Genomic DNA, 72,089 nt, shown 5'->3' with positions numbered 1-72,089 from the left:
ATTCCATCCTCATGACAGAGAAAAACCGGCAGGATTTCTGGATTTTGTTCGCCTCGCAGAAATGGCCAAATGTGTTGTGAAAAAAAAAAGCAGGTCGTCAGTTGTCACAAACCATCGCTAAATATTTCATTCCCTGCTATGCAAGTTCTCAAACGGAGATGGCAATAATTTATACCAGCTTTCGCATGGCTTGGAAGTCGGAAATTCAATTCGGCTCCCGGGTGCGTATGCTCCCTCTACCAAAAAAACATATTTCGAAATGTCAAAAAATTTAGATCAAAAACTCTACGTGTACATCTCCATAATGTATGTGCATTTGCTAAGTTTCACGAAAAACCAATATTTTTTGTGGTCTATGTAAAAAGGAGAAATTTTATGTTGTGAAAAGCATTGTTTTTAGCACTGAATTTTGTCTTTTTTACACACGTCACATGATAAGTCGATTTTTTATGAAACGACTTTGTGAGCGCGTAGCACGTGAAGATGTACGTACACATTTTTTGTTTCAATTTTTTTAAAATTTAAAATGTACGTAAGATGCATTTCAAAATATAGGGAGCATATGCACCCATGTTCCAAAACACCACTCCGCTTGGAAGTCCCGTATTTAATTTTTATTCGTAGTTGTGCTACCATCACTTGACAGAAAGGAAATTTCCCGGTTCGATGCTCTACTACTCTATGTACCATCGTTCCTTCATCAGAACATCCATCTTCACGTTGCCTTTTTCTGTTAATCTACGCTTCTTCTTCTTTTTTTTTTGCGGGGATTGATCTACAGTTCTCACAATGGGACAGTACAAACGTATAATTTTCAGAGGATGAACAAAGCAATTGTATTGATGAAAAAACATCTGCAGATTAGGAAAATATGACGTTATATATATGATCTCAAATAAATTCAAAAGTAAAATCCAGCAGTGTATTTCCATTCATATCTTACACTCGCTTCACCCCAAAAAAAAAAAACGGCTCAACATTTCTTAGATACAGGTGTATCTATTGCCAAAATATGTTAAGCATATTTTTTTCAGGAACGGAAGGAGTACTAAATACCATAGTTGCCTTTTTTTCAGGAACAAGTGTATCTATAGCCAAAAAAACGGCTCAACATGTTTGTAAATATGTAAGCAGTAATGTAATTAATATTTGTGTAAGCCATATCTTAACCACATAATTCAAAAATGCATGTATCGTGTATACCGATATTTTTAACTAGGGGTAATACATCTAATATTCAGATAAATAACCGTTTGATTTGTATGATACCATGTGTGGAGCACTAAAACATCCAGCCGCAAGGCGCGGGGAATCATCTAGTTCTAACAGTTTTTGTACACCGCTTGCTTCATAAGTCGTTTTTGCTTCATAGATTCTTTTTATACAGCGCAACTCAATTGTAAGTGTAGATGTATGATGTGGAGATGCTTATACACCGCAACTTAATTGTACGTGAATGCTGATTTTTTTCTCTCTAATGTCTCAGTTTTATCTAGATTCAAGTGTATCTAGATGTATTTTAGTTGTAGATACATCCATATATAGATTCGAGTGTACCTAGATGTATCATCATCACCATTACACAAGATCCAACATTATTCCTCTTAAAATAGGTGCAGCACATGTGCACTCTGAAAAGGTAAAATAACGTGTATTGCAGAGGACCTCAAATTTGTGTGGGGTCACCATATTTGGTTGATCTGCATTTCTTTTTCTCATAGACTTTATGAAGTACAGCCAATTGGTTCGCTCCTCTCTATATGTATTCTTAAGCGCTAGATCACTGAATCATGTACCAAGAGAATGAGCTCACGGTCTTGCTGAATTATGTACCAAGGGATGAAGGGAATGAGCTCACGGTGTTGCTGAAGTGTGGGCTTAGGATGCTCAAAAGCGCAGTCTTTGTTTTTGCATAGAATTCTTCTGATGAGATTTAGTTAATCACATTATTCATGATGTGGTTCTGAGCTAATGCAACTGAAAATCACAAGGTTATGCAGACTTATTCAACTATTGGAGAGTCTGTTTCAGTTTTATGTCACTAGGAAGGATTTTCTATATGCCTATGAACGATTCCTAATTGGCTTGGACGTCTCTGATATTGGCAACAAACCCGGCATCAATTGTCTGCAGCAACAGTGAGGTTTTTGCCTGCTTTCCCCTTGCAGTATGGACAGGCATTTTCACCTGAAGTACTATTATATGTGGTTTGTTACGTTGTTACTGAGGACGGCTTTTTCTTCGGACTACTACCAAGATGTTATTTTGAAAGAAGAAGCACTGGTATTCCCCTGCATCTCTAAATTTAATACACTTGCCCTGGTATCTCAACAGATCGCAATATAGTGTCGAAATTGAAAGGGCAGAATTGTCATTAGACTTTAACTACTTCGTGAGAATTTCCAATCTTAGTAATTAGACTATTTTGTTCAGAAAGAACATAAATATGTCAGAAAACATCTTTGCGGCAGATTTCATGCACAAATCACAATTCTTTATCTGTTTAATTATTTTCCTCTATGTTATACGGTGCACATTTTGGATCTGTTTGTTGCCGTATTACCAGCTCCATCAATGATCGTGTTCACCTGCAATTGTACATGGATACCTCCTGTAATGTGGTAAATATTTTATTTTTAGTTCATACATATTAGTGACTTACTCAAAGTTATAATATTATGATTTATTTTACTATCAGAAAGTACCATTTCATCTTCCATGCAGAGCTACTTGATTACTTAGGTCGTTTTCACGGTCAAAGAATACGTTTTCCCCTAAAGTAATAATTATCGCAAGCAAACTTCAGTCATGTATACAAATATGGTTTAGAGATGTATGTCCATATCCAAATATGCTCACTTGCTTAGTAGTAGTGTCCAGCGAATACCCAAAATGAGCCATCAATTTATTTAGTCAGCCTCTACCAATTAACAAACTGAATGTGTCAATAAAAAAGATAGGTGCATCGATGAGGATGAGATTATTCAAGGAAGAAAGTCCATCTTGCCTCGGATCTGAAGTTGATAATGGCCTGCTGTTGGTGCTCTGATTCGCCGCAATTTCGTAGTGTCGAGGGTACCATGCGGCTATATCTATTGTGGCGAGGCGTAGTATGTTTCTGAAAGATGCTAAATTGCTTCCTTTGTTCTAAGATATAACTGACTTAGGATTTTTTTTGTCTTTGAGATAGTTTGAATCTTTTTTGATTAATTATCCGTTCAAACAATCAAGTCAGCATCATGCACCATTATTACAGTACTCTTAACAAAGGTATTTGTCTTCAATGTTTGTTCTCGTATGTATTTAGATAAAACTTACTGATATGTGCCATATAATTATGTTGAATTGAAGTTAGGCATTCGCAACAATGCTTGGAGCAAGAACCAGAATCAATACACCAATAATCAATTAATACGGTGGATTATAAATCTAAAGATTGTCTTCTTATTAAATTATACTAGTAAATTTGCCTGTGCGTTGCACCGGGAGAAAATAATATTCTACAAAATAGCCTATAAAGCATGGCGCAAGGACACCCCCGGCAAGTACATCTCCTATGTTTCAACACGGCGGCCTATCCGTGTAGCAACTTATCATCCCCACCCTCGTCGACGATTGTCGTAGTGTCCACCTTATTGCACGGAAGATGCTATTTTTTTTATTTGATCTACTCTTTTTAATTTTTTTACTTAATCCACAATTGATACCGTATATGCTAATTAGGAAAATCCCTCACCTAAGTAAATAATAACAGTGAGTATTAAATTCTCAAAATGTCTCCCCTAATAGAGAAAGACTTATCTAGATTTGGAGCCTGTTTTCATAAATGAAAACTTTAAGATTGACACTACGCCTGATATAGAGCTATTGCATTTTGTTACTAATGTCGTACATACCTCGATTGTGAGGTGAGCGTGTGCTCTAAGTGCACGGTGAAACCATGTCAGGAAGAGGTCCACACGGTGATTAGCAAAGACGGACCCTCCTGAACAGCATCGTTCACTGCTAGAGATCAGTGAAACATGGTTCAACATTCTGAAGACAGGCTCACTGAAGATGGTGCGGGAGTATTGGTTGTCGTCCTGGTAACTGAACCACAGGTCGAGCCTGCAGACTTAATTTATTTTCAGATTCGAATTACATGATCAAGCACCAAACCAAATTGATTGGGTCAAATCCTAAACTGATCTAGTGTCTCTGCAGTCAATCAATAAACCAAGTGAACACTACCGAATGATATTTTCACTATATAGGATGAGACCAATTTGCAAAATACTCCTAACAAATTGGATCTGCACATGGCCTTCTCACTTGTCGGGACCTTTTAGAATTTGCAATTGTTCCTAACAAATTCTGAACCAAGCTTTCAAAAAAAAAAAAAAAAATCTGAACCAAATAAAGCATTCTGGTTCTAAAAAAAACATCTAATCGTGTAGAACCAGAATAGATGCTCGCTGCCGTTGTGCACCGAGTCACGACGGGGTGGATTTAGAGAAACTAGGAAAATTGCCCGTGCGTTGCAACGGAAATACATTACTAAAAATGCGTTGCTACGAAGCAATGCGACACATTTTGTATTATCACATAATCCACAAGAACACATCACATGCAACATACGGTTGTGTTGCCACAAAGATACTTGCTTCTACTACATGGCGATCACCAGTGATCTTCGAGTATCTTTGAGGAACAATTATGGTTCATACACATCTTTGTTCCTAAAGAGCGATTATGTGATTGTGAATATAGGCATGCTTTGGTTCCTATTTTTCTAGTTTTTTAGTTACACGAAAAAAATCTATTTTCCTTGTGGTATATTTTTTTTATTAATGTGTAAGAGCAAGAAATAAAAAAATTGGCATTATTTTCAAAAAGGATTATGATCGGAGTAGGTATAGCTGAGGTTCAAATATTGAAGCATGTTGTTCTACTCAAAGAATACCATATGAGTAAATATTTGTGGATCACCATCAAGAAATAGTAATTCTCGGTGGATTTTTTTTCTCACACAGTTCCTTTTGTTGTATGCGCAGTGGATCGGTGCTACCTTACAAATGGTAATGCATGAAGTAATCAACATGTATTTGTCATGCAGAAAAAGGAGAATAACAAGAAAAGGAAGGAAGAGCAAGTTAAGAAAAGCAAATAAAAGAAGGTTGACCTTTGGGCACCTGCAAATCAGTTGAAACAGGATCCGGGCTACCGTCATGACAAAATTCAATCAGCAGGACAAATCCAATCCTCAAATCTGGGCATGCGGCAGCCACAAATCCCCCTATATTCACTCTCATGAACCGAGCACATCAGCACACTTGCTGTCGAACGGTGTAACCAGCAGGTTGAATCACTACGGCTTCTTCACCCCTTGTCCGATCGTTGCCAGAAGCGGAAGATGCGGTAGCTCACACCCTCTTTGGAGGATACGGAGACGATGCAAAGGACGGCCACCGGAGTCCGGGAAAAAGGTGTCGATTGGCTCGGCTCATGGTACATCCGTAAATTTCTTCGGCGGAGGCAATCAGCACGTCGGCGCGGATGTGTTCGGTGAGGTGGTGGAGGTCGTTGCCGGCTCTAGGTACGGCACCGACGGCGGCCGAGACAGCGGCGGCTAGGGCTTTCTCTGGTAGGGAAAAGCAATCGAGACGGAGTTGTTGGTGCGTTTCTCCGTTCTTTAATCTCGCCTCGCGTTGGTTACCAGTTTGATATATTCCTTATACTTCCCATGTATAAATCAGGCTTCAGCACGTTTGTGCATCCCGGACTCCCGGCCCAATCTACGCATCGCGGCGTAAACGACGAAAGGCATGCGCGAGCGAGCTCATTCCTGCACGGACGAGACGAATAGGTTTTGGGCGACGCTAGCCGTCGGTCGGCCGAAAAGTCGTGCAAAATCGGTCGTGGGCCCCAGTACGTACAGGAAAGAAGCGTTGCACGTGCGCGGGCCGACACACGCTGGCATGCATATTCCTCTCCCCTGTATGGATGGACCCCACAATATGTACGAGTCAATTACAGCCTAGTAGCCTACAAAGAAGCAGTGATGCGTTCCATTTGGTTACTGTTCGCTCCGTGTGCTCACGTGGATTGTGAAGCCTACAAAAATACAGTTGCATCTTTTCACTATTATCTATACACACTGCTAGTCTAGAAAATGTTCACCAAATGTTACGTTTTTTTAGGGCAACGCTGGCCATTGGCCGGCTGATATGAGCATGAAAATCGACCGCGGTCGGCAAAGTCAGATCGAGAGCTGACGACTAGAACAAAGTCATGATGTAGTTTTTCATTTGACCCCTAGTTTTTGAGAAATTAACATGTGGTCCAAGCTTCTTCAATTAAACCTAAACGGGTATACCTCTTTATCTCACTTCTTGGAGATATTTACAACAAATATGCCACCGCGGTGATTCACCCATATGGCAGATGGTATTAAAACATTAAAATCACCCCGTATACAAAAGATATATACTATTACAACAAAATGTCGCAATATTTATAAAAAAGGAATACTACAATAAAGTAGTTAAACCAACTTTTTGTTGTAGCTTGATTTGCAATATAAAAAAACCAATAATTTCTACAAAACAATAGACTATTACAACAAAAATCCATGTGTTTGCGTACAATGCAAAGTGGTCAAGTAACAATTAATTTGCCATCGACCGAATTACAACAAAAATCACCAACTATTTTAGCGAGAGCCACAAACGATTACAATAAAAAATCCATATGTTTGCAAACAATACAAAGTGGCCACAAAAACCTTGCAACATATCGCATATACGTTCACAACAAAATTCATATGAGTTTGTAACAAATTGAACACAAGTTTACAACATTGAAACCCTACATTTATATCATATGCCGTGAAAACCATACAACATCACACATGTGTGTTCACAACATATCGCGTGTGAGTTCACAACAAAACGGTTGTGAGTTTGTTACAAATTAAACACATGTATACAACATTGAAATCGGACATTTATATCACAAGCCACAAAAACCATACAACATATTACATGTGTGTTCACAACATTCTGTGTGTGCGTTCACAACAAAACGCTTATGAGTTTGTTACAAATTGAACACATGTATACAACATTGAAACCCTACATTTATATCATACGCCACGAAAACCATACACCATCTCACATGTGTGTTCACAATATATCACGTGTGAGTTCACAACATATATCGTGTGTTCATTTCACAACATATTGAACAAACGTATGCCATATCAGAGATCATAGGCACTCCCTCGATCGGCACCAACATCACCATCCCCAAGTTGCCCATCGACATCTCATATGTCACTCTCGTCGTTGATGACATCGTCATCATCGTTTCTCTCTAGTTGTCGGAACCGTCGGTGGAGGCGTCCTTACAGTCACTGACATGGTTAGCAGTGTTGTTCCTACCATCAGTGGCATCGGTGGTAAGGTCAATGGCGTTGTACCTACCACCATCGGTGTCGTTGGCACTATCGGTGAAGTCGTCCCGACCATTGATGGTGCGGTTGGCTTGACGAACATGAACGCAGCCCACGCTAGTGTAACTTGTACGTGTGTGGTTCAATGCGCACACGCAAACAAAAAATAGGGCGCCTTCGACGCTTCGTGGTACAAGATTAGTATGTATAGCGGTTTTTATCCCGGCAAGAAGCAACCTTCATGCATGCAAGAAATAGCTAGCGGCACCTACGAATGCATGCAGCAAGGCTAGCTAGCTGCCCATGCATGCATCAACAGTACACGATAAAAGCTAGCTACCCTGCGCGCATGCAATGCTTGGTTGGAACGGCTGCGCGGCCGAGTGAAAAAAAAAGGAAAGCAAAAAAGGCAAGGAAAGAAGCTCCGGCACGCAGACGTTCGGCCGCATGAGCGACGACCGATTTTCTCGCTCGGATCGGTCGGCGGATTATAAGTGTTTTCCATAGGTTTTTAACATGTGCGGTGGCAAACCTTGTAATTTCATCAGAAAAATATGGACAGTTTAAAAACGGACGAAAATTAAGGGGAGAAACCTTACTTCCTTTATTAGTAGGTATATATAGATTACCTTGGACGGACAAAATACGCACGGTCGCCGGAGAAAGCATTTGTTAGTCGCTGCTTGCTCTTGCCATCTCGGAGCGCGCCACCGCGGTAGATCGTCCCTGCCGCTCGAGATAGAACGCACGCGAGCGGCCACCGAGGCCACCCCTTCGCGTGCCCGTAAACTCCCATCCGGCTGCATCCACGCACACTCCGTCCCCTCGCGGTCTCTGTCGATTTATTTTTTAGCGGAGGAAATCGATGAACGGACGCGGGATAGCTTAGGCTGGGAATGGAGAGGCCGGCGCCTGGGTGGACATGGCCACATCGCCGCGGTTCCCCGGCTGGCTCCCGCCGAAACTGCCGTCGTTCCTGAAGCTGAATCCCTGGGCTTGGACGGAGGGGTCAGGAGCGGGTCCTCGGGCACCTCTTTGCTCCTCAACATGGCAGCGTTAGCCGCTCGTTTCCTGCAGCAGAAGCTGGGGAACCGGAAGAAGAGGAGTAGGCGGGGGCGGCGCGGCGGCCGGGGACGGACAATGAGATTCCGCCCACGCAGGTTGTGGGATATCGGGATCGGTCGCCAGAGAGCTCAATCTGTCCGTCAGGTGCTTGATTTAGTCGCCAACGATGGACAAATTTTCTGATCGAGATCCTGCAGGACAATTTCCGATCGGATCACCAGGAAGGAAAAAGTAAAACAGAGGGTTAAACATTTTTGCGACTGCCGCGGGGATTGAGGGACGGTGGCGGACGGATGCGCCTGCGCCGCCAGGGGAGACGCCGCTGCGGGCGTTGACCAATCCCGCGTCTTTGATGGAGTTTTCTTTTTTCGTGCGGGTCTGGAGACGGACGGGACGAAGCTGTAACTTAGCGGTGGCAGTGCGGTAATTTGGCTCAACTTCGAGGGTAAGAAAAAACAAACGAACAAGAAACCTTATTTTCTTTATTATTAGGTATAGATTATATTAACAAAGAAGGAAATACAAAGTAGGAAAATAACCCTGCCATTACGAAAGAAAGGAAATAACTTTGCAATCTTCTAGAAACACTGGTTGGTTTTCTGTTAGTGGATGGTAACTAGATAATCAGATGAATTTAAAGTTCATGGTAAATATATTCATAAAGAAATTATAGCATGATGCCCATGTATTTTCCAGGATCACTGTACTAGGTCAAAATTGTAATTACTATTTGTTTGACATACTGTTAACGAGCATAAATGCTTTTTTTCTCTTTACTAAGTGAATTTATTTTTATTTGTGTCGGATCTAACATTATGTGGTTGTTCCTAGGTAGACCCTTATTATTAACTTGACTGCACCAATGTTTGAATTGTAGAACTAATACCAACAAGGGGCTGTCGAAATGTTGACTTGCGTGCTCAACTAATATAACATTCGCCCAACTCAAGGACTTAAGTGTAATTTTGATATGGTCATTCATATGGTGGTTTTGTAGAAAACCTGACAATCACTTTTCACATGCTAAGACGATTAATATATTTTTGCATATCCATTATGGTGGTTATAAAACATATTATTTTAGGATGCAATTTAAATTTCAAAAAATTTATTTACCGATCACTTTCAACACGCCAAAAGATGATGCCCTCGCATTTGCGAGGGCCACTTTGCTAGTAAATAGAAAGAAACTATGCAGTGAATGGGAGCCTTAATGGCTTGGAATCAAGGCGCGATAGACGCAGTCTCTTCACGTACACAGCAGAGGTTGAAGATTAGGACGTGTGTGGCTAAGCCGTTAGTGGAGGGAGTGGGTAAGAGAGTATATGTTCATTATTTGCTTGAAATGGGCCGGTGGCTGATTCTGCCGTTGGGTTGTTTCGTCTCCCCGCAACCCTTTTTTTTCTTCCATTTCTGTTTCTTCAATTGTCTGCCTTGCTTTTTATGATTTTAATTGGATTCCAATTTCTTCATATTTGAATCTAAACAAATTTTGTAATTTTGAATAAAGTATCGGTGCATCAATATTTTTTTTATAAAAAAGAACACTTAAGCACTGGTTTGTATTTGAAAACGAAATCTTGAATTTCAGAATATTGCATATATGTAGATATGTCCATTTATGCATATTTCCAAAATAGTTTGTTTTATATAACTATTAGCCAAAATTCTTCTTATTGAAAATCAAAACATTAAAACTTATCATTTAGGGAATTATTTCTAAGCAACCTCAAAAGTTTTAATTCTTTCTAAAATTTCAACCAACAAAAGCAAACAAACACTCATTTTAATTTCTTATCACATTCCAAAGTTTTGGGATGTGACACCAACAGTTTCCCACTTGCACTAGAGTCAATAATCTAGATTAAATTGTAAGATACCTAACATCCATGGCATTCTGTTGTTGGTCATGCTTTGCCCTAGGGAGAGCTTTAGTCAACGGATCTACCACATTCAGATCTGTGTGTACTTTGCAAATCTTTACTTCACCATCTTCGATGTACTCGCGAATCGAATGAAAACGCAACTTGATATGCTTTAGTTTCTTGTGTGACCTTGGTTCTTGTGCATTGGCGATGGCACCCATGTTGTCACAATAGATGCCTAATGGGTCCAATGCACTAGGAACCACACCAAGCTCAACAATGAACCTCTTCATCCATACCGCTTCTGATGAAGCCTCCGAAGCCGCTATGTATTCCGATTCAGTTGAAGACTTCGCCACTGTGCACTGCTTGGAACTCATCCAGCTTACTGCAGCACCATTCAATATAAACATGTACCCAGACTGAGACTTAGAGTCATCAGGATCAGTGTTCCAACTTGCATCGGTGTAACTAGTTACAACGAGCTCTTGGTCACCACCATAACAAAGAAACATATCCTTAGTCCTTTTCAAGTACTTCAGGATATTCTTGACCGTTGTCCAGTGTTCCATTCCTGGATCACTTTGATATCTGCTGGTCAAACTAACAACATGTGCGATATCCGGTCTAGTACACAGCATGGCATACATGATAGAGCCTACTACTGAGGCATAGGGGATCTTGTTCATCCTCTCTCTTTCTTCCGCCGTAGCCGGACCTTGAGTCTTACTCAAGACCTTACCTGACAACATAGGCAAGAACCCTTTCTTGCTTTTATCCATTCTAAACTTCTTTAGAATCTTGTCCAGGTATGTACTTTGTGAAAGCCCTATTAGGCGTCTTGATCTATCTCTATAAATCTTGATGCCTAAAATGTACGCTGCTTCACCAACGTCTTTCATTGAAAAACACTTATTCAAATAACCTTTAACACTGCTTAGTACTTCTATATCATTCTCAATCAGTAATATGTCATCTACAAATAATATCAGGAATGCTACAGAGCTCCCACTCACTTTCTTGTAAATACAGGCCTCACCATGAGTCTGTATAAACCCGTTTTTGATCACCTTATCAAAGCGTCGGTTCCAACTCCGGGATGCTTGCTTCAGTCCATAAATGGAACGCTGAAGTTTGCATACCTTGTCAGCATTTTTAGGATCGACAAAATCTTTGGGTGGTACCATATACAACTCTTCCTCAATGTCACCATTAAGGAACGCCCTTCTGACATCCATCTGCCAAATCTCATAATCGAAAAATGCAGCTATTGCTAACAAAATCGTCACAGACTTTAGCTTCGCTACAGGTGAGAAAGTCTCATCGTAGTCAACTCCTTGAATTTGTCGGAAACCCTTTGCGACAAGTCGAGCTTTATAGACAGTAATATTACCATCAGCATATGTTTTTCTTTTGAAGATCCATTTATTCTCGATAGCCTTGCGACTATCAGGTAAGTCTACCAAAGTCCACATTTGGTTATCATACATGGATCCCATTTTGGATTTCATGGCTTCTTGCCATTTGTTGGAATCTGGGCTCATCATTGCTTCTTCATACGTCGCAGGGTCTTCATCATTGTTATCCACAATCATGACATTTAGATAGGGATCATACCAATCAGGAGTGGTACGCTCCCTCGTCGATCTGCGAGGTTCAATAGCTTCCTCGTTCGAAGTTCCATGATCATTATCATTTGCTTCCTCTCCTATCGGTGTAGGCTGTACAGGAACATCTTCCGGCACTGCGCTACTCTGATCTACGAGAGAAGGTTCAACAACCTCGTCGAGTTCTACTTTCCTTCCAGTCACTTCTTTAGTGAGAAACTCCTTCTCAAGAAACGATCCGTTCTTGGCAACAAAGATTTTGCCTTTGGATCTGTGATAGAAAGTGTACCTAATTGTTTCTTTAAAGTATCCTATGAAGACGCATTTCTCCGCTTTTGGTTCTAGCTTGTCAGGCTGTAACTTCTTTACATAAGCTTCGCAACCCCAAACTTTAAGGATGACAGCTTAGGTTTCTTCCCAAACCATAATTCATATGGTTTCGTTTCAACGGATTTAGATGGTGCCCTATTTAAAGTGAATGCGGCTGTCTCTAATGCATAACCCCAAAACGATAACGGCAAATCAGTAAGAGACATCATAGAACAAACCATATCTAAGAGAGTTCGATTACGCCGTTCGGACACACCATTGCGTTGTGGTGTTCCCGGCGGTGTCAACTGTGAAAGTATTCCTCATTTCTTTAAATGCATGCCAAAATCATAACTCAGATATTCGCCTCCACGATCAGAACGCGGAAACTTGATCTTCTTGTTACGTTGATTTTCTACCTCACTTTGGAATTCCTTAAACTTCTCGAAAGTAAATATACCCATATCTACTCAGATCATCCGTGAAGGTTAGAACATAACGATAACCACCGCGCGATGCTACACTCATTGGTCCGCACACATCGGTATGTATGATTTCCAACAAGTATGTAGCTCGCTCCATTGTACCAGAGAATGGAGTCCTAGTCATTTTTCCCATTAGACATGCTTCGCATCTATCAGGTGACTCAAAGTCAAGTGACTTAAGAAGTCCATCGGAATGGAGTTTCTTCATGCGCTTCACTCCAATATGACCAAGACGACAGTGCCACATATAAGTAGAATTATCATTCAGTTTAATCCACTTAGCATCAATGTTATGAACATGTGTATCACTACAATCGAGATTTAACAAGAATAAACCATTCATCTCAGACGCATGACTGATAACCCACAAGTATAGGGGATCGCAACAGTCTTCGCGGGAAGTAAAACCCAATTTATTGATTCGACACAAGGGGAGACAAAGAATACTTGAAAGCCTTAACAGCGGAGTTGTCAATTCAGCTGCACCTGGAAACAGACTTGCTCGCAAGAGTTTATCAGTAGTAATAGTTTTATAGCAGTATCAGTAGTGAAATAACAGCAGCATTGAAATAAAGACAGCAGTAGTGATTATAGTAAACAGCAGGATTAAAATATTGTAGGCACAGGGATGGATGAACTGGCGTTGCATGGATGAGAGAAACTCATGTAACAATCAAAGCAGGGCATTTGCAGATAATAATAAAACGGTGTCCAAGTACTAAACAATCCATAGGCATGTGTTCCATATTTAGTCGTACGTGCTCGCAATGAGAAACTTGCACAACATCTTTTGTCCTACCAGCCGGTGGCAACCGGGCCTCTAGGGAATCTACTGGAAATTAAGGTACTCCTTTTAATAGAGCACCGGAGCAAAGCATTAACACTCCGTGAACACATGTGATCCTCACATCGCCGCCTTCCCCTCCGGTTGTCCCAATTTCTGTCACTTTGGGGCCTCGGGTTCCGGACAGCGACAAGTGTATACAACTTGCAGGTAAACTCATAAAACAATGCATATCATCATGAAACAATAACATGTTCAGATCTGAAATCATGGCACTCGGGCCCTAGTGACAAGCATTAAGCATAACAAGTTGCAACAATATCATCAAAGTACCAATTACGGACACTAGGCACTATGCCCTAACAATCTTATGCTATTACATGACCAATCTCATCCAATCCCTACCATCCCCTCCAGCCTACAGCGGGGGAATTACTCACACATGGATGGGGGAAACATTGCTGGTCGATGGAAAGGCGTCGGTGGTGATGATGGCGATGATCTCCTCCAATTCCCCGTCCCGGCGGAGTGCCAGGACGGAGTTTCTGGTCCCGAGACGGAGTTTCGCGATGGTGGCGGCATTCTGGATGGTTTCTCGCGACTTCGACTTCCCGTCTCGTGTTTTTAGATCGAAACACTTAAATTGTCCAGAGGAGGGCGTCAGAGGCTGGCCGAGGCAGCCACACAGTAGGGCGGCGCGCCCCCCTCCTGGGCCGCGCCGGCCTAGTGTGTGGGGGCCTCGGGCCTCCACCAGGCTTGCCCTTTTGGCTCCGTAAATATTCTGGAAAAATAAGACCTTCGACATAAATTCTGGGGATTTTCCTGAAAGTTGAATTTCTGCACAAAAATGAGACACCGGGGTAATTCTGCTGAAAACAGCGTTAGTCCGTGTTAGTTGTATCGAAAATACACAAATTAGAGGCAAAACAATAGCAAAAGTGTTCGGGAAAGTAGATACGTTTTGGACGTATCAATGACCACAAAAGATATTATTCATAAAAATAGAACAACCATTATTCTCTGACTTAAATGAATAACCGGCTTGCATTAAATAAGATCCAGATATAATGTTCATGCTCAACGCAGGAACCAAATAACAATTATTAAGGTTTAAAACTAATACCGAAGGTAGATGTAGAGGGAGCGTGCCGACGGCGATCACATCGACCTTGTATCCATTTCCAAAGCGCATCGTCACCTCGTCCCTCGCTAGGCTTCGTTTATTCCTTAGTTCCTGTTTCGAGTTACAAATGTGAGCAACGGAATCAGTATCAAGTACCCAGGCACTAATACGAGAACCAGTAAGATAGACATCAATAACATGTATATCAAATATACCTTTCTTCTTGACAAGGCCGCTCTTCAGATCAGCCATGTACTTGGGGCAATTATGCTTCCAGTGCCCCTTCTCCTTGCAATAATATCACACAGTATCAGGTTTAGGGCCAGCCTTAGGCTTCTCAGGAGGCGCATCAACTTTGTTGCCGCCCTTCTTGAAGTTGCCCTTCTTAGGTTTGCCTTGCTTCTTGAAACTGGTGGTCTTGTTGACCATCAACACTTGGTTCTCTTTTCGTATCTCTACCTCAGCAGATTTTAGCATGGAGAAGAGTTCAGGTAACTCTTTGTTCATGTTCTGCATGTTGTAGTTCATCACAAAGTTCTTGTAACTAGGTGGCAGTGATTGGAGTACACAATGAATACCCAGCTGGTTAGGAATCACTATCCCCAAGTCACTGAGCTTCTTCGCATGCCCGGACATAGCGAGCACGTGCTCACTAACAGAGCTACCCTCTTCCATCATACAGCCAAAGAATTGTTTCGAGGCCTCATTGCTTTCCACGGCCGCATGAGTTTCAAAAATAGTTTTTAGCTCATGGACCAGCTCATAAGGATTGTGGTGCTCAAAATGCTTTTGGAGCTCCGCCTCTAGGCTGCACAGGATGGCACACTGAACTTGAGAGTACCGAGTTACCCGAGTCTCGTAAACATTCTTTACATCCTCAGATACCGCAGGTGGTGGTGGGGGACCTAGCGGTGCTTCGAGCACATACTACAGATTTCCACCATTGAGGAAAATCCTCACATGACGGAACCAGTCGGTGAGGTTGCTACCATTGCTTTTAAGCTTTTCTTTCTCTAGGAACTGGTTAAAATTGATGGAGGGGGACGCCATGATCTACAACATATTTGCAAAGAGTTTAGACTAAGTTTATGATAAAATTGAGTTCAAATTTTAATTCTTAAATTAACTAGGTGAACTCCCACTCAAAACAATATCCCTCGCATTGTCTTAGTGATCACACGAACCAAATCCACTACACCAAATCCGATCATCACGAGAAAAGATGTAGCTTCAAAGGCGAACACTCAAAGTGTTCGTCATATCATTCATATGACTCATGCTCTACCTTTCGGTATCCCGTGTTCCGAGACCATGTCTGTACATGCTAGGCTCGTCAAGGCAACCTTAGTATCCGCATGTGCAAAACTGGCTTGTACCCGTTGTATGCACTTGTAGAATGTTTCACACCCGATCATCACGTGATGCTTCGAAACGACAAGTCTTAGCAACGGTGCATACTAAGGATGAACACTTTATTATCTTGATATTTAGTGAGAGGGATCATCTTATAATGCTACCATCGCGATCTAAGCAATACAAGATGCATAAAAGGATTAACATCACATGCAATTCATATGTGATATGATATGGCCCTTTAGTCTTTGCGCCTTTGATCTTCATCTCCAAAGCATGGACATGATCTCCATCATCAACGGGCATGATCTCCATCATCATCGGCGTAGAGCCAAGGTCAGTGGCGCCGTCTTCATGGTTGTTCTCCCATGTAGCAACTATTACAATGACTTTGAAATAATACTTCAACATGAAATTTAAAGACAACCATAAGGCCCCTGCCGGTTGCCACAATACAATAATGATCATCTCATACATATTCATCATCATATCATGGCCATATCACATCACCAAACCCTGCAAAAACAAGTTAGACGCCTCTAATTTGGTTTGCATATTTTACGTGGTTTAGGGTTTTCGAGTAAGATCCAATCTACCTACGAACATGAACCACAATGGTGATACTAGTGTTGTCAATAGAAAGAGTAGATTGAATCTTCACTATGGTGGGAGAGACAGACACCCGCAAAGCCACTTATGCAATACAAGTTGCATGTAAAGCGTGGAGCAAATCTCATGAACGCGGTCATGTAAAGTTAGCCCAAGCCGCTTCACCCCACCATCCCGCAAGATGCAAAGTACACTAACTAAAGACAACAAAAGCATCAACGCCCACAAAACCATTGTGTTCTACTCGTGCAACCAATCTATGCATAGACACGGCTCTGATACCACTGATGGGATTCGTAGCATAGAAAACAAAAAATAACTACCGCAAGAACGAATAACAAGCCAAGATCCAATCTAGAAGATGGTAGCAATGAGAAGATCATGAGACTAACCCTCAAAGATTTCCAAAGCCTACGAGATTAGATCTCGTTGTTGCTGTAGTCGATCACTTTCCGCTTTCAAAAAGCGTAGAAGATCTTGACGGTGCCACAGTCGGGCGGCACCTCCGTACTCGGTTACATGTTCGGTGTTGATGACGACGTCCTTCTCCCCGTTCCAACGGGCATCGAAAGTAGTAGATCCTCCTCGGAATCCCGACAGCACGATAGTGTGGTGTCGGTGGCGGTGGAGATCTCTGGCAGGGCTTCGCCTAAGCTCTACGGGAGAAGTGGGAGGAGGGGGCGGCTAGGGTTTGGGGAGAGGGGGCGCTGGCCTGGGAGCCCTTGGGGGTGCGGCTGGCTTGGTGTGGCCGGCCCCCTCCCTCTCCTCCTCTTTATATAGGTGGAATCCCTAGGGTTTGTCCCAAAAGTTCGAATAAGACTCCAATTCAAAACCTTCCATATGGACGAAACCTAGGGGGACAAAGACTCCTCCCATTCCCCCTTTCTTGGCCGGCCAAGATGGTGGAGTCCACCATCGACTCCACCTTCTCTCTTGGTTGGCTGGTTAGGGTTGGTGGAGTCCAACCGGGACTCCACCTTCCATGGTGATTTCTTCCGGAAGGTTCTAGAACATTCTAGCGCCTTCCATAAATGCACCGGATCATTTCCAAACTTGGAAAGTCACTTCCCATATATGAATCTTATTCTCTGGACCATTCCGGACGTCCTCGTGATGTCCTGGATCCCATCCGAGACTCCGAACAAAATTCGAACTCCATTCCATATTCCATATCTACTTAAAACGACATCAAACCTTAAGTGTGTCACCCTACGGTTCGAGAACTATGCAGACATGGTCGAGACTCCTCTCCGACCAATAACCAATAGCGGGATCTGGAGATCCATAATGGCTCCCACATATTCAACGATAACTTAGTGATCGATTAAACCATTTACATAGGATACCGATTCCCTTTGTCACGCGATACTCTACTTGTCCGAGGTTCGATCATCGGTATCTCCATACCTTGTTCAACCTCGTTACCGACAAGTACTCTTTACTCGTACCGTGGTATGTCATCTCTTGTGACCTAGTCACATGCTTGCAAGCTAATCTGATGACATTCCACCGAGAGGGCCCAGAGTATATCTATCCGTCATCGGGATGGACAAATCCCACTCTTGATCCATATGCCTCAACTCACACTTTCCGAATACTTAATCCCATCTTTATAACCACCCATTTACACAGTGGCGTTTGATGTAATCAATGTACCCTTCCGGTATAAGTGATTTACATGATCTCATGGTCGAAGGACTAGGTAACTATGTATCGGAAGCTTATAGCAATTTGAACTTAATGACGTGATCTTATGCTACACTTATATGGGTATGCGTCCATTATATCATTCATCTAATGACATAACCTTGTTATTAATAACATCCAATGTTCATGATCACGAAACTATGATCATCTATTAATCAACAAGCTAGTTATACAAGAGGCTTACTAGGGACTCCTTGTTGTTTACATAACCCACATGTATCAATGTTTTAGTTAATACAATTATAGCATGGAATTCAAACATTTATCATAAACACAAAGATATATTATAATAACCACTTTATTATTGCCTCTTGGGCATACCTCCAACACTATATTTGTTTTCATTTTTGTACATATACTCATCTATGTGAAGGTACTTATTTTATTCATGTGGGGTGTATGTTACTTAATTATATTCAGTAGTACCGCTCTCTCACGACTGGTTTCAATTTACATTTGGTGGGTAACATTTTACATTCGCGTTTGCTTGCATTGCTCTTTTCATATAGCGGTATTGACATTGTGGTATCCTCCTCTGATTGTTTCATTTGAATTGACTTGGCACGTGCTCACGCATGCATATTACTGAACAATAGTCAATTAAGCCATGATGATTTATTTTGCCTCGGAGTTCTTGCATTGCTTTTATGCCGTTTTTAACCGCTTTTTGTCGCAAGCATGATTATGACCGCCAATGCATTTTTGATTGTCGCTTCCCAGTCTTTTGCTAGCCTTCACCTGTACTGAGCAGAGTTACTGCTCGTGCATCCAACTACTGAACCAAAGCATGCCAAATGAGTCCACCATATCTACCTACACGTGGTATTTCATCGCCACTCCAAGCAAATTTGCATGTGCTACCTTTAAAACCTTCAAACAAATCATTGTTTTGTGACACTGTTTTTGGCTCATGAGGATGTGAGAGTTATTATTGTCGTCTTCCATGCTTTACTAAGTACCTCAAGACTCGTGAGCTTCATCTCGCTTGTCAATAAAAAATAATAGATATAAAAATAAGAAGAGCTGGTTTGACCACAACTTCCAAAAGGGGAAGAAAATAGGAAATTATAAGAAATTGGCACTCCTCCATGGTTTGTGACTGTTGGTCGGCACCCGAGGATTCGGCTAGCCATGGTATGTGTAAGCAATGGATGTGAGGTGTTGGAGATATGCCCAAGAGGCAATAATAAAAGTGGTTATTATATATCTTTATGTTTATGATGAATGTTTATATACCATGCTATAATTGTATTAACCGAAACATTGATACATGTGTGATATGTAAACAACAAAGAGTCCCTAGTATGCCTCTTAACTAGCTTGTTGATTAATGGATGATTAGTTTCATAATCATGAACATTGGATGTTATTAATAACAAGGTTATATCATTATATGAATGATGTAATGGACACACCCAATTAAGCGTAGCATAAGATCACGTCATTAAGTTATTTGCTATAAGCTTTTGATACATAGTTACCTAGTCCTTATGACCATGAGATCATGTAAATCACTTATACCGGAAAGGTACTTTGATTACATCAAACGCCACTGCATAAATGGGTGGTTATAAAGGTGGGATTAAGTATCCGGAAAGTATGAGTTGAGGCATATGGATCAACAGTGGGATTTGTCCATCCCGATGATGGATAGATATACTCTGGGCCCTCTCGGTGGAATGTCGTCTAATGTCTTGCAAGCATATGAATAAGTTCATAAGAGACCACATACCACGCATTTAGTAAAGAGTACTTGTCAGGAGACGAGGTTGAACAAGGTATAGAGTGATACCGATGATCAAACTTCGGACAAGTAAAATATCGCGTGACAAAGGGAATTGGTATTATATGTGAATGGTTCATTCGATCACTAAAGTCATCGTTGAATATGTGGGAGCCATTATGGATCTCCAGATCCCGCTATTGGTTATTGGTCGGAGAGAGTTCTCACCCATGTCCACATAGTTCGCGAACCGTAGGGTGACACACTTAAGGTTTGATGTTGAAATGGTAGAACTTGAATATGGAATGGAGTTCGAAGTATTGTTCGAAGTCTCGGATGGGATCCCGGACATCACGAGGAGTTCCAGAATGGTCCGGAGAATAAGATTCATATATAGGAAGTCATTTTATAGATTTAAAATGATCCGGAAGATTTTATGGAAGGTTCTAGAAGGTTCTAGAAAAGTCCGGAAGAAATCAAATTGGAAGGCGGAGTCCCGGAGGGACTCCACCTCCCATGGCCGGCCAACCCTAGAGGGTTGAGTCCAAGGTGGACTCCACCAAAGGGGGCCGGCCACCCCCCCCCCCCCACATGGAAGGGGGGAATCCCACCCCAAGTGGGATTCCCACCTTGGGTAGGTTTCCCTACTACATGGAAGGTTTTGGGTTGGGGTCTTATTCGAAGACTTGTAGTCCAACACTTGGGGATTCCACCTATATAATGAGGGGCCAAGGGGAGGGGGGCGGCCACCCCAAGACCACAACCTGGCCGCACCCCCTTAGTGGCCGGCCACCCCCTCCCAAACCCTAGCCGCCCCCTCTCTCCTCCAACACTCCCGCACGCTTAGCGAAGCTCCGCCGGAGTTCTCCACCACCACCGCCACCACGCCGTCGTGCTGCCGGATTCAAGAGGAGCTACTACTTCCGCTGCCCGCTGGAACGGGGAGGCGGACGTCGTCTTCATCAACACCGAACGTGTGACCGAGTACGGAGGTGCTGCCCGTTCGTGGCGCCGTGATCAAGATCTTCTACGCGCTTTTGCAAGCGGCAAGTGATCGTCTACCGCAGCAACAAGAGCCTCATCTTGTAGGCTTTGGAATTCTTCAAGGGTGAGTCTCGATCATCTCCTCGTTGCTACCGTCTTCTAGATAGCATCTTGGCTTGGATTGCGTTCTCGCGGTAGGAAATTTTTTGTTTTCTATGCAACGAATCCCTACATGAGGAGTGTCACAGTTTTATAAATAGCATAGATGAAAAGAGGCTTCGCCCAAATATTTTGGAACCGCTCTCAAACTTGTTTAGTATGGAAGATGACAAAAACCCTTTTACCGATTCGTTGACAAAAGCAACCACCACTCAAAAAAAATTTTACCTCAGTTTTACAAATGAAAAGCTCTAGCACATGTTTAATATCTGCTTTCCTTTGCAAAGAACCATTCAACCACCGCAATGCTGAGTCACCATTCTCTCTTTTAAAGCACTTTCCTAGAAGCATTGGCAGTCATTCTTAGTGTAATGTGCTTGTCCCAAGACAAGATTATTTATTGCATATATGATGCTTTCATCTTTCAATATCTTTACTTCTAGTGTTCTTTTGTACTTCAGAGGTGCTCTGTGCATTTATGTTTTGCTTCCAAATAGGGGCAAGCGAGATACCACTTTGTCTTACTTCATTATGATTATTGCAATCTTGCAAGTGTTTATGCTTCATGTTGCTTATCATTGCTATCGCTATCCATTCATGGTTTGCATTACTGCTGATTATGTTGTTTCACATGCTCCTTATTTATGAATTAGCTAAGTATTTGATCATCCGTGAGAATATATACATCTTTTGGAACAAATAGGTTCGTGAAAGTCTTTTATCGCACTCAGTTGTCACTGAATTGCTTGAGGACAAGCAATAAGCTAAGCTTGGGGGGAGTTGATAGGTCCAAAACGTATCTACTTTACCGAAGCTTTTTGTTATTATTTGCCCTCAAACTTGTGTGTTTTCAATGCAACTAACGCGGACTAACGCTATTTTCAGCAGAATTGCCCCGGTGTCTTGTTTTTGTGCAGAAAATCAACTTTCGGGAAAAATCCCATAAATATACCCAAATGCCTTATTTTCTCGGGGAACTCACGGAGCCAGAAGGTGAAGAGCAGGGGGGCCTGGAGCTGGGAATACATGGCCCAGGCGCGGCCCAGGCCTGGCCCCGCCAGGGGGTGTATTCCCGACCCCTTCGTGGTTTCGTCCTCCCCTTTCGGCTATAAGATCCTCGTCACGAGAAAACCCCAGGGGGTTCGAAGTTATTCGAGAGAAAAGTCTGTAGCGCCGCCTCGCGAAACCCTATTTCGGAGGAAGGAACTTCGTTCTGGCACCCTGTCGGGACGGGGAATTGGAGGAGATCATCGCCATCGCCATCACCGATGCCTCTCCATCAACCTTCCATGATTCCCCCATCCATGTGTGATTCTGTAGGCTGAAGGGATGGTCGGGATTGGATGAGTTCGTTCATGTAATAACATTAGAATTGTTCGGGGCATAGTGCCTAGTATCCGTTGTGAGTATTTTATGCATTGTTGCAACTTGTTATACTTAATGCTTGTCACTTTGGGCCCGAGTGCCATGATCTCAGATCTGAACATATTGTGTTTTCATGATGATGCTTTATATATTGTTCTTGATCATATCTGCAAGTTGTATACACATGTCATTGTCCGGAACCCCAGGCCCCGAAGTGACAATAATCGGGACAACCGGAGGGGATGGCTTTGATGTGAGGATCACGTGTGTTCATGGAGTGTTAATGCTTTGCTCCGGTACTCTATTAAAAGGAGTACCTTAATTACCAGTAGTTTCCCTCGAGGCCCCGCTGCAACGGGCTGGTTGGACAAAAGATGTCACGCAAGTTTCTCATTGCGAGCACGCGCGACTAAATAGGAACACACCTATGGTTATTTTATTCTTGGATACTTGTATCACTTTATCTACAAATTCCCATGTTAGCTATTATATGAGTCGTCTCATTCATGCAACGCCCGGTTATCCGTCCCTGTGCCTACAATATTTTAATTATGTTGTTTACCGCATCCACCACTGCTGCTGTTTTTACTTTATTTCCGCTGTTACTTTATTACTGCCACTTCTGTAAAACTGTTGCTACAGATAAACCTCTACGAGCTAGTCTATTTCCAGGTGCAGCTGAATTGACAACTCAACTGTCAAGACTTATATTTATTCTTTGGCTCCCCTTGTGTCGAATCAATAAATTGGGTAATACTTCCCTCGAAGACTGTTGCGATCCCCTATACTTGTGGGTCATCAGCGCCCGCTGGGAGCGGCTAGGGGTGAGAGGCGGCGCCTTCCACACCTCTGTATCTGCTAATATGTGTGGCGTGACGTCAGCCGGAGCTGCTCGCGGTGGCGAGGTCTCGACCTCCTCTTCGACAGAGATGACGGCCTGTGGTGCTGCTGCATCTTCTGGGCATTGGGGCGGCAGCCCCGGGCATGGCTATGGCTCCATTCTCCTCCGGAGGAGGACGGCCAAGATGGGACCGAGTGTGGTGGATCTTGGGATCCAACACTGATGTCCGGCGGTGAGGATCCTGACAGGGATTAGCTTGGAGTGACGGGGCAGCCGGTGAGAACCGCACCTCGACCTCGGTCTTGGTGGATGATGGCGGCGTCGCTTGACGTTGTTACCTTGTTAGAGGCATCATCTTTGCGTGTCTCATCATTTTTCTCGGCTTGGCATGAATAATGGTGGTTGTCCTAGGATTCCTCTCGCGCCAAGTGAAGATTAGTCGGATGCTTCTTCCTTCCGGGTTGGCTAGATTGTCATGTTCCGTAAGGCCCTGCCGGCGAAATTCATTGTGCGATCAATGCCTGAAGATTGCTGGATTGGGTGCTTTCGGTCGTGCGCACCCATGTTTTTATCTGACCGTTTGGTTTCAGAGGTAACGCTTCGAAGCTCCGCTGGTTGTTAATATCATGAAGTTTTCTTTCCATGGTGTTGGCGGAGAAGGTCATGAAAGTCGGGGTTGGTGGAAGAGCAATGGTGATCGGATCTTGGTGCTGAGGTGGATTTGCCTTGGAGATTCGTGACTTCGATCATCGACTTGTATGTGGGAGCGACTGCACAGGAGAAGTTCAGAGTTCTATCTTTCAAGGTGAAAATCCAAGGTCTGGCCTTAACTGGTTGTGTCTGGCAATGTTCTTGTTGAAGGCATTGTTTTGAGAGAGAGGACTTTCTTCAGGGTGAAAATCTAAGATCTGTGATTGGGCGACGACAACGTTTGTGCACTGTTTCCTTCTTGTAGGCGTCGCTTATGGAGAAGCTGATCTTCTGGTGTTGTCTTGGTGGTGTCAGAGTTAGAGTTTTCGATCTCTGTAACGGGGCTTTTCTTTTTTGTATTCTTCTATCTTTTTTGGCGGTGTGCATCCTTTATGCCATTAGGGCATGATGTTGTTGCAGAGGCTGGGTGTAATTGGTATCTACGCGATATTAATATATGCTCTTTATCGAAAAAAAGCATACAGGGATTCCATGGTCCACCACGACGCACCTGGTGTAGGCACACCATGGGTTCTCTCTTGCCCCTTGTATCTCCTTTTTTCTCTCTCTTAAACGCACATCTCATTTCGTATTACGAGGAAAGCCTTGGGGTCTTGTGCGCAAGACCACTCCAAGTAAAATCACGGTGAACACCGACCAACGGGTGATTTACACTAGGCGATGTTGCGATGAATAGTATGGAAGATGTAGATTAGGATGCAACGCATCTCTGTGATAAAAATATAAAACCTTTATTGTCGCCCGCCTCCTCCGTATCTGTCTGACATCAACGGGTCCCTGTCTCCTATGCTTGTCGTTGCAGCGGTGGGAGGGGTTGGGCAGTGGCGGAGGAAAATGGCAAATTTGTGGGGTTAGAGCCTTGATTATCATTGATTTTAACTAGCTTTTAATTTTTGTATATGAATACTCACCAGTACCTAACGGGTTTGATAGAAAGTTGGGGTTAGTCGACCCCACAACCTAGGCGTGTATTCACCATTAGGGGTAGGGACCTCGAACCTATGCTTGACGCTACAATTGGGTCCCAATTAGCAGTGAAGTTATGGTGGCTATGATGATGTTGCACGGAAGAAGAATAAGGTTTTCCCTCATCCAAATCATCATTGGAAATCTAGCCAATGGTGTTGAGGAGAGCGTTGAATCGTATAGTCATAGCTCCTACGGAGTGATGGATCTCTGGTATTTTCTATGTGGGTTGCAGGTTTGGTATCGGGGGATGTAGATCGATTCAAGGGTTCCATGGCGACAACTCAACTATAGGGCGCTGGTTCTTAGGGGAACATGCATGAAGACCACCTGATTGTCAGGAACAACATTGGGCCAGCTCCAATAGGGGAGCGACGACAATGGTGCATTGAGAGCTCAATCTGGCAGGTAGTGGCCATTAAGTAGGGCCTATAATTAAGTGATCCAAGGACCTTAATGTATTTCTTGTGAACTCCTCTAAAAGATATATGGATCCTTCTTGTGAGAAAAACAAGAGGATCATGGACGTTGTTCTTGCCCCAACATTTTTGCGGGAGCATAACCCAACGACCAATGAGGTACCGACCGACCTGAAAGAGCTAGGCTGCCCCTATCGGTGGTCTCAATGCCACCGGCACCCGCATGCAACCACCAGACACTATAGCCCACCTTAGTCCTCGCTCGGTTGCGTTGATCACCCATGACCCATCTGCCTCTATCTTGTTAGCCTTCACTATATTCATCTAGACAATACACACATCAGTCCTCGCTCGGTTGTTCTTGCACCATGATACGTCCAAAACGTATCTACTTTCCCGAACACTTTTGCTATTGTTTTGCCTCTAATTTGTGTATTTTGGATACAACTAACACGGACTAACGCTGTTTTCAGCAGAACTGCTCTGGTGTCTCGTTTTTGTGCAGAAATCCAACTTTCGGGAAAAACCTCGGAATTTATGCAGAAGGCCTTATTTTCCCAGGAAACTAACGGAGCCAGAAGGACAATTGAAGTGGAGGCCCGAGGGCCCCACACCATAGGGCGGCGCGGCCCAGGGGGGGCCCGCGCGGCCCTGTGGTGTGGCCCCCTCGGCCGGCCTCCGACGCCCTCCTTCGGACTATTTATCGGCCTCGACCTAAAAACGCCAGAAGAGAAGTCGAAGTCGCCAGAAACCCTCCAGAACGCCGCCACATCGCGAAACTCCGTCGCGGGAGCCAGAAGTCTCCGTTCTGGCACTCCGCCGGGACGGGGAATTGGAGGAGATCATCACCGCCATCACCGCCAACGCCTCTACATCAACCAGCCATGTTTCCCCCATCCATGTGTGAGTAATTCCCCCGCTGTAGGCCGAAGGGGATGGTAGGGATTGGATGAGATTGGTCATGTAATAGCATAAGATTGTTAGGGCATAGTGCCTAGTGTCCGTTATTGGTACTTTGATGATATTGTTGCAACTTGTTATGCTTAATGCTTGTCACTAGGGCCCGAGTGCCATGATCTCAGATCTGAACATGTTATTGCTTCATCAAGATAATCATTGTTTATGGTCTTACCTATAAGTTGTATACACATGTCGCTGTCCGGAACCAATGGCCCCGAAGTGACAAGAATTGGGACAACCGGAGGGGATGGTAGCGATGTGAGGATCACATGTGTTCACGGAGTGTTAATGCTTTGCTCCGGTACTTTATTAAAAGGAGTACCTTAATATCCAGTAGTTTCCCTTGAGGCCCGGCTGCCACCGGCTGGTAGGACAAAAGATGTTGTGCAAGTTTCTCATTGCGAGCACGCACGACTATATATGGAACACATACCTATTGATTGCTTTGTACTTGGACACCGTTTTATTATTATCTGCAAATGCCCTGCTATGATTGTTACATGAGTTTCTCTCATCCATGCAACGCCCGTCATCCGTCCCCGTGCCTACAGTATTTTAATCCTGCTGTTTACTAAAATCATCGCTGTCTCTCGTTACTCGCTACTCGTTATTTCACTATCTCTATCGCTATAAAATCACATTATCGATAAACTCTTGCGAGCAAGTCTGTTTCCAGTGTGCAATCGAATTGACAACTCCGTTGTTAAGGCTTCCAAGTGTTCTTTGTCTCCCCTTGTGTCGAATCAATAAATTGGGTTTTACTTCCCTCGAAGACTGTTGCGATCCCCTATACTTGTGGGTCATCAAGACTATTTTCTGGCGCCGTTGCCGGGGAGCATAGCTTTATTTGGAAGTTCACTTGGATTAATATTGTTCGCTGCAAATTCTCCATCATGGGTAAACCACGCGATACTAAGATCGCCATATTACCATCCACTACAAGAAAAGGTACAATTCTGAATACCTCCGCTACACTTGATTCACCATCTGTGATTGATAAACTTGTTTCACCGCCACATGCTTCGCATGCGGGTACTTCTGCTGAATCTGAACACTCTCATAATATTGATAATGTTTCTGCTGTGCTTGATGATAGTGGTTCATTGGGATCTTTTCTAGATGCTACAATTACTAGGTCTAGACAAATTGAAAATACTGAAACTCCTAATGCTACTACACCTGTTAGTTCACCTGAACTTGGTTATTTTAGCGATGATCCTGAGGAAGATTATGTGGAGCTTAATGATGATTTTATTGAAAAATGCAATGCTACTACTGATGCAAGAAAAATTAAAAAGTTGCTTGCAGAACATGCTGTTAGATATAAACTGTCTCCTGATCCTAAATTTGCCACATCTCCTATAAACATTAGGGATAAAGATTATGATTTTTCTCTTGATCTATCTCATATAGCTATTGTTGAGAAAACACCCTTTTGTGGTACTGAAAAATAAAGTGCTGTTGAACACATGACTGAGTTATCTACTCTGAGTAGCTTGTTTTCTGATGATGTCAAGATGCGTACTTACTTTGTTGCTAAAATATTTCCATTCTCATTAAAGGATGACGCTAAAACTTGGTATAATAATTTGCCACCAAATTCTATTAAAAGTCCGAAAGAATTGCTTGATGTTTTCTTCCGCAAATACTTTCCTGCTAGTGCTCAACATATTGCTTTGCAGAGAATTTATAATTTTAATCAGGGAGATGAAGAGAAATTGCCTGAGGCTTGGTCGAGATTCTGCTCTCTTATTAGAGCTCGACCTGAGCATGATCTGGAAAAGCATGATTTACTTGATATATTTTATAGTGGACTAACCATTGAGTCTAGGGCATACCTGGATAGTTGTACTGGTTGTGTTTTCAGGAAAAGAACTCCGGATGACGCTGAAGAATTATTGGCTAAAATAAGCCGGAATCATGATGATTGGACTACGCCTGAACCGACTCCAACTCCAATATTGAAGAAGCGGGGTTTAATTAAATTGAATGATGAAGATATGAGGGAAGCCAAGAAGTCTCTCAAGGAGAAAGGTATTAAATCTGAAGATGTGAAGAATCTACCTCCTATTGAAGATATATGTGAGATAATTCCCCCTTCATCCATGATTGAGGTAAACTCCCTTCAACGCTTTACTAGGGAAGATATTCCGTATTCGAAACCTCCTGCACAATGCTTAGATGAGTTTGATAATTATATTGTTAAGCAAGAAAATTTTAATATGAGAGTAGAGAATCATTTAATGGAAAATTCTCAAGCTATTAGTGAATTGCATGATATTGTGGAGAGAACCTCCAATGATGTTAAGATGCTTGTTAAACATTTTCAAATGATTCAAACTCAAATTGATCAACTCACTAAAGTGCAAAATGACTTGTTAGGGAATAATTCTAAAGAGAAACATGCTTATGAAGTAACAACTAGAGGTGGTGTTTCTACCCAGGATCCTCTACATCCTGAAGGGCATCCCAAAAGAATTGAACAAGATTCTCAACGCATTGAACCTAGTGCTCATTCTAGGAAGAAAAAGAAGAAGAAGCATAAAAATGTTGTAGAATCCTCTGAACCTGTTAATGATCCTAATAGTATTTCTATTTCTGATGCTGAAACTGAAAGTGGTAATGAACATGATAATGATAAAGATAATGATAAGAATGATACTCCTGATAAAGAAGAGGTTGAAGAAGAACCTGAAAAGCATGCTAAAAATAAAAAGTATACTAAAGAAGACTTTATTGCTGAGAAACATGGTAATGAAAGAGAACCTTGGGTGCAAAAGCAAATGCCTTTTCCTGCTAAGAAACTAAAATCAAAGGAAGAAGAACACTATAATAAATTTTGCGATTGGATGAAACCTTTATTCTTGCAAATCCCTTTGACTGATGCTATTAAATTGCCTCCTTATTCAAAGTATATGAAAGATATTGTTACTAACAAAAGGAAAATCCCCAATGAGGAAATTTCCACTATGCTTGCTAATTACTCTTTCAATGGCAAAATTCCAAAGAAGTTGGGCGACCCAGGTATACCTACTATTCCTTGTTCTATCAAGAATAATTATGTTAAAACTGCTCTATGTGATTTGGGAGCCGGTGTTAGTGTTATGCCTTTTTCTCTTTATAAGAGACTTTATCTAGATAAGTTGATACCTACTGATATATCTTTGCAAATGGATGATAAATCTACTGCTATTCCTGTTGGTATATGTGAGAATGTTCCTGTTCAAGTTACTACTAACTGCTTGATATTAACTGATTTTGTTGTGTTGGAAATGCCTGAAGATGATAATATGTCTATTATTCTTGGGAGACCTTTTCTTAACACCGCAGGGGCTGTTATTGATTGCAACAAAGGAAAGGTTACTTTCAATGTTGATGATAGGGAGCATACTGTTTATTTTCCCAAGAGGATTGAGAAAGCGTGTGGAGTTAATACTATTTCTAATGTGAGAACTATCAAAGTGGGAACTATTGATTGTCCTATATATGAGCCTAAGGAAGAATATCAAACTCTCGTGATTGGATCCATATCAATACAATTCAAGGTAACATGATTGATTTGAAGTTTATTTCTTCTTATGCTATGAAAAAGTTATTTGGTGACAAGACTTGATCAACCTTGTTAACGGATACTTTTTATATGCATAGAGGAGGTAAACAACATATCTTTCTTCCTCCACTTGCTCTAGTTGCTGTAGCATTTTTAATTTGCAAAGTTCTTTAGTTATTTGAAGATTTCGAAATTTTTCCTGGCCAGTAATAATAAACTAAATACCCAGAAATGTGCATTTTTCAAAGTTTTCAAAAATTCACAAAAATTATACCGTTGGTCCTATTTTTCGACGAGGCACCTGGGAGCACCAGAGGATGACCTGTGGGGCACCAGAGGGCGCCAGACCACAGGCCGGCGCGGCCAAGGAGGTGGCCGCGCCACCATGTGGTGTGGGCCCCCCTTTGCCCCACTTTGTCATCTCTTTCTCCCAGCACCTTCTCTCTCCCAAAAAAACTCGTACCAAGTTCATCTATCTCGCGTTTTTGCTCCAGAGCTCCAGATTTCTCGATCTCTTTGCTCAGCCCAGATTTCTGTCTGAAATTTGGCACATTTGTTCTTCGGTATGTGACTCCTCCACCCATCCAAGTAGAATTTCGTTTGGTTGAGTATATCTTGAATATTTTGCTGCTGTAGGTAACATGTTTAGTGAGCTTGCATGCTTGTTCTAAGTGGTAGAAACTAATTTTGATGCATGATTAGTACTCTAGCAAGTTCCTATGGTAGTTTCCCTCAATTATATGTCACCAAATCAAATTTCTATATTGGTTGTTGAAATTTCAGAAAATGGAGTGGAATAGATATCACTTGAACCAGCAAGAATTGGAAGTCCAACAAGTTATGATAGTCAATCGTGAAGAGGGAGTATACCCCTCTTACTACCCGTGCGCGGATTTCATGAGAAGCGCGGGGATATTTGAAGATGTTCAAACTCTAATTTCTCGTGCAGGGCTGAGTGACTTTGTTGAAGGAGAGCCAAGACAATATGTGAAATTAACTATGTCTTTTGTGCAAGACTTCAAGTTCAATTGGTCGCGATCTAACCCCATGGTCCAGTATAAAATTTACAATAAAGCTGTCAACTTGCCATTTAGTGCTTTTTGTGCAGCAATTAGGGTACCGCAATGGGGATCATGTGAGAAGATAAAGGGATCGCCGCAAGAACTCTCGGATCTCTACAAGATGATTTGCGATGGAAGGAGTTTCTCAGGTGAAAGTGGTAAAATCACTAGTATTCAGCTCCCGGCTATCCGCTACTTTGCCTATTTTATTACCAAGTGCGTTCTCGCTAAAAGGATTGGTGGTAAACTTTCTATCCCGGATTTAGCTTTTCTAGCTGCAGCACTGCAAAATAGTAGGTCTTATAATTTGGGGGCATTAATAGCTTATAGACTTGCTACTAACCGTGAGAAAGGTGGAATTTGTGGAGGTCTCATCGCCTCTCGTTTACTAGCTTTTCATAATGTAGAACCTCATCATTTTGATATTCCGTTCCCCATAGAAAAAATTGATATAGCCTCTATGATAAAACATGAATTTGTTTCAGATTCCTCCAACTTGGGTAACCTGTATTATAAGATGATATTTTATAAGAAAGTTTGGAGAATAACTAAGAAAACTGAGAAACTAGTAAGATTGCTCATACTGTTTTGTCTAACCTTGATTCCAGGGGAGATTGGTCGGCCATGAAGGTGCACTGGATGCACACATAGAGAGAGGAGGTCAACATGCAAGAGACGACACGGAGGTCGAGGAGCACCTCGACTCATCATCCGATGCAGCAAGTTCCTCGCATCAACACGGTGGATATGCGGAGCCTCCACGCTTTTCTTCTGCGCAGGAGCTTTACTATGACTACTCCATGGACTACCCACCGGCGAGGAACAACGACCCTCGTTGGGGTTGAACTCCACTTAGGCCAAAAGCCTAAGCTTGGGGGGAGGTATACCAGCATCACTCATTCTTTGCATATCATGATTGCTGGATTCTTGCACATACTTGTTTTGTTCGTTTGAGTGGTTTTCTAATGAGAGGAAGATGATATTTGGGGAAATGCTGCCTGAAAACAGATTCTGGAACGTTACCGTAAAAATTGTCAAAAATAGCCAGAGCGTCATTTTAAGCTGCAAATTTTTGTGCAGGTTCCCCAGGTTGTTATCTAACTTTCATTAGTTGAACACTTTTCGATCTGAGCAACGTAGGATTTTTGTAAAAATCGATTTCTGTACTGCTGTCAGGTTTTGGCAGATTTCTGCCATCTCGCTTTTCTGTGTTTCTTTTAGTTTGCTATTTCTTGTTTTTGCTTAGTTTCCTTCCCAAAACACAAAAAGACCAAAAATATTTCTGTTGTTTCTCTTCACCATTTGTTTGCTTTGGTTTCTTGCATTTGTTTCACTTTATTTGCTATTGCTAGTTTGCTATAAGAAAACCCAAAAAGATTTTGCTTTGTTTGTTTGTTTCCTCTTGTTCTTATTTGCAATTTGAAAACACCAAAAATATTTGCTGTTCTTCTTTGGTTTGTAAAGTTATTTATGAGTTCAATGGTCTTCGGTGGCTGGAGCGTGGTTTTCATTTCATATTATCCAAGCTACACAAGTGAAAAGGCAATAATGACGATCTACGACAATCTGATTGTGGTGAGAGGCTGGTATGAACTCTATTTGTTTTCATTTTTGTACATATACTCATCCATGTGAGCATGCTTAGTTGGTTCACGTGAGGTATGTGTTATTTGAGAAAGTCTAGTAGTTCATGATCTCTCATGTTTAGCTCCAATTTATTAATATGAGTAGCATGTCATGTATGTTTGTTTGCATTGTTTTATTCATAAGTAAGTATGGCATTGTGGTATCCTCCTCTGAATAATTCATTTATATCGACTTGGCACATGCTCACGCATGCATATGACTGAACAAAAAGTCAATTAAGCCTCGATGATTTATATTGCTTCAGAGTTCTTGTATCACTTTTATGCCTCCGTTAATATATTTTGCCGCAAGCATGATTATGACAGTTACTGCTCTCTTGATTTGTCGCTCCCTAGTCTTTTGCTAGCCTTCACTTGTACTGAGCGGGAACGCTGCTCGTGCTTCCAAACACCTGAAAACCAAGTTGTTCCAAAAGTGTCCACTATAAATACCTATGCATGGCATTTCAAACCATCCCAAGTAAATTCTCATGCGCTACCTTTAAAACCTTCAAAATGCTTCTCAATTTGTGTTTATGTTTCATAGCTCATGAGGAAGTATGTGGTGTTTAGCTTTCAACCTTGTCATTTACTTTTGACGGACTCTCATATGGACTAGCGGCACATCCGCTTATCCAATAATTTTGCAAAAAGAGCTGGCAATGGGATTCCCAGTCCCGAATTAATTAACTTAAATAGACACTCCTCCATGGTTTGTGATTGTTGGACGGCACCCGAGGATTCGGTTAGCCATGGCTTGTGTAAGCAAAGGTTGGGGGGAGTGTCATCATCATAATAAAACTAAATAAAAAGGCACTCCTTCATGGTATGAGAATGTTGGCAGGCACCCGAGGATTCGGTTAGCCATGGTTTGTGAAAGAAAGGTTGGAAGGAGTGCCAAATAAATATGCAATAATTCATGGGAGCCGCTCTTGAAAGTCCGGTTGGCGAGGTAGTTGGTGTACCCATTACCATTCGTTGACAACAACAAACACCTCTCAAAATAATTTTACTCCTGTCTTTATAAAAATGAAAAGCTCTAGCGCATGTTAATCCCTGCTTCCCTCTGCGAAGGGTCAATCTTTTACTTTTATGTTGTGTCTCCATTATTTCTTTGAGCACTATCTTGAGAGCACAACTGTCATTCTTAGTACAATATGCTTGTCTCAAAATATGATTGATTGTGGTATAACTTTGATGCATTTATCTTTTGACAATCACTACTTCTAGTCTTTCTATGAACTCCAGAGGTGCCCGGGCATTTATGTTTTGCCAACCAAATACAGGCAAGCGAGATACCACTTTATCATACTCTCTTATGAACATTGCAATCTTGCTTATATACATGATTCATGATGCTTCTTATTAATTGTTGGTACCTCTCCATGATTGACATAGCTGTTAGATGATCTTATTTGCATGCATCTCATTATGAACTGTTTAAGTATTAGCCATAGCATGAGAATATATACATCATATGAGCAAATGTGTTCGTGAAAGTTCTTTTATCGCTCAGTTGTTAACTGAATTGCTTGAGGACAAGCAATAAGCTAAGCTTGGGGGGAGTTGATACGTCCAAAACGTATCTACTTTCCCGAACACTTTTGCTATTGTTTTGCCTCTAATTTGTGTATTTTGGATACAACTAACACGGACTAACGCTGTTTTCAGCAGAACTGCTCTGGTGTCTCGTTTTTGTGCAGAAATCCAACTTTCGGGAAAAACCTCGGAATTTATGCAGAAGGCCTTATTTTCCCAGGAAACTAACGGAGCCAGAAGGACAATTGAAGTGGAGGCCCGAGGGCCCCACACCATAGGGCGGCGTGGCCCAGGGGGGGCCCGCGCGGCCCTGTGGTGTGGCCCCCTCGGCCGGCCTCCGACGCCCTCCTTCGGACTATTTATCGGCCTCGACCTAAAAACGCCAGAAGAGAAGTCGAAGTCGCCAGAAACCCTCCAGAACGCCGCCACATCGCGAAACTCCGTCGCGGGAGCCAGAAGTCTCCGTTCTGGCACTCCGCCGGGACGGGGAATTGGAGGAGATCATCACCGCCATCACCGCCAACGCCTCTACATCAACCAGCCATGTTTCCCCCATCCATGTGTGAGTAATTCCCCCGCTGTAGGCCGAAGGGGATGGTAGGGATTGTATGAGATTGGTCATGTAATAGCATAAGATTGTTAGGGCATAGTGCCTAGTGTCCGTTATTGGTACTTTGATGATATTGTTGCAACTTGTTATGCTTAATGCTTGTCACTAGGGCCCGAGTGCCATGATCTCAGATCTGAACATGTTATTGCTTCATCAAGATAATCATTGTTTATTGTATGACCTATAAGTTGTATACACATGTCGCCGTCCTAACCAATGGCCCCGAAGTGACAAGAATTGGGACAACCGGAGGGGATGGTAGCGATGTGAGGATCACATGTGTTCACGGAGTGTTAATGCTTTGCTCCGGTACTTTATTAAAAGGAGTACCTTAATATCCAGTAGTTTCCCTTGAGGCCCGGCTGCCACCGGCTGGTAGGACAAAAGATGTTGTGCAAGTTTCTCATTGCGAGCACGCACGACTATATATGGAACACATGCCTATTGATTGCTTTGTACTTGGACACCGTTTTATTATTATCTGCAAATGCCCTGCTATGATTGTTACATGAGTTTCTCTCATCCATGCAACGCCCGTCATCCGTCCCCGTGCCTACAGTATTTTAATCCTGCTGTTTACTAAAATCACTGCTGCTGTCTCGTTACTCGCTGCTGTTATTTCACCATCGTTATCGCTATAAACCGTTATTATCGATAAACTCTTGCGAGCAAGTCTGTTTCCAGGTGCAACTGAATTGACAACTCCGTTGTTAAGGCTTCCAAGTGTTCTTTGTCTCCCCTTGTGTCGAATCAATAAATTGGGTTTTACTTCCCTCGAAGACTGTTGCGATCCCCTATACTTGTGGGTCATCACACCAACATTTTTGCAGGAGCATAACCCAACGACCAGTGAGGTACCGACCGACCTGAAAGAGCTAGGCTACCCCTATCGGTGGTCTCTGTCCCACCAGCACCAGCATGCAACCACCAGGCACTATAGCCCGCCTCAGTCCTCGCTCGGTTGCGTTCATCACCCTCTACTGGTTCGGTTGCTCATATTTGTAACTCGAAACATGAACTAAGGAATAAACGAAGACTATTGAAGGATGAAGTGACGATGCGCGTTGGAAATGGATCCAAGGTCAATGTGATCGTTGTCGGCACACTCCCTCTACATCTACCTTCGGGATTAGTTTTAAACCTCAATAATTGTTATTTTGTACCCGCGTTGAGCATGAACATTATATCTGGATCTTGACCCATCTGCCGCTATCTTGTTAGCCTTCATTGTATTCATCTAGACAATACACACCTCAGAGAGTGAGAGGACATAAGGGCTCATCAATGAAGGACGTAGATTTGCATGATCCAACGGTTCTTTTACACATTCGGATTGTCTCCAAATAGTACTTCACTAAATTACTTTGACCATAATCTTTACCAAACTCATTACAACAAAAATATGATGCTGAACATATTGCCTCAAACACATAAATATTTTTATCACATCACTGGTCCAGACAATCTGATGTTTTTTTCATGCTAGTACTTCCTTTCATTATAAATTGTCAATCTTAGAAATGTTTGACCGGACCTAGAAGCACATAAATTTTGGAGGTACTCATATTAGCACATTCAATTAACATAATTTTAACAGCTAACATAAAAAATGAAAAAACAATACAATTCTCATGACTTTTGAAGTATACTTCCTAACTTAAACTTTAGAAGTTATAATGGAGAAAATTAGTGAAAGATGTATTTTCCACACTTCTTAAAGAAGGGACATGAATTTTTGCACACTTTCGAAGAAAGGCTAGTATATAGCAAAATAGGCATTTACAAACAAGTGTACTATTTATTAAGCTAGCATACATAAATATATATGTATTGTAGATAGATATTGAGATTAAATCTAATGATATATTTTTGAAGTTTTAGATAATGTGCATATCTTGAGAGTGGATGTTAGTAATACATAGCACAAGGCTCTAGAACCATTAAGTAAGAATCAGATCAGAAGAAGCGAAAAGGTAAATTTGGGAGTAACATGTATGGCATTGAAGGGAAATTAGGAGGGCATCCCACGTCAGTTGCATTTGCATTCACATAACAAATCCATACTACAAAATATCGTCGCTTGCCGTGAGATGATCCCTTTCAAAAGTTCATACGTTCAAGACAGGTCCATAGACAGCTAGGAGAGCATATTACGTTAATATTCCAAATGCTATCCATTAGCAAACTTGATGTCTCCAGTTTAGGTAGATATAAATCACTAGACAGGACCATAACAGCTAGGAGAGCATATTACGTTAATATTCCAAATGCTATCCATTAGCAAACTTGATGTCTCCAGTTTAGGTAGATATAAATCACTAGACAGGACCATAACAGCTAGGAGAGCATATTACGTTAATATTCCAAATGCTATCCATTAGCAAACTTGATGTCTCCAGTTTAGGTAGATATAGATATAAATCACTAGAACACCTGCAAAGCTGGGTGAAAAAGGAAAGGAAACAAGTCACTATCAACGTATCATGGGAGATAAGTGGAAGAAGCAGAAGAAAAAACTATTGTAAAGGTCATGTACAAATAAACACTCAAAATGCAATTTTTTCCCCTCTGATATGATACAATCATATAAGGTCTGCAGTTGATTATTTGAGGCATGGTATATGGCCATGATTAATGCAGACACAGGATTGTTCGGGTGATACAGGTTTTCCCTACAACAAGCAAATCAAGGTAGTACTGCAGTGGCCTATTCAGAATCAGCTAAGGGTGTGCCTTTCATGGAAAACTACGAAACCAATTGGTGAAAACAAATATAATCTGAAGATGTCTAACAAAAGATCTAGAACACACAAATTTATTTTATCAAGTATTGCAAATTCAAGTATTGCGAGAAACTCTATCAAATGTCAGTTGGCCGCAAAGCATCAGTCCATCAGAGATTATTTTTTCTTAAAAGAATAGGTTCCATTGCATATGAAACCAATAGTCAAGTCATGTTCCCTTTTTCGTAGTATTTTCAAAATAACATAAGGTTAAGGGTTCACACATTAGAAGTCTGAAACCAGTTGGGAAATTGTTGATTTTTATGCATACAACTATCTGCAATTCAAGAAACACGGTTAAGTTCAGTTATGGCTCATAAGCAGTTTCATAGTTTTGATTTTTCAAATGGACATGGCCAGCGATGATCTGATACTGGTTAGATAGCAGGAAAAAAAAAATCCAGAACAAGATCTTTGAACACTAACTTAATGTCGAGAACCAGTGAAGTCTGTGATTAGAAATTACCTGCTGCATTGGCAATAATTGAAGCTCAAGGCATCTTCAGTGGTCCGTTTCGTGGTAAGAACTTGCTGTAATTATGTAGACCTGCATCATTTAAATAGTAGAGGTTGCATAGTTAGTAATACTAGTAAATTAATATACATGGATTGTCCCATCATTCGGTCTTACAGAAGCCCTTTTGTTTGAAGTACAGTTCCAGTGTATGAGTTGGTAAAAAACTCCAGACTTGAACATTCACGTGGATGACACCAGCAAGATTGCAACCCACCAAGCAAGTTTTAAAAATGTCTACAATCAGACTGCCGTGCGACACATGTAACAGAAAATTCATAAGAAATGGCTCGGTCAAGTCTCACTAACATATGCGGTTTTGCTAGATATCCCAAGTTCCATCGAAACAGGGCATCAACAGAAGAGATTTCAGAATCTCACCTTGAACTTTATCCTCTCAACCTGCTGGAACAGCAAGCAGTCACCATCAGCCAGCTTGTGAGCGCTGGCGAATGGTTTCCAACCAGTGGCGGAGAGAGCACTACTGTGCGCACGGTAAAGCACCTGAAACTCGGCACCTTCCTCGTCCACCAGTAAGATCATCTCGTCGCACCGCGGGAGATACCTCTTGCTGAACTGCAGCGGTATGGACTGCAATATATCCATCCAAATCAAGGCCCTGTGAGATACAGATTGGACGGTAACAAATAGTGAATACTAGACAATAGAAGTTTTCTTGCTGTACCAGCCAGCTTCCTGCGGCATAAGACAGGCTCAAGGGTCTGAGAAAGGCAGGGTAGTGGGAGTCCAGCTGGTCCTTGAGCTCTTGGGCCTTGGCGATGGCGTAGGCTCTCTCCTCGTTGGTCGCGTACACCGGACGAGGCAATTCTGCCTTTTTATCACGATGTGCCTTTGTGATGCGGAAATACGGCTGCTTGTCGAGGCGAGCGATGCGGGCAGACCGCCGGATCACGTCCGGCGGCGGGCGATGATTCCTCGGCCTAATCGTCACTTTCTGCGCAGCAAACAAGACGGGGTAATTAGCAGCGAGAAAAGGAAGCAGAAAAGGCATAGAGGAGGCCGGGGTCGATCTGATTCTGACCGGCATGGGCTTGACGGCGGCGACGCGTACGGCCGCAGAGAGGCGGTGCAGCCGCAGCTCCTCCAGCTTGCTCTTGTTCTCCTCCACCTGCCTCCGGCGCTGCTCCTCGTACGGATTCGCCTCGGCCATTGCCCTTCTTCGACTGTTGGTGACTCGGGAGTCGGGAGTCTGGGGAAATGGGGAAATTTGGGCGGCGGCGTTCAAATTTTGGGAAAGCCGTTTGTGTTTCGAGTCACGGACAGCAAGCAAGCAGGCAGAGAAGACATAGAAAGCCGTTTGTGTTACCGGGCTTGGGCCAGTAATGCTACATGTTGTTGGCTGCTTGGGCTCTCAGTCCTCACCGTGACCGCATCAAGAGCTGGCCCTGCTAATAATCCGTTCGTTCGGAGAAAAGTATCAACTTCCATTGAGTTTGCAATGGGACATTTCAGATTTGACCAACCTGATTCACAATGAATCTATGATTTAATCTCAAAAAGTTACAGTTCATGCTGAAAGAAAGTGAATATACTAACATCTAAGAAGCATCACAGAGGCGAAACCGATGCAGATTCGCTCGCTACCGTACACCGAAGACAAGAACACTTGTCTTTGTGCGATAAGTCCATAACCATTATGGCACGGCACTTGGATCCGCAATGGAATTTCTTAAATCAGCAAACGATAGTGGGAACGGCTAACAATTCAGTTACTAAAGTATGGAAAAATACAATGTATCGCGTCCCCCAAAACGCGCCGGATTGAGCATTTGGGGGACGTGTTTCGTTCGTGCCGCGTTTGGGGGACGTCGCTCCCCAGTTGCGTCCACCAAACAAAATTTCGGAAATTTTAAACTCGTCCAAACTTACATAGATTTGAACGAAATTTGACTAAATTTAAACTAAACCTAATCTAGAAATACTTGCGGCGGCCGGAGGCGTCGTAGTACTGGTGGAAGTTGTACATGTCGTCGGTGACGACCTCCTGCTTGACGCGCTCGTCGACGGGCTCGTCGATGGGCTCGTCCTTCACCAAGCCGCTTGGTCCTGCCTCGCCGTCGTCGGTGAGGTCCACGAGCGGCTTGCCGAAGTCGCGGATGGACATGGCGATCGCCATGTCGAGGTCGCCCATCCAGACGTCCTTGTCGTTCATCGACGCCAAGCACGCCGCCCGCAGGCCTGGGCAGTCCTCGGGGTCGTCGCTACTAGCGATGAGCCGCTACTGCCGCTCGTACTCCGCCAGCAGCGCCGCCTGCGCCGCTTCCTCCGGCTCCTCCGGCTCCTCCTTCACCTCCGGCTTCGGGATGAGGAGGGCGCCGTGATACGTCCAAAACGTATCTACTTTCCCGAACACTTTTGCTATTATTTTGCCTCTAATTTGTGTATTTTGGATACAACTAACACGGACTAACGCTGTTTTCAGCAATTTGCTCTGGTGTCTTGTTTTGTGCAGAAATTCAACTTGCGGGAAAATCCACGGAATTTATACCAAAGGGCCTATTTTACCAGAAGAATCACGGAGCCAGAAGGGCAGGCCTGGGGGAGGCCCAGGGCCCCCAGACGCTAGGCCGGCGCGGCCTGGAGGGGGGCGCGCCGCCCTAGCGTGTGGCCCCCTCGGCTGCCCTCTGACGCCCTCCTCTGGACTACTTAAAGGTTTCGATCTAAAAACGCGAGACGAGAAGTCGAAGTCGCCAAAAACCCTCTAGAACGCCGCCACATCGCGAAACTCCGTCTCGGGACCAGAAACTCCGTTCTGGCACTCCGCCGAGACGGGGAATTGGAGGAGATCATCGCCATTATCACCACCGACGCCTCTCCATCGACCAGCAATGTTTCCCCCATCCATGTGTGAGTAATTCCCCCGCTGTAGGCTGAAGGGGATGGTAGGGATTGGATGAGATTGGTCATGTAATAGCATAAGATTGTTAGGGCATAGTGCCTAGTGTCCGTAATTAGTACTTTGATGATATTGTTGCAACTTGTTATGCTTAATGCTTGTCACTAGGGCCCGCGTGCCATGATCTCAGATCTGAACATGTTATTGTTTCATGATGATATGCATTGTTTTATGATCTTACCTGCAAGTTGTATACACATATCGCTGTCCGGAACCCGAGGCCCCGAAGTGATAGAAATCGGGACAACCGAAGGGGAAGGCGGTGATGTGAGGATCACATGTGTTCACGGAGTGTTAATGCTTTGGTCCGGTACTTTATTAAAAGGAGTACCTTAATATCCAGTAGATTCCCTAGAGGCCCGGCTGCCACCGGCTGGTAGGACAAAAGATGTTGTGCAAATTTCTCATTGCGAGCACGTACGACTATATACGGAACACATGCCTATGGATTTCTTAGTACTTGGACACCGTTTTATTATTATCTGCAAATGCCCTGATTTGATTGTTACATGAGTTTCTCTCATCCATGCAACGCCCGTCATCCATCCCTGTGCCTACAGTATTTTAATCATGCCGTTTAGTATAATCACTACTGCTGTCTTTGTTTCACTGCTGCTGTTATTTCACTACTGCTACTGCTATAAAACTGTTACTACTGATAAACTCTTGCGAGCAAGTCTGTTTCCAGGTGCAGCTGAATTGACAACTCCGCTGTTAAGGCTTTCAAGTATTCTTTGTCTCCCCTTGTGTCGAATCAATAAATTGGGTTTTACTTCCCGCGAATACTGTTGCGATCCCCTATACTTGTGGGTCATCAAGACTATTTTCTGGCGCCTTTGCCGGGGAGCATAGCTTTATTTGGAAATTCACTTGGATTGATATTGTTCGCTGCAAATTCTCCATCATGGGTAAATCTCGCGATTCTAAAGTTACCATATTACCATCCACTACAAGAAAAGGTACAACTCTTACTACCTCTGCTGCTCTTGATTCACCATCTGTGATAAGTCAACTTGTTTCACCACCGCAAGCTTCACTTGCTGGTACTTCTGCTGAATCTGAAAATTCTCATAATATTGATGATGCTTCTGCTGTGCTTGATGATAGTGGTTCATTGGGATCTTTTCTAGATGCTACAATCGCTAGATCTAGACAAATTGAAAATGCTGAAACTCCTAATGAAAATGCTGCTACACCTGTTAATTCACCTGAGTCTGTTGATTATTTTAGTGATGATCCTGATGAGGATTATGTGGAGCTTAATGATGATTTTATTGATAAATGCAATGCTATTACTGATGCAAGAAAAATTAAAAAGTTTCTCGCACAACATACTGTTAGATATAAGCTGTCTCCTGATCCTAAATTTGCCACATCTCCTATAAACATTAAGGATAAAGATTATGATTTTTCTCTTGATCTATCTCATATAGCTATTGTTGAGAAAACACCCTTTTGTGGTACTGAAAAAGAAAGTGTTGTAGAACATATGAATGAACTTTCTTCTATGAGTAGCCTGTTTTCTGATGATGTCAAGATGCGCACTTATTTTGTTGCTAAAAAATTTCCTTTCTCGTTAAAGGATGACGCTAAAACTTGGTATAAAAATTTGCCTCCTGGTTCTATTAAAAGTCCAGGTGATTTGCTTGATGTTTTCTTTCGAAAATACTTTCCTGCTAGTTTTCAACATGCTGCTTTGCAGAAAATTTATAGCTTTGACCAGGAAGATGGAGAGAAATTGCCTGAAGCTTGGGCAAGATTTTGCTCTCTTATCAGAGCTCGACCTGGACATGATTTGGAAAAGCATGATTTACTTGATATATTTTATAGTGGACTAACCGTTGAGTCTAGGGCATATTTGGATAGTTGTGCTGGTCGTGTTTTCAGGAAAAGAACTCCAGACGAAGCTGGAGAATTATTGGCTAAAATAGGCCGGAATCACGATGATTGGGCTACACCTGAACCAACTCCGATGCCAATATTGAAGAAGAGGGGTTTAATTAAATTAAATGATGAAGATATGAGGGAAGCCAAGAAATCTCTTAAGGAGAAAGGTATTAAATCTGAAGATGTGAAGAACTTACCTCCCATAGAAGATATATGTGAGATAATTCCCCCTTCATCCATGATCGAGGTAAACTCTCTTCAACGCTTTACTAGGGAAGATATTCCGTATTCAAAACCTCCTGCTCAATGCATAGATGAGTTTGATAATTATATTGTTAAGTAAGAAAATTTTAATATGAGAGTAGAGAATCATCTAATGGAAAATTCTCAAGCTATTAGCAATTTGCATGATATTGTGGAGAGAACCTCCAATGATGTTAAGATGCTTGTTAAACATTTTCAAATGGTTCAAACTCAAATTGATCAACTCACTAAAGTGCAAAATGATTTGTTAAAAAATAATTCTAAAGAGAAACATGCTTATGAAGTAACAACTAGAGGCGATGTCTCTACCCAGGATCCTCTATATCCTGAAGGGCATCCCAAAAGAGTTGAACAAGATTCTCAATGAATTGAACCTAGTGCTCCTTCTAAGAAAAAGAAGAAGAAACATAAAAATGTTGTAGAATCCTCTGAACCTGTTAATGATCCTAATAATATTTCTATTTCTGATGCTGAAACTGAAAGTGGTAATGAACATGATAAAGATAATGATAAGAATGATGCTTCTGATAAAGAAGAAGTTGAAGATGAACCTGAAAAGCATGCTAAAAATAAAAAGTATACTAAAGAAGATTTTATTGCTAAGAAACATGGTAATGAAAGAGAACCTTGGGTACAAAAACAAATGCCTTTTCCTGCTAAGAAACTAAAATCAAAGGAAGAAGAACACTATAATAAATTTTGTGATTGGATGAAACATTTATTCTTGCAAATCCATTTGAGTGATGCTATTAAATTGCCTCCTTATTCAAAGTTAATGAAAGATATTGTCACTAACAAAAGGAAAATTCCTAATGAGGAGATTTCCACTATGCTTGCTAATTACTCTTTCAATGGCAAAGTTCCAAAGAAGTTGGGCGACCCAGGTATACCGACTATTCCTTGTTCTATTAAGAATAATTATGTTAGAACTGCTCTATGTGATTTGGGAGCCGGTGTTAGTGTTATGCCTTTTTCTCTTTATAAGAGACTTTATTTAGATAAGTTGATACCTACTGATATATCTTTGCAAATGGCTGATAAATCTACTGCTATTCCTGTTGGTATATTGATGTCTACGTTCCCCCTCCTTTCCTGTAGACAGTGTTGGGCCTCCAAGAGCAGAGGTTTGTAGAACAGCAGCAAGTTTTCCCTTAAGTGGATCACCCAAGGTTTATCGAACTCAGGGAGGAAGAGGTCAAAGATATCCCTCTCATGCAACCCTGCAACCACAAAGCAAGAAGTCTCTTGTGTCCCCAACACACCTAATAGGTGCACTAGTTCGGCGAAGAGATAGTGAAATACAGGTGGTATGAATAAGTATGAGCAGTAGCAACGGTGCCAGAAAATAGCTTGCTGGCGTGTAGTTAATGGTGGTAGTATTGCAGCAGTAGTAACACAAAGAAACAAAGAAACAAGCAAAGTAGTAACGCAGCAGTATTTAGGAACAAGGCCTAGGGATTACACTTTCACTAGTGGACACTCTCAACATTGATCACATAACAGAACAGATAAATGCATACTCTACACTTTTGTTAGATGATGAACACATTGCGTAGGATTACACGAACCCTCAATGCCGGAGTTAACAAGCTCCACAATTACTGTTCATATTTTAGTAACCTTGTAGTGTAAGATAGATCAACACCATAGGGCGGCGCAGGAGGGTCGAAGGGGCGACGACACCATAGGGCGGCGCGGCCAGGGCCTTGGCCGCGCCGGCCTAGGGTCTGGGGGCGCAGTGCCCCCCCTCTGGTCCTTCCCGGGTGTTCTGGATGCTTCCGGTGAAAATAGGAACCTGGGCGTTGATTTCGTCCGATTCCGAGAATATTTCGTTACTAGGATTTCTGAAACCAAAAACAGCAGAAAACAGGAACTGGCACTTCGGCATCTTGTTAATAGGTTAGTTCCGTAAAATGCACGAATATGACATAAAGTGTGCATAAAACATGTAGATAACATCAATAATGTGGCATGGAACATAAGAAATTATCGATACGTCGAGACGTATCAGCATCCCTGCTTAGTTCGTCGTCCCGAGCAGGTAAAACGATAACACAGATAATTTCTGGAGTGACATGCCATCATAACCTTGATCATACTATTTGTAAAGCATATGTAGTGAATGCAGCAATCCAAGACAATGGTAATGACATGAGTAAACAAATGAATCATAAAGCAAAGACTTTTCATGAATAGTACTTCAAGACAAGCATCAATAAGTCTTGCATAAGAGTTAACTCATAAAGCAATAATTCATAGTAAAAGCATTGAAGCAACACAAAGGAAGATTAAGTTTCAGCGGTTGCTTTCAACTTGTAACATGTATATCTCATGGATATTGTCAACATAGAGTAATATAATAAGTGCAATAAGCAAATATGTAGGAATCAATGCACAGTTCACACAAGTGTTTGCTTCTTGAGGTGGAGAGAAATAGGTGAACTGACTCAACATTGAAAGTAAAAGAATGGTCCTCCATAGAGGAAAAGCATCGATTGCTATATTTGTGCTAGAGCTTTTATTTTGAAAACATAAAGAGAGCATAAAAGTAAAATTTTGAGAGGTGCTTGTTGTTGTCAACGAATGGTAGCGGGTACTCTAACCCCCTTGCCAGACAAACCTTCAAAGAGCGGCTCCCATTTTATTTTATTTTGGGATGGCACTCCTTCCAACCTTTCTTTCACAAACCATGGCTAACCGAATCCTCGGGTGCCTGCCAACAATCTCATACCATGAAGGAGTGCCTTTTTATTTTCGTTTTATTATGATGACACTCCTCCCAACCTTTGCTTACACAAGCCATGGCTAACCGAATCCTTCGGGTGCCGTCCAACAATCACATACCATGGAGGAGTGTCTATTTTTGTTAATTAATTTGGGACTGGGAATCCCATTGCCAGCTCTTTTTGCAAAATTATTGGATAAGCGGATGAAGCCACTAGTCCATTGGTGAAAGTTGCCCAACAAGATTGAAAGATAAACACCACATACTTCCTCATGAGCTATAAAACATTGACACAAATCAGAGGTGATAAATTTTGAATTGTTTAAAGGTAGCACTCAAGCAATTTACTTTGGAATGGTGGAGAAATACCATGTACTAGGTAGGTATGGTGGACACAAATGGCATAGTGGTTGGCTCAAGTATTTTGGATGCATGAGAAGTATTCCCTCTCGATACAAGGTTTAGGCTAGCAAGGCTTATTTGAAACAAACACAAGGATGAACCGGTGCAGCAAAACTCACATAAAAGACATATTGAAAACATTATAAGACTCTACACCGTCTTCCTTGTTGTTCAAACTCAATACTAGAAATTATCTAGACCTTAGAGAAACCAAATATGCAAACCAAATTTTAGCATGCTCTATGTATTTCTTCATTAATGGGTGCAAAGCATATGATGCAAGAGCTTAAACATGAGCACAACAATTGCCAAGTATCACATTACCCAAGACATTAATAGCAATTACTACATCTATCATTTTCCAATTCCAACCATATAACAATTTAACGAAGGAGAAACTTCGCCATGAATACTAAAAGCTAAGAACACATGTGTTCATATGCAACAGCGGAGCGTGTCTCTCTCCCATAAAGTGAATGCTAGGATCCATTTTATTCAAACAAAACAAAAAACAAAAACAAACCGACGCTCCAAGAAAAGCACATAAGATGTGATGGAATAAAAATATAGTTTCAGGGGAGGAACCTGATAATGTTGTCGATGAAGAAGGGGATGCCTTGGGCATCCCCAAGCTTAGACGCTTGAGTCTTCTTAATATATGCAGGGGTGAACCACCGGGGCATCCCCAAGCTTAGAGCTTTCACTCTCCTTGATCATGTTGCATCATACTCCTCTCTTGATCCTTGAAAACTTCCTCCACACCAAACTCGAAACAACTCATTAGAGGGTTAGTGCACAATAAAAATTAACATATTCAGAGGTGACACAATCATTCTTAACACTTCTGGACATTGCATAATGCTACTGGACATTAGTGGATCAAAGAAATTCATCCAACATAGCAAAAGAGGCAATGCGAAATAAAAGGCAGAATCTGTCAAAACAGAACAGTTCGTATTGACGAATTTTAAAATGGCACCAGACTTGCTCAAATGAAAATGCTCAAATTGAATGAAAGTTGCGTACATATCTGTGGATCATGCACGTAAATTGGCTTAATTTTCTGAGCTACCTACAGGGAGGTGGACCCAGATTCGTGATAGCAAAGAAATCTGGAACTGCGCAGTAATCCAAATCTAGTACTTACTTTTCTATCAACGGCTTAACTTGGCACAACAAAACACAAAACTAAGATAAGGAGAGGTTGCTACAGTAGTAAACAACTTCCAAGACACCAATATAAAACAAAGTACTGTAGCAAAATAACACATGGGTTATCTCCCAAGAAGTTCTTTTCTTTATAGCCATTAAGATGGGCTCAGCAGTTTTGATGATGCACTCGCAAGAAATAGTATTTGAAGCAAAAGAGAGCATCAAGAGGTAAATTCAAAACACATTTAAGTCTAACATGCTTCCTATGCATAGGAATCTTGTAAGTGAACAAGTTCATGAAGAGCAAAGTAACAAGCATAGGAAGATAAAACAAGTGTAGCTTCAAAAATTTCAGCACATAGAGAGGTGTTTTAGTAACATGAAAATTTCTACAACCATATTTTCCTCTCTCATAATAATGTCCAGTAGCAACATGAGCAAACTCAACAATATAACTATCACATAAAGCATTTTTATCATGAGTCTCATGCATAAAATTATTACTCTCCACATAGGCATAATCAATTTTATTAGTAGTAGTGGGAGCAAATTCAACAAAGTAGCTATCATTATTATTCTCATCAAGTGTAGGAGGCATAGTATAATCACAACAAAATTTACTCTCCATAGTAGGTGGCACCAAAAGACCACTATCATTATAATCATCATAAATAGGAGGCAAAGTATCATCAAAGAAAATTTTCTCCTCAATGCTTGGTGGACTAAAAAGATCATGAAAACCAGCTTCCCCAAGCTTAGAACTTTCTATATTATTATCAACAATGGAGTTCAAAGCGTTCATACTAATATTACTACCAGCATGCAAATAAGATTCCATAGGTTTTTTAATTTTCGCATCAAACAATCCATGTTTTAAATCAGGAAATAGAATAAGAAGATCATTCTTGTCCATTATGCCAAACTAGTGTAAACAAGAAACAAAAAGATGCAATTGCAGGATCTAAAGGAAATAGCTTCGAGTACTTACGACAGCGGAAAATAGCTTGGTAGCCGAGGTCCGGAGTGTGAGTACCTTTTACCTTTCCTCCCCGGCAACGGCGCCAGAAAATAGCTTGATGTCTACGTTCCCCCTCCTTTCCTGTAGACAGTGTTGGGCCTCCAAGAGCAGAGGTTTGTAGAACAGCAGCAAGTTTTCCCTTAAGTGGATCACCCAAGGTTTATCGAACTCAGGGAGGAAGAGGTCAAAGATATCCCTCTCATGCAACCCTGAAACCACAAAGCTATAATTCTCTTTTGTCCCCAACACACCTAATAGGTTCACTATTTCTGCGAAGAGATATTGAAATAAATTTGGTATGAATAAGTATTAGCAGTAGAAAAGGTGCCAGAAAATAGATTTAAGGCGTGTAGTTTATGGTGGTATTATTGCAGCGGTAGTAACACGGTAAAGAAACGATTAAATAAGCAGTAGTAACGCAGCAGTATTTAGGAACAAGGCCTAGGGATTACACTTTCACTAGTGGACACTCTCAACATTGATCACATAACAGAACAGATAAATGCATACTCTACACTTTTGTTGGATGATGAACACATTGCGTAGGATTACACGAACCCTCAATGCCGGAGTTAACAAGCTCCACAATTACTGTTCATATTTTAGTAACCTTGTAGTGTAAGATAGATCAACAGACTAAACCAAGTACTAACATAGCATGCACACTGTCACCTTCATGCATATGTAGGAGGAATAGATCACATCAATATTATCATAGCAATAGTTAACTTCGCAATCTACAAGAGATCATGATCATAGCATAAACCAAGTACTAACACGGTGCACACACTGTCACCTTTACACACGTGCAGGAGGAATAGAACTACTTTAATAACATTGCTAGAGTAGCACATAGATAGTAGTGATACAAAACTCATATGAATCTCAATCATGTAAAGCAGCTCATGAGATTATTGTATTGAGGTACATGGGAGAGATGAACCACATAGCTACCGGTACAGCCCCGAGCCTCGATGGAGAACTACTCCCTCCTCATGGGAGCAGCAGCGGTGATGAAGATGGCGGTGGAGATGGCAGCGGTGTCGATGGAGAAGCCTTCCGGGGGCACTTCCCCGCTCCGGCAGCGTGCCGGAACAGAGATCCTGTCCCCCAGATCTTGGCGTCGCGATGGCGGTGGCTCTGGAAGGTTTCTGTGGGTTTCATCAATCGTATCAGGGTTTTCGATCCAGGGGCTTTAAATAGGCGAAGAGGCAGCGCAGGAGGGTCGAAGGGGCGACGACACCATAGGGCGGCGCGGCCAGGGCCTGGGCCGCGCCGGCCTAGGGTCTGGGGGCGCAGTGCCCCCCCTCTGGTCCTTCCCGGGTGTTCTGGATGCTTCCGGTGAAAATAGGAACCTGGGCGTTGATTTCGTCCGATTCCGAGAATATTTCGTTACTAGGATTTCTGAAACCAAAAACAGCAGAAAACAGGAACTGGCACTTCGGCATCTTGTTAATAGGTTAGTTCCAGAAAATGCACGAATATGACATAAAGTGTGCATAAAACATGTAGATAACATCAATAATGTGGCATGGAACATAAGAAATTATCGATACGTCGGAGACGTATCATATATGTGAGGATGTTCCTGTTCAAGTTACTAATAACTGCTTGATATTAACTGATTTTGTTGTGTTGGAAATGCCTGAAGATGATAATATGTCTATTATTCTTGGGAGACCTTTTCTTAACACCGCAGGGGCTATTATTGATTGCAATAAAGGAAAGGTTACTTTCAATGTCGATGACAAGGAGCATACCGTTTATTTTCCCAAGAGGATTGATAAAGTATGTGTAGTTAATACTATTTCTAATGTGAGAACTATCAAAATTGGAGATATTGATTGTCCTATATATGAGCCTAAAGAAGGATATCAAAATCTTATGATTGGATCCATATCAATACAATTTAAGGTAACATGATTGATTTGAGGTTTATTTCTTCTTATGCTATGTAAAATTTATTTGGTGGCAAGACTTGATCAACCTTGTTAACAAATACTTTTTATATGCATAGAGGAGGTAAACAACATCTCTTTCTTCCTCCACTTGTTCTACTTGCTGTAGCACTTTTGTTTTGCAAAGTTCTTTAGTCAATTGGGGATTTCAAAATTCTTTTTCTGCCCAGTAATAATAAATTTAATACCCAGAAATGTGCATTTTTCAAAGTTTTCAAAAATTCACAAAAATTATACCGTTGGTCTTATTTTTCGAAGACGCACCTGGGAGCACCTGGGGATGACCAGTGGGGCACCCCAGGGTGGCACCCCACAGGCCGGCGCGGCCAGCAAGGGGGGCGCGCCACCCTATTGTGTGGGCCCCCTTGCCCCACTACTTTATCTCTTCCTCCCACTCTCTTCTCTCTCCCGAAAAAACTCGCACCAGATTTCTCTCACTCGTGTTTTCTGCTCAAGAGCTTAAGATTTCTCGATCTCTTTGCTCAGCCCAGATTTCTGTCTGAAATTTGGAACATTTGCTCTCCGGTATGTGACTCCTCCGATTATCCAAGTAGAATTTTGTTTGGTTGAGTATATCTTGAATATTTTGCTGCTGTAGGTAACATGTTTAGTGAGCTTGCATGCTTGTTCTAAGTGGTAGAAACTAGTTTTGATGCATGATTAGTACTCTAGCAAGTTCCTATGGTAGTTTCCTTCAATTATATGTCACCAAATCAAATTTTATAATGTTTGTTGAAAAATTTCAGAAAAGGAAGATGGATAATTACAACTTTGGAGAAGTGTTTGAGAGAGAGACGACAAGCACGGGAAGGCCCTCTAGGACCGCCACCCGATTCAGGCGATCCTATAATGAGGACGTCATCGCGCCAAGCTTTGAACCCGAAGAGGACAATGGAGTCCCTAACGCTTCATCTTTCCCATGTTATGACTTTTTGAGTGATGCAGGGTTGCTGAATGATTTCTTGACCCTCGTTGATAAGGTGGGCTTAACCACCTATATGGGAGATGAAAGGGAGCAATACCTCATGCTCACTAAAATCTTTGTTGAGAGCTTCAAGTTCAACAACAAGCACTATCACCCGACAGTTGCATTCAAGATCTACGGTAATCCTGTTACTATGAAATTGGAAGAATTTTGTGTTGCATTGGATATTGCCCCTGTAGGTACATCGAAGAGGATTGAGGACAATCCCAGGGCTTTGCTTGAGCTCTATCGAGAGATCACCAATGATGATTGCCGCACCATTCAGCGTGTCAAGATAAGAAACATCCAACTCCCCGCTATTAAGTATTTTGCTTATTACCTTGCTACTAGCATTCTTGGTAGGGAGAACACTAGTACTATTTCTAGCTATCATCTTGCTTTCTTAATTGCTGCACTCACTGGAGAGACACCTTATCATCTTGGTGCTCTTATTGCTCGCCGCTTGTCTAGCAGGGGGCCTATGTTTGGAGGAATTATTGCATCACGCATTTTATCACATCTAGAACTTCCTCTTGATCCTACTGATGTGCAATTAACTCCTATAAGACTTGATATTGCTGCTATGAAGAGCCATCATTTTGTTACAGCTGACTCTAGTTCAGATAATATGGTCTATAGAATGTTGTTTGCTGACGGGGATGAGAGGGAAATCCCTTTGCCACAGCCAGATTTGTTCAGTGTTGACAGGAAACCATGGTCGCGCTCTAAGGAGGAGGTGGATGAGAAAATGAAGATACAAGGCTTCCACCAGCAGCATGACTACGAGGACGTCGGGCCCTCCTACGACTACACCATCACGTATCCGGGTGCTTCTTCCAGCACATACCCGGAATATGATCCATCTTCGTCGTACTACGGAGGTGCTACTTCATGGGCACCATGGGATTGATCTCCACTTAGGCCAAAAGCCTAAGCTTGGGGGGAGGTATACCGGCATCACTCATTCTTTGCATATTATGGTTGCTGGATACTTGTATATACTTGTTTAGTTTCTTTAAGTGGTTTTCTAATAAGAGGGAGATGATATTTGGGGAAGTGCTGCCTGAAAACAGATTCTGGACTGTTACCAAAAAAATTCTCAAAAACAGCCAAAACGTTATTTTGCGAAGCCAATTTTTGTGCATGTTCCCCAGGTTGTTATCTAACTTTCATTAGTTGAACACTTTTCGAGCTGAGCAGTGGAAGAATTTCTTAAAAATTGATTATTGTACTGCTGTCAAGTTTAACGAATTCCTGCTGCTTTGTGTTTATGTGATTTTTCTAGTTTTCATTTTCTTGTTTTTGTTTTGTTTCTTTCCTAAAACACAAAAAGACCAAAAATATTTCTGTTGTTTCTCTTCACCATTTGCTTATTTTGGTTTCTTGCATTTATTTTGCTTTATTTGCTATCGTTGGTTTGCTATAAGAAAATCCAAAAAGATTTTGCTTTGTTTGCTTGTTTCCTTTTGTTCCTGTTTTAAATTCGAAAACACCAAAAATATTTGCTATTCTTCTTTGGTTTTGTAAAGTTCATTTTGAGTTCAATGGCTTCGGTGGCTGGAGCATGGTTTTCATTCCATATTATCCAAGCTACACAAGTGAAAGGCAATAATGACGATCTACGACAATTCGACTGTGGTGAGAGGCTGGTATGAACTCTATTTGTTTTCATTTTTGTACATATACTCATCCATGTGAGCATGCTTAGTTGGTTCATGTGAGGTATATGTCATTTAAGAAAGTCTAGTAGTTCATGATCTCTCATGTTTAGCTCCAGTTTATTAATATGAGTAGCATGTCATGGATGATTGCTTGCATTGTTTTATTCATAAATAGGTATGACATTGTGGTATCCTCCTCTGAATAATTCATTTGAATCGACTTGGCACATGCTCACACATGCATATGACTGAACAAAAGTCAATTAAGCCTCGATGATTTATATTGCTTCAGAGTTCTTGTATCACTTTTATGCCTCAGTTAATTTATTTTGCCGCAAGTATGATTATGACAGTGACTGCTCTCTTGATTTGTCGCTCCCCAGTCTATTGCTAGCCTTCACTTGTACTGAGCGGGAACGCTGCTCGTGCTTCCAAACCCCTGAAAACCAAGATTGTTCCAAAGTGTCCACCATAAATACCTATGCATGGCATTTCAAACCATTCCAAGTAAATTCTCATGCACTACCTTTAAACCTTCAAAATGCTTCTCAATTTGTGTAATGTTTTATAGCTCATGAGGAAGTATGTGGTGTTTATCTTTCAACCTTGTCATTTACTTTTGACGGACTTTCATAATAAGAGCTGGCAACGGGGTGCCCAGCCCCAATTAATAACTTCATTAATAATTCTCTTCACATGTTTTGCTCTGATTCATCAGTAAGCAACTTAATTTTGCAAATAGACACTCCTCCATGGTATGAGATTGATGGAAGGCACCCGAGGATTCGGTTAGCCATGGCTTGTGTAAGCAAAGGTTGGGAGAGTGTCACTCATAATAAAAACTAAAGTACGTGTGTAAACAAAAGAGAAGAGGGATGATCTACCTTGCTGGTAGAAATAACGTCCTTCATGGGAGCCGCTCTTGAAAGTCTGGTTGGCGAGGTAGTTGGTGTACCCATTACCATTCGTTGACAACAACAAACACCTCTCAAAATAATTTTACTCCTGTTTTAAAAATAAAAGCTCTAGCGCATGTTAATCCCTGCTTCCCTCTGCGAAGGGTCAATCTTTTACTTTTATGTTGTGTCACCATCCTTTCTTTGAGTACTTTCTTGAGAGCACAACTGTCATTCTTAGTATAATATGCTTGTCCCAAAATATGATTGACTGTCGTATAACTTTGATGCTTTTATCTTTGACAATCTCTATTTCTAGTCTTTCTATGAATTTCAGAGGTGCCTGGGCATTTATGTTTTGCTGTTCAAATTCGGGCAAGCGAGATACCACTTTATCATATCCTTTTATGAACATTGCAATCCTGCTTATAGACATGATTCATGATGCTTATTATTAACTGTTGATACCTTTCCATGATTGACATAGCTATTAGATGATCTTATTTGCATGTATCTTATTATGAACTGCCTAAGTGTTAGCCATATCATGAGAATATTTACATCATATGAGCAAATGTGTTCGTGAAAATTCTTTTATCGCACTCAGTTGTTAACTGAATTGCTTGAGGACAAGCAATAAGCTAAGCTTGGGGGGAGTTGATATGTCCAAAATGTATCTACTTTCCCGAACACTTTTGCTATTGTTTTGCCTCTAATTTGTGTATTTTGGATACAACTAACACGGACTAACGCTGTTTTCAGCAAAATTGCTCTGGTGTCTTGTTTTTGTGTAGAAATTCAACTTTCGGGAAAATCCTCGGAATTTATACCAAAGGGCCTATTTTACCAGAAGAATCACGGAGCCAGAAGGGCAGGCCTGGGGGAGGCCCAGGGCCCCCAGACGCTAGGCCGGCGCGGCCTGGAGGGGGGGCGCGCCGCCCTAGCGTGTGGCCCCCTCGGCTGCCCTCTGACGCCCTCCTCTGGACTACTTAAAGGTTTCGATCTAAAAACGCGAGACGAGACGATGATATTGTTGCAACTTGTTATGCTGTCTTTGTTTCACTGCTGCTGTTATTTCACTACTGCTACTGCTATAAAACTGTTACTACTGATAAACTCTTGCGAGCAAGTCTGTTTCCAGGTGCAGCTGAATTGACAACTCCGCTGTTAAGGCTTTCAAGTATTCTTTGTCTCCCCTTGTGTCGAATCAATAAATTGGGTTTTACTTCCCGCGAAGACTGTTGCGATCCCCTATACTTGTGGGTCATCACGCCGCCGCGCCTCTCTTGTTGCCGCCGGCTGCCGCTACCGCCACGCCTCGTGTTGACGGGCGCCGGCTCCTCCTTCACCTCGCGTTTGGGGACGCTGTATGGCGCCGAGCGGTACGACGAGGACGGCGTCGATCGGGCTGGTCCTGAGGAAGAAGAGTTCGAGGAGGACGAGTACGTCGTCCTCCTTGGCTGCCATTGCAGCGGTCTTCCCCGAGGAGACGGTGGCGTCTCCAACCTTGGAGCGCCGTTGCGGATGCCGCGGAAGACGTTCTCGAGGGTGCGCCCTGGAACGCCCCAGAACAGGGCGCGGCCGTCCTTGTTCCAGCTGTTGGGCCCGCCGACGAGCCCGTGGGTGCTGTACATCTCGACGTCGTACTTGGACTTGAAGTACGTCGCCCACCACTCGTCGTTGTTGTTGGCTGCCCATGTCGGATCCGCCCGCTCCTCGGTGGTGAGTTGAGCCCGCCGGGCCTTGATGTCGTCCCTCCATTGGTCCGTGCCCGGCTTCGGCGGCGGCGGGACACCAATGCCGTTCACAGCCATCTTCCAACTGCCGCTGCTTGGCAGCCGCATGTCCGGTGGGACTGGATATCAGGCATGGTGATGGGATTCGTAGCATAGAAAACAAAATTTTCCTACCGCGAGAACGCAATCCAAGCCAAGATGCAATCTAGAAGATGGTAGTAACGAGGGGAAGAACGAGACTAACCCTTGAAGATTTCCAAAGCCTACGAGATTAGATCTCGTTGTTGCAGAAGATGATCACTTGCCGCTTTCAAAAGCGCGTAGAAGATCTTGACGGTGCCACAATCGGGCAGCACCTCCGTACTCGGTCACACGTTCGGTGTTGATGACGACGTCCTTCTCCCCGTTCCAGCGGGCAGCGGAAGTAGTAGATCCTCCTTGGAATCCCGGCAGCACGACGGCGTGGTGGCGGTGATGGTGGAGAACTCCGGCAGGGCTTCGCCTAAGCGTATGCGGGAGTTGTATGTGGAGGAGAGGTAGCTAGGGTTTGGGAGAGGGGGCTTGGGCGCCGGCCCTCAAAGGGGTGTGGCCAAGGTGGTGGAAAGAGTGGCCGGCCAGCCCCTCCCCTCCTCTCTTTATATAGGTGGAAAACCCCAAAGATTAGGTCAAAAGTCTCCGAATAAGACCCCAACATAAAACCTTCCATATGACCAAACCTAGGGGGAGTGGGACTCCCCCCTTTCCTTTGGTGGGGTGGCCGGCCACCATGGGGAGGAGTCCACTTGGGACTCCTCCTCCCTTAGGCTGGCCGGCCAAGGTGGGTGGAGTCCCACTGGAACTCCACCTTCCATGCTGATTTCTTCCGGACTCTTCTAGAACCTTCTAGAACCTTCCAAAAAAATACCGGATCATTTTCAAACCTAGAAATGACTTCCTATATATGAATCTTATTCTCCGGACCATTCCGGTGTAGGATAACGTTGCATAGAAAACAAAAATTTTCCTACCGCGAACACGCAATCCAAGCCAAGATGCAATCTAGAAGATGGTAGCAACGAGGGGTTTATCGAGTCTCACCCTTGAAGAGATTCCAAAGCCTACAAGAGGAGGCTCTTGTTGCTGCGGTAGACGTTCACTTGCCGCTTGCAAAAGCGCGTAGAAGATCTTGATCACGATCGGTTCCGGTGCCACGAACGGGCAGCACCTCCGTACTCGGTCACACGTTCGGTTGTTGATGAAGACGACGTCCACCTCCCCGTTCCAGCGGGCAGCGGAAGTAGTAGCTCCTCTTGAATCCGACAGCACGACGGCGTGGTGTCGGTGGCGGTGGAGAACTCCGGCGGAGCTTCGCTAAAGCTACACGGGAGATATGGAGGAGAGGGGGACGGCTAGGGTTTGGGAGGGGGTGGCCGGCCTCAAGGGGGTGCGGCCAACTTGTGGCTTTGGTGTGGCCGGCCCCCTCCCCTATGCCCCTCATTATATAGGTGGAACCCCAAGTGTTGGTATCCAAGTCTTCGAATAAGACCCGAACCAAAAACCTTCCATATGGAGGGGAAACCTAGCCAAGCTAGGACTCCCACTTGAGGTGGGAGTTCCACCTCCCATATGGGGGGGTGGCCGGCCCCCTAAGGGGGAGTCCTCTTGGGACTCCTCCCCCACTAGGGTTGGCCGGCCATGGAGGTGGAGTCCCATGTGGACTCCACCTTCCTTGGTGGTTTCTTCCGGACTTTTCTAGAACCTTCTAGAACCTTCCATAGAACCTTCCGCGACATGTTAATTCACATAAAATGACATCCTATATATGAATCTTATTCTCCGGACCATTCCGGAACTCCTCGTGATGTCCGGGATCTTATCCGGGACTCCGAACAAATATTCGAACTCCATTCCATATTCAAGTTCTACCATTTCAACATCCAACTTTAAGTGTGTCACCCTACGGTTCGTGAACTATGCGGACATGGTTGAGTACTCACTCCGACCAATAACCAATAGCGGGATCCGGAGATCCATAATGGCTCCCACATATTCAACGATGACTTTTAGTGATCGAATGAACCATTCACATACAATACCAATTCCCTTTGTCACGCGATATTTTACTTGTCCGAGGTTTGATCTTCGGTATCACTCTATACCTTGTTCAACCTCATCTCCTGACAAGTACTCTTTACTCGTACCGTGGTATGTGGTCTCTTATGAACTCATTCATATGCTTGCAAGACATTAGACGACATTCCACCGAGAGGGCCCAGAGTATATCTATCCGTCATCGGGATGGACAAATCCCACTGTTGATCCATATGCCACAACTCATACTTTCCGGATACTTAATCCCACCTTTATAGCCACCCATTTACGCAGTGGTGTTTGGTGTAATCAAAGTACATTTCCGGTATAAGTGATTTACATGATCTCATGGTCATAAGGACTAGGTAACTATGTATCGAAAGCTTATAGCAAATAACTTAATGACGAGATCTTATGCTACGCTTAATTGGGTGTGTCCATTACATCATTCATATAATGATATAACCTTGTTATTAATAACATCCAATGTTCATGATTATGAAACTAATCATCTATTAATCAACAAGCTAGTTTAAGAGGCATACTAGGGACTTCTTGTTGTCTACATATCACACATGTACTAATGTTTCGGTTAATACAATTATAGCATGATATATAAACATTTATCATAAACATAAAGATATAAATAATAACCACTTTATTATTGCCTCTAGGGCATATCTCCTTCAGTCTCCCACTTGCACTAGAGTCAATAATCTAGATTACATTGTAATATACCTAACACCCATGGCATTCTGGTGTTGGTCATGCTTTGCCCTAGGGAGAGCTTTAGTCAACGGATCTGCTACATTCAGATCAGTGTGTACTTTGCAAATCTTTACTTCTCCATCTTCGATGTACTCGCGAATCGAGTGGAAACGCAGCTTGATATGCTTCAGCCTCTTGTGTGACCTTGGCTCTTGTGCATTGGCGATGGCACCCATGTTATCACAAGAATGATTAATGGGTCCAATGCACTAGGAACCACACCGAGCTCTACAATGAACCTCTTCATCCATACCGCTTCGATGAAACCTCTGAAGCCGCTTATGTACTTTGATTCTGTTGAAGACTTCGCCACCGTGCACCGCTTCGAGCTTGCCCACCATCGAAAGACACCATTCAATATAAACACATACCCAGATTGTGACTTAGAGTCATCAGGATCAGTGTTCCAACTTGCATCGGTGTAACCACTTACAACGAGCTCTTGGTCACCTCCATAACAAAGAAACATATCCTTAGTTCTTTTCAAGTACTTCAGGATATTCTTGACCGCTGTCCAGTTGTTCCATTCTGGATCACTTTGATATCTCGCTAGTCAAACTAACGGCATGTGCTATATCCGGTCTAGTACATAGCATGGCATACATGATAGATCCCACGCGAGGCATAGGGGATTTTACTCATCCTTTCTCTTTCTTCTGCCGTAGCCGGTCCTTGAGTCTTACTCAAGACTTTGCACGGTAACATAGGTAAGAACCCTTTCTTACTTTCGTCCATTCTAAACTTCTTTAGAATCTTGTCCAGATATGTACTCTGTGATAGCCCTATTAGGCGTCTTGATCTATCTCTATAAATCTTGATGCCTAATATATACGATGCTTCACCAAGGTCTTTCATTGAAAAACTATTATTCAAATAACCTTTAACATCGCTTAATAGTTCTATATCATTCCCGATCAACAATATGTCATCTACATATAATATCAGGGAATGCTACAGAGCTCCCACTCACTTTCTTGTAAATACAGGCCTCTCCATGACACCGTATAAACCCGAAGTCTTTGATCACCTTATCAAAGCGTCGGTTCCAACTTCTTGATGCTTGCTTCTTCCATAGATTGAACGCGGAAGATTGCATACATTGTCAGCATTTATAGGATCGACAAAACCTTTGGGTTGTACCATATACAACTCGTCCACAATCTCTCCATTAAGGAACGCCGTTTTGACATCCATCTCGCCAAATCTCATAATCGAAAAATGCAGCTATTGCTAACGTAATCCTTACAGATTTTAGCTTCGCTACAGTGAGAAAGTCTCATCGTAGTCAACTCCTTGAATTTGTCTGAAACCCTTTGCGACAAGTCGAGCTTTATAGACAAGAATATTACCATCAAAGATCTGCTTTTTCTCTTGAAGATCCATTTATTTTCGACAGCCTTTCGGCTATCGGGTAAGTCTACCAAAGTCCATACTTTGTTATCATACATGGATCCCATTTCGGATTTCATGGCTTCTTGCCATTTGTTGGAATACGGGCTCATCATCGCTTCTTCATACGTCGCAGGTCCTCATCATTGTTATCCACAATCATGACATTTAGACAAGGATCATACCAATCAGAGTGGTACGTTCTCTTGTCGATCTGCGAGGTTCAGTGAGTTTCCTCGTTCGAAGTTTCATGATCATTATCATTAGCTTCCTCTCGTTGCCGGTGTAGGCGATGCAGTATAACTTCCTAGATCGCGCTATTCTGATCAACGAGTATAGATTCATCAATCTCATCGAGTTCTACTTTTCTTCCAGTCACTTCTTTAGTGAGAAATTCTTTCTCAAGAAAGGTTCCGTTCTTAGCAACAAAGATTTTGCCTTCGGATTTGTGATAGAAAGTATACCCTATAGTTTCCTTAGGGTATCCTATGAAGACGCATTTCTCCGCTTTGGGTTCTAGCTTGTCCGGTTGTAACTTCTTTACATAGGCTTCGGAACCCCAAACTTTCAGGAACGATAGCTTAGGTTTCTTATTAAACCATAATTCATACGGTGTCGTTTCTACGGATTTTGATGGTGCTCTATTTAAAGTGAATGCGGCTGTCTCTAATGCATAACTCCAAAATGATAATGGCAAATCAGTAAGAGACATCATAGAACGAACCATATCTAAGAGAGTTCGATTACGACGTTCGGACACACCGTTACGTTGAGGTGTTCCCGGCGGTGTCAATTGTGAAAGTATTCCGCATTTCTTTAAATGCATGCCAAACTCATAACTCAGATATTCACCTCCACGATTAGATCGTAGAAATTTAATCTTCTTGTTACGTTGATTTTCTACTTCACTTTGAAATTCCTTAAACTTCTCGAAAGTTTCGGATTTATGTTTCATGAAATAGATATACCCATATCTACTCAAATCATCTGTGAAGGTTAGAACATAACGATAACCACCGCGCGATGCTACGCTCATTGGTCCGCATACATCGGTATGTATGATTTCCAATAAGTCAGTAGCTCGCTCCATCATACCAGAAAATGGAGTCTTAGTCATTTTACTCATTAGACATGCTTCGCATCTATCAAGTGACTCAAAGTCAAGTGATTCAAGTAATCCATCAGTATGGAGTTTCTTCATGCGTTTCACTCCAATATGACCAAGACGACAGTGCCACATATAAGTAGAATTATCATTCAATTTAATTCGCTTAGCATCAATGTTATGTATATGCGTATCACTACTATCGAGATCTAACAGAAATAAGCCATTCTTTTGTGGTGCTTGACCATAAAAGATATTATTCATAAAAATAGAACAACCATTATTCTCAGACTTGAATGAATAACCGTCTTGCATTAAACAAGATCCAGATATAATGTTCATGCTCAACGCAGGTACATAATAACAATTATTTAGGCTTAAAACTAATCCCGAAGGTAGATGTAGAGGAAATGTGCCGACTGCGATCACATTGACCTTGGATCCATTTCCAACGCGCATCGTCACTTCATCTTTCAGCAGTTGTCGTTTATTCTTTAGTTCCTGTTTCGAGTTACAAATATGAGCAACCGAACCAGTATCAAATACCCAGGTACTAGAACGAGAACCAGTGAAATGAACATCTATAACATGTATATCAGATATACCTTCTTTCTTTTTCTTGACCCTGGAAAAACAAGTTAGACGTCTCTAATTTGGTTTGCATATTTTACGTGGTTTAGGGTTTTCGAGAGAGATCTAATCTACCTACGAACATGAACCACAACGTTGATACTAATGTTTTCAATAGAAGAGTAAATTGAATCTTCACTATAGTAGGAGAGACAGACACCCGCAAAGCCTCTTATGCAATACAAGTTGCATGTCGAACGAGGAACAAGTCTCATGAACGCGGTCATGTAAAGTTAGTCCGAGCCGCTTCATCCCACTATGCCACAAAGATGCAAAGTACTCAAACTAAAGATAACAAGAGCATCAACGCCCACAAAACCATTGTGTTCTACTCGTGCAACCATCTATGCATAGACACGGCGCTGATACCACTGTAGGATAACGTTGCATAGAAAACAAAAAATTTCCTACCGCGAACACGCAATCCAAGCCAAGATGCAATCTAGAAGACGGTAGCAACGAGGGGTTTATCGAGTCTCACCCTTGAAGAGATTCCAAAGCCTACAAGAGGAGGCTCTTGTTGCTGCGGTAGACGTTCACTTGCCGCTTGCAAAAGCGCGTAGAAGATCTTGATCACGATCGGTTCCGGCGCCACGAACGGGCAGCACCTCCGTACTCGGTCACACGTTCGGTTGTTGATGAAGACGACGTCCACCTCTCCGTTCCAGCGGGCAGCGGAAGTAGTAGCTCCTCTTGAATCCGATAGCACGACGGCGTGGTGTCGGTGGCGGTGGAGAACTCCGGCGGAGCTTCGCTAAAGCTACACGGGAGATATGGAGGAGAGGGGGGCGGCTAGGGTTTGGGAGGGGGTGGCCGGCCTCAAGGGGGTGCGGCCAACTTGTGGCTTTGGTGTGGCCGGCCCCCTCCCCTATGCCCCTCATTATATAGATGGAACCCCAAGTGTTGGTATCCAAGTCTTCGAATAAGACCCGAACCAAAAACCTTCCATATGGAGGGGAAACCTAGCCAAGCTAGGACTCCCACTTGAGGTGGGAGTTCCACCTCCCATATGGGGGGGTGGCCGGCCCCCTAAGGGGGAGTCCTCTTGGGACTCCTCCCCCACTAGGGTTGGCCGGCCATGGAGGTGGAGTCCCATGTGGACTCCACCTTCCTTGGTGGTTTCTTCCGGACTTTTCTAGAACCTTCTAGAACCTTCCATAGAACCTTCCGCGACATGTTAATTCACATAAAATGACATCCTATATATGAATCTTATTCTCCGGACCATTCCGGAACTCCTCGTGATGTCCGGGATCTTATCCGGGACTCCGAACAAATATTCGAACTCCATTCCATATTCAAGTTCTACCATTTCAACATCCAACTTTAAGTGTGTCACCCTACGGTTCGTGAACTATGCGGACATGGTTGAGTACTCACTCCGACCAATAACCAATAGCGGGATCCGGAGATCCATAATGGCTCCCACATATTCAACGATGACTTTTAGTGATCGAATGAACCATTCACATACAATACCAATTCCCTTTGTCACGCGATATTTTACTTGTCCGAGGTTTGATCTTCGGTATCACTCTATACCTTGTTCAACCTCGTCTCCTGACAAGTACTCTTTACTCGTACCGTGGTATGTGGTCTCTTATGAACTCATTCATATGCTTGCAAGACATTAGACGACATTCCACCGAGAGGGCCCAGAGTATATCTATCCGTCATCGGGATGGACAAATCCCACTGTTGATCCATATGCCTCAACTCATACTTTCCGGATACTTAATCCCACCTTTATAGCCACCCATTTACGCAGTGGTGTTTGGTGTAATCAAAGTACCTTTCCGGTATAAGTGATTTACATGATCTCATGGTCATAAGGACTAGGTAACTATGTATCGAAAGCTTATAGCAAATAACTTAATGACGAGATCTTATGCTACGCTTAATTGGGTGTGTCCATTACATCATTCATATAATGATATAACCTTGTTATTAATAACATCCAATGTTCATGATTATGAAACTAATCATCTATTAATCAACAAGCTAGTTTAAGAGGCATACTAGGGACTTCTTGTTGTCTACATATCACACATGTACTAATGTTTCGGTTAATACAATTATAGCATGATATATAAACATTTATCATAAACATAAAGATATAAATAATAACCACTTTATTATTGCCTCTAGGGCATATCTCCTTCATCCGGATCTCCTCGTGATGTCCTGGATCCCATCCGAGATTCCGAACAAAACTTCGAACTCCATTCCATTTCCATATCTACTTAAACGACATCAAACCTTAAGTGTGTCACCCTACGATTCGCGAACTATGTAGACATGGTTGAGACTTCTCTCCGACCAATAACCAATAGCGGGATCTGGAGATCCATAATGGCTCCCACAAATTCAACGATGACTTTAGTGATCGACTGAACCATTCACATACGATACCGATTCCCTTTGTCACGCGATATTTTACTTGTCCGAGGTTTGATCATCGGTATCTCTATACCTCGTTCAACCTCGTCTCCTGACAAGTACTCTTTACTCGTATCGTGATATGTCATCTCTTATGAACCATTCATATGCTTGCAAGCTAATTAGATGACATTCCACCGAGAGGGCCCAGAGTATATCTATCCGTCATCGGGATGAACAAATCCCACTGTTGATCCATATGCCTCAACTCATACTTTCCGGATACTTAATCCCATCTTTATAACCACCCATTTACGCAGTGGCGTTTGATGTAATCAAAGTACCCTTCCGGTATAAGTGATTTACATGATCTCATGGTCGAAAGGACTAGGTAACTATGTATCGAAAGCTTATAGCAAATAACTTAATGACGTGATCTTATGCTACGCTTAATTGGGTGTGTCCATTATATCATTCATATAATGACATAACCTTGTTATTAATAACATCCAATGTTCATGATCATGAAACGATGATCATCTATTAATCAACAAGCTAGTTATACAAGAGGCTTACTAGGGACTCCTTGTTGTTCACATAACACACATGTATCAATGTTTCGGTTAATACAATTATAGCATGGTATGTAAACATTATCATAAACTCAAAGATATATTATAATAACCATTTTATTATTGCCCCTTGGGCATATCTCCAACACGTGGTACATCGCCCACGCCCCCGCCACGGTTAGGTTGCCGCGGCCGAAGCCGTTCGCCGCGGCGATCTTGCGGGAGGACGAGGTCGACATTTTTGGAGCGGCGAGGAGAAGATCTGGGATGGGGGAGGCGGCGGCGACGAGAAGGTTTGGGAGCGGTGAGAGATTGGGACGAACTGCAGAGCGTCTTAATGTACAGTGGCGGCAGCGGGCCGTTGCACGCAATAACGCCGGTGCGGAAGGCCACGCGGCCATGCACGATGAGACGCATCCCTACGTCTCCTCGGAAACCAGGGATGCCATTAACGTCGCTTGACCAAAGGTAGGCGACGGGGTTTTAGCCTTCCGAGCCGCTGACGAGTGGGGCCCACGTCGCTTCGCCTCGCTTTTCGTTGTGTCCGGTGCGTCCCCTGTGGGACGGGAATCGGCTCGGGGCGCCGGACACCGTCTGCGCCGAACAAAATTGGGCTTTAGAGGACGCGGCTGGAACAGTTTTTTGATCCGGCGCGCCCCCAATAGATTTGAGAAAGCTTTGAGGACGCGACTGAAGATGCTCTAACAAACAGTCTGCGGAGAGAACGCCGCTCAGGCTTGATCTGCCGCTGCCGGGCAGGGACATGGGTACCACAGAGCCAGCCAAAGGCACCGAGTGCCATGGTCGGCTCAAGGCAGTTGATCCAATCAATCAGCAAGCCACTGCAAACATAGATGCATGATAAAAACAGGACAGAAAACACAATTTCATTGAGATTAATTCTCACTGTGCAGTTAGACTGCATCAATACTAGTTCATACTCATTCTTGCTCCACACTTGGACTTGCATGTAAAACATGATCGATTTCCTTGCTCAATGTTCATAAAAGCATCTCTAGCAGAGCCCGTATATCGTGGAGCCGAAAACTACGAGTTTGATCTCCTGAACTATGGGAAATTGTTGGATTTTGTCGCGGCGCAGAACAGAAACCAAACTCGTGAACCAAAAACGCGGAAATCAAACGTCGCAGGAAATTGAAACTCGTGATTGAACTCGATTTGCGCCGATCAAGCTGAATTCGTTGATAATTTACAATAAGGCAGGCAAAATACATGCATCTTCGACCTACATTCGGTAATAGGGGCCTAATTTAGACTAGATTTAGTCCCCGGATGGACTATACTGTCACGGGGGCGCTTCATGTCGCCGGCGGAGGGTTTTTGGTCGCCAGCTATTCCTAGGCGACGATAAGTGCCGCCACCTCGAAGGCCGCCGCCTCGGAGGTGCTCCCGCAGGCTAGAGGCGGCCCGTCGGCGTCGTCGTTGTTGTTGCCGCGCGGGGGCAGCACCGGCAGCGGCGGGCTCCACGAGCCAGTAGCGGGACGCCTCCGCTTCTCCTTCCTCAGCCGCCTCAACGCGCACCGTCGCGCCATAAGTTCCAGCCACTTCCGGCCGGCCCGCTTCCATGCGCCGTCCGAGCGCGACCGCCTGGCGCGGTCCGCCTCCGCCCGTACACCCGGCGGACGCCGAGGTGCTTTTCCACCGCCGATTCGGCCACCTCCCCTACCCACGCGTCTTAAACGGCCCATTTCGGACGGAGGGTGGTGGCCGAAGCGGCGGAGCAGCGTCGGAGGAGGCGGAATCGCTCGCCGGAGAGGAGGCAGGCGGCGGCGGCGGGAGTGAAAGCGGCAGAGGGGAGTAGGGTTTACAAACCGAACTCCCCTCCATGACCCCTTTTAATACGGGGCGTCCGCTCGATTTCTCGGGGAGTCACGGGGCAAGCCGTGAGTTCGGCTCCGTTCTGGCCCATCTTCGAACCGAACACCTATTCTCGTCGGACTTTTTCAGTTTTAGCCACGAGTTCGGACTCTATTAAAGATGCTCTAACATGTGACTGCCCCAATCAAGGAAATGAAAACATGTAAACTACAAACATTGGCACTAAAACAGCTACTGACCAAATAAGTTTGTTAACCAACAACATCAACCATAAGGCTAGCTTTCCCTAACAGAACAATCAACTGATGCAACGGGCGTTTCGTTTCGGGTACCACTTTGATCAAAATGACAGATGCTCATGTCCATCTCCTTAGGTTTGAGAGCCGTCACCCTCAGGCAAGTTCTCAGCTGCCCATCCCAATTGAACATACGCATACACCTACAACGACAAAATCACAAATCAGTCAAATACAATAGTGTAATTTCCAGCTCGTAAGAAGAATCACACTGAGATCATCAAGTGATGTTGAATCCATAACCAACCCAGCACAACCAACTTAGAATATAGAAGTAGAAGAAAAGGGAATGAACTGAAGGGGCCAACTTGGGCTGAGTAGAACTTTGTGTACTCTCCTTCGATTAATACTGTGTATACTTGTATTGTATGTGTGTTTTTTTTTTGAAAAGGAAAAACCCCAGCTTATGCATCGTGGTGATGCACACAGCCCTTTATTGAGAACCAGTATTCTTTGTTCAGTATTTATTACATCTCAAGGATCGCCTAAAGTCAACACAAGAATCAACCAGTGAAAAAAGGAGAACAACACGAATCGACTAAGCATCCTCTAGTCAACTAATATGCTGCCAGCCAGCCCGGCACAAGATATTCTGAGCGACCATCTGAAGCCGTGTGCATCTAGAAGCCATGACATTCCGCTGCTCTGGTGGTGAGAGGAGAGCCCAAAGTTGGATCCAATGCACCATGGAGAAGATAACCTGTAAAAAATTGAAATTTTTCTTGTTGTTAAAGATTATATCATTGTCGGATCTCCATTTTGACCAGCATAAGGCTGATACACCAATGCGAATTAAAATCTTCGATTGTTTGTCAACTCCATTTAACCAATTTCTAAACATATTTGTAATATTGGTTGGCGGAGGGAGATTATGAGTAAAATTAACAATTCACAATATTAATTTAGCAAAAGGGCATGTTAGGAATAAGTGTTCTACCGTATCTTGTTCTCCACAAAAAACACATTCAGTACACCCAGTCCATGGTCTCTTTGCTAAATTATCTTTTGTCAAAAGCACCTTATTACTCAGGAACTACATAATTTTTTTAATTTTTAGGGGGATTTTCATTTTCAAAAGATATTTCCGCAAGTATGTTGTATGATAATTCATAAGATCCTCATACATAGATTTGACTGTAAACAACCTATTAGTTGTTAGTTTCCCCATAAAATAGTCTGGTTCATCATTTAAATTTACCATCACTAATCTTTAGCATAAGTGTAACCATGTTGTCCACTTATTACCAGATAGCACACGTCTGAAGCCAATGTTCAGCGGTGTTTGTGCCAATACATGAGCCACTAACACATTTTTATGGTTCACGATATTATATAAAGATGGGTATTAAGTAGCTAATGAGGATTCTCCTAACCAAATATCTTCTCAAAATCTTGTCGTTGCACCGTTTCCAATTTTAAAATATCCTTTTTGAAGAAAAATCATCTTTTACCCGCATGAGTCCCTTCCAAAAGGGGGAATCAATCGGTTTTGCCTGCACCTCAGAAAGGGTTTTTTGACTTAGGTATTTATTCTGTAGCAACTCTTTCCACACCCCTTCCTCATTTAGTATTTTAAAGAGCCACTTACTCAATAAACATCTATTTTTAAGTTAAAGAACCTCAATACCTAAACCTCCTTGATCTTTTGGTCGGCAGATTATGTTCCATTTTGAGAGTCTATTTTCTCTTAGCTTCAACTGTGTCAGAAGAATCTAGACCTATAAAAATCTAGACGCTTCCTGACCCCAACGGGTATTTCCAGGAACGATAACATGAACATTGGAAGACTTGTTAAAACAGAATTGATAAGTACTAATCTATCGCCATACGATAGCAATTCTCCTTTCCAGCATCCCAATTTACCTTTAAATCGAATCTTCACTGGATACCAATCTGAATTTTTAAGCTTACTAAAATGAATAGGAACTAGGAAGCATTGGCGCGGCGCCACGCCGCGCCCGTGGTACCAATTATTTCATATGCATGGTTATTACTAAATATTTGGAGTAAATTGATTTATCTAGTCAAATTTGGTGTTGAACTTAAGAGATCTGGTTTAGTAGATAACACAGTGGTCAGTAAAAAAAGAAGTGCTAGCAGACGCATATACATTAGATTACATAGCAGAGGCCAGTGGCGGCGGCCGATGCATCTTTACAATGGGAAAAGGTAGATACAGGCATAGGGGGTGTCATCTGGCTAGACAGGGTGCCACAACTGAGTTAATTATATATAAACATAAGAGCATTGCAGAACTTAGTTTTCTAGGGCAGAGTAGGACAACTAAGATACATAACATTTGAGCAGCCATCTAGTGAAGTGATAGAGCATAAGCACTTGTTCATGAAATGACACATATGCCAATTAGGTTGACAACTTGACGTCAAATTTCCGGTTTTCATCAGTTCAACTCCCTCTGTCTTCGATTACTGAACTACGGCTGGCTGTTGTTTTTACTGGATCAATCTGCACAGCTATTCTGAATAGCACTGCTGGCTTTTGTTACTGGATCAATGGTGCTGATAAACTGAGAACTCGGAGACGGGGGATGGTATGTTGTCAAGATCGATGGCTTCTGGTGTAACCTCGGTGGCAACGACACCTCTTTGTCTAACTATGCTACTTATAGAAGATGGAAAATCGTCTTTTCGACCTGTCACTGTTACAACGACCAAAGTTGCATCATGGCCCTGAAGTGTACTACCTTCGTCGCCGGAAAACATGAATTGTCCTATTACCTCTTTTATTCTCTTCATTACGCTGGATATCTTTTCTATTGACAGAGAGCTTGTATCTGTGAACATTGACAGTGGTAGTTATAGTTTGCATATGGAACTAACAGTCTGCTCTACCGTTCCAAGCTAACTTGTGGAACTGAAGAGTAGTTTACCTCTCTACCCCTTTCATGCATGGACAATGAGGGCAGTATCGAACATTCAGCTAACAATGAAGTGGAGCAAGTAAGAGATATCTGAGAGTATGCAGTTGCCTCAATTTAAAGGTGAACATTTGCATTAGTCATTGACAACATGCTATTTCTAGTTTCATGGAAAACATGGTAAAGTGACTCAAGTATGAAGGCTCACTATTACTTTTTTAACCAATGGCATATTAGAATGTACGTCAGCTCGATGATGAGGTAAATTTTTTATTACCATTAAGTTCTAACTGAAGTTCGTCCTTTCACATTAATAATGTTGTAATTAGCAAGGAGAGGGAATGACAGATTAGCTACCTTGGTTCATATATAAGGTAAATAAAATTACCTCAGCTCGCCTGATACACATACATATATACGAACTCCAAGGGCAACAGAAAACACACAACCATGGACCTTTCAATAGAATCACAATCCTGAGTACATTAACCTCACGTGAAAAAACAATTTATAAAATACGATTACCTTAAGTCTTCTAATATACACACACACACATATATATATATATATATATATATGAACTCGGTCACTTATAAGCATTGCCATGGGGATGATTTTTTTTCTTCCAAAGCAGTTTCAGCTAACACCAATTTGCTTGTATTGGCACCAAAGATATAAGATCCTACCATAAAAATTGGAGCTTCAGGATAGCATGGAAATATAATCCATCACACTGCTAAGAATAACAAATATGGACCACAGTAGCACAATGTCAGGAACAATACTTCTGTGGACTGTCTCTTAACCTGCAGACAAAGGCCGGACTAATCTAGGAACCATAACACATTAACACCATTTTATTTTCAACAGAGCTGTCAGATTATTATAGAGAATGTAGATAAAAAGGAAATCATACAATTTAATTATTATTCATAAAAGAGCACCATATCATTACTGCCCAGTGCTCCTTGAGAGATTGTCAACACCAATCATAGTTTCAATGTGAAAAGAAGGTAAATTTATATATAAGGGTTTATGATTTGCAGGTACATGTTAGGATGGAAAAATTATAGTATTGGGGTAACTTTAGGCAAAAATAGTACTTTTAACTGTAACAGCAAAAGTTAGAAATATTTCTGCTCAGAATAAATACTTGTGTTTGCCAGCAGTTTTTTGTGTACATTTACCAACTAAATTTAGTACAACATATTTTGTATGTACCGAAGGTAAGCTAGCACAATATCTGCGACAGATATATTGAGGTGAATAACTCTTTCTTTGTTTATGCAACTCATCAATGCTATGTGGAAATTCATGCCCTTTATCATTTTTTTACACTGCCCATTATCATCTTATAGACATGGGGAAAAAACACAAAAGCAATACGAAGTGCATTCCGCAATGTTCATGCTAAATGTAAATCAATACAGCTAGCTATTTGGCAGCCATTTGACAACTCAAAAGCAAGTGTTATTTCAATTTTCCAGAACTTTTTTAACAGATCCATGCAGTCTATCAGCAAGACAGAAGGTGATACAGTCTAGAAATGTAAGTTCACAAAAACCGCTGACAATTTTTACAAAGATTACTCTGATGTTTTAACAGCTTGTGCATACCGGCAACATTTAAAGAGAAACTTAAATAGCATCAAGAGGCCATATTAATAGTAGATTGTTTGTTTGTGTCAGTTTAGAAGTAAAGCATGAGATCAAAGCTATAGAAAGACATCAAAACATCAATTACTGGTAATTTCCTATTGCCCTTGACCAACTTTATACGGTGAAACTTCAGATCCCCATGCAGCTCAGTGGTACATAAGCTAACCTGCTTCTTTGGTATCTGGTTAGCTTCAACTCCAGCGCCTCATTAGCATAGAGTGTTCCCCTGCTCGATTGATCATCCACACAAATCTTGTTAGCCACCCAAGCAGCAAGCAGGCAGTAACTAAGGATTAACTAAACCAGAAAACATGTGATCACAATAACACATGGTAGGCACGCGTCGGAGGGTGACATATCGGTAAAAAAAAGACACAAAATAATTTTTTCCATATTAAATCTTAAATAGTGGCTTATATTTTGAAACAGGGGTAATAATTTGTAAATAGAAGTGCATGAACATCCCACCATGTCATTTTTTGGGGGCATACAGAAGACTACATTTGCAGAGACAACCGAAAATTCTAGTAAAAGAACCATAGCCAAGCCAAGGGATTGCCACCAGAGAATGGACGACTTCATTAAAATTCCAAGTACCTGGACACAAGCAAACAAATTAGAAGAAGACGCCAAATATTTGGTTCATATTCGTGAACATTAGACTGCATGGAACCATGTGAACGGGAATAGTGGCATTTCTGTGAAATTGGCCTTTTTTGTGATTTAACTGCATTCACTATATAAGAAATTTACTTCCAACACAGGAAGAAGAAAAC

General features: G+C 42.5%; 1 protein-coding gene and 1 long non-coding RNA gene across 8 annotated transcripts in view; both read right to left on the bottom strand.

The window, feature by feature from the left end:
• Positions 1-37,107: 37,107 nt before the first annotated feature.
• Positions 37,108-39,444, bottom strand: LOC127332379 (B3 domain-containing protein Os06g0194400-like). Its single transcript, XM_051358671.2, has 5 exons — positions 39,192-39,444; positions 38,835-39,104; positions 38,531-38,740; positions 38,102-38,182; positions 37,108-37,293 (listed from the first exon to the last, which is right to left on the bottom strand). Exons 1-4 carry the CDS (start codon positions 39,318-39,320, stop codon positions 38,138-38,140), a joined length of 654 nt encoding a protein of 217 aa, XP_051214631.1. The 5' UTR covers positions 39,321-39,444; the 3' UTR covers positions 37,108-37,293; positions 38,102-38,137.
• A 29,412-nt stretch (positions 39,445-68,856) lies between these two features.
• Positions 68,857-72,089, bottom strand: part of LOC139830621 (uncharacterized) — a 4,309-nt gene continuing 1,076 nt past the window's right edge. For 2 of the 7 annotated variants that reach the window (XR_011743466.1, XR_011743465.1), the window contains exon 4: positions 68,857-72,089. This exon is cut by the window's right edge and continues 101 nt beyond it. This is a non-coding gene — a long non-coding RNA (uncharacterized lncRNA). The other 5 variants (XR_011743468.1, XR_011743470.1, XR_011743467.1 and 2 more) reach the window with 4 other exon arrangements.

The sequence above is a fragment of the Lolium perenne genome, chromosome 4 (genome assembly GCF_019359855.2).
Source record: "Lolium perenne isolate Kyuss_39 chromosome 4, Kyuss_2.0, whole genome shotgun sequence".
In the NCBI taxonomy this organism is placed as follows: domain Eukaryota; kingdom Viridiplantae; phylum Streptophyta; class Magnoliopsida; order Poales; family Poaceae; genus Lolium; species Lolium perenne.
The sequence above is the reverse complement of the archived record's forward strand: the minus strand, read 5'-3'. Positions and strand labels throughout refer to the sequence as shown.

Excerpts from the sequence above, each read along its gene's own strand:
- LOC127332379 (XM_051358671.2), bottom strand. The coding sequence starts at position 39,320 with ATGGCCGAGGCGAATCCGTACGAGGAGCAGCGCCGGAGGCAGGTGGAG. Across the intron at positions 39,105-39,191 it reads CCGCCGTCAAGCCCATGCCG|AAAGTGACGATTAGGCCGAG; the intron begins GTCAGAATCAGA and ends TTTGCTGCGCAG. Across the intron at positions 38,741-38,834 it reads ATGCCGCAGGAAGCTGGCTG|TCCATACCGCTGCAGTTCAG; the intron begins GTACAGCAAGAA and ends GATATATTGCAG.